Here is a 71,578-nt window from a genome sequence, read left to right as displayed (position 1 = left end):
CATATCTCTTTAATTACATAATTGAAAGCATTAAATTTATTTAGCAGTTATTATTTGGCAACAAAGCCACCGTTGGAACTGCCGCCTATTAGCAAGTAGAAGAGTTACCACGCTAAATTTTATAGCTGGAAGCCGGCTAAGGAGACCCTGCTTCCATTTCGGGTTGCCAATTTCCAGCATTTAAGTAGCAGTCTGTAGCGGATACGCTATATTGTCTGTGATTGTTCTATGTAATCTTATGATTGTGATGGTTATAGATGTTTCATGATAATAATTCTTTGTATGTTTAGCTTCCATTGCTTTATGCTCATATATTTTTCTAAGGTAAAATTGTTATAATTATTCTTAAAGATTGCTCATTATTTATTTCATGTTAAAATATNAACTATAGCTGGATTGCCTACCGTATGGGACTCCAGTATCTTTCGGCTCTGCCGGCTAACTAACCCCAAACCTCTTCAGTTTTACTTGGAAGTGTGTATGACTAATATGAGGTAACAGATGAGATTTAGTGACACTTAATGTGAATGTAATGAGACAGGTCTTATTTATCATTAGCAAAGGTTCTTAATTTCTGCCTTTGGTTGGTGGTTGTTTTGTATTTGGGTAGTAAGAGCAACGATCGTGGGTTTCTCTGCCATGCTCTTTCCCCGCAGGAGCTCTAGGTGAGCCTGGCACCCTCATTCTATGTTTAATGGTTGTTAATGTTTTTGTTGTTCTTTATATTTGTCACATGTTTAATTTGAAGATTGTTGTATGTCAATAAAAGTTAGGTGTATTTACTCTGCTTTTGTTTTTATTTAATTAAGGTATTTTTGGAAATTCCATTGTAGGTCCTTTTCTCCTTCCTGGAAATTTGACAGGCGATTTGGATTTACTACAAAATGTCATCGACCCAGCTCTAACAAATATCATAGAGGACGACCCTGCTTACAATGAACACCAACTGATTTTCCAGCAAGACGGAGCTCCTCCACATTACTCGCTCAATATGCGCAATTACCTAAATGAGACGTTTCCAGGACGTTGGATAGGACGAAGAGGTGCAATTGAGTGGCCCCCTCGGTCACCCGACTTAAATCCTTTAGATTTCTTTCTCTGGGGGCACATTAAAAGCAAAGTTTACAGCACTCCACCTGATACCTTGGAAGATCTGCGAGGACGAATCATTAATGTATGTCGCGAAGTAACACCGCAAGTGCTCCAGAATGTTCGACAACGGTTTGAAGACAACCTGTATCATTGTATGCAAGTTGGCGGACAACATTTTCAGCATTTACTTGACTAATACTGTAAGTTTTGAAGTAAAATTAAATCGATTTTCGCATTTCTCGTCACAAATATTATTCGTATTTTTAAAGCTGCATATTTTCTAAAATAATAAATCGATTTCCAAAAAGTAAGAATCGATGTATAGACAATTAAAAGCCCTTTCTAATGACCCCCTACTTGACCCCCATTCCCATTTGAAAAAATTTAGGGGATGGCACCCCCACTTAGGGGGTTGAAGATTTTGAGCTTTTTGAACCAAAAGTTTTCCCCCTCAGAAACAAATTTGACCTGTTTTTGGATTTTGCCGAAAAGTTCTTTACTACCCTGTAATGTCTTGCGGTACGTTTTCGATGGGCTACCCTGTATACCTACATATACAGGCTGTTACAAATTCGCTTCTCACTACAGGGATCTCGGAAAGGGTAAGAGGTACGAAGTAGCTTAAATGGGGGCAAAGTTGCGTAATCAGGGGACCAACATTATGCCTCTAAAAATCAAGGCTAACATGATTAGTTTTCGAAATATTTGAAAAAAAAACGAAATTTTGAAAATCTGTTTTTGTTTCATGTCAGCCTTGTTTGAGGTGATATTGAAAAAAAAAAAACACTTTCTCATGGCCACTTTTTGCTCTCTATCGAATGGCATAATCAATTTTTATATGAAACGTTTCGTCTCTCCAGGACCATCATCAACTTCATTTTTTTAAATACGAGGGCAGTTTCATTGCCACCCAAATTTCTCCCTTCTTTAAGATCTTGGTGAAACCTTTCTCTCTGCTCAAACCCAATCAAATTTTTCACTTAGGTTTAAAACCAAAATATTTATATAAGTATCTTTCGTATGTTGGTTGATCTATTTCTATTAGAAAGTATTTAATAGACCTGATCACTTCAAACGGATTCAACGACTCCCAAAACGTATAGATATATAAGTTTACTTTGTTTTCAATTGATTCTCGACATTTGACCTTGAACTGACCTCAACCCAGATTTGATTGAGTCAAACGGACAACAGATTCGGATTAGGCGACTCCAAAAACGTGTAGATACGTAGGTTTAGTTTGTTGACAATTGATTTTCTACATTTGACCTTGTACTGACCTTAAACCAGAGCTAATCGCGTCAAACGGACACCGGATTCGGATTCGGCGACCCCAACAACGATACATAGGTTGAAAAATAGATACATAGGTTTAGGTTGTTGACAATTGATTTTCTACATTTGACCTTGAAGTGACCTTCAACCAGAACTAATCGTGTCAAACGGACACTGGATTCGGATTCAGCGACCTCATGGTCTTGTCTTTCGGACCTGCTACTTTTTTTTTGTGGGGCTTTGCTATTTTTTGCACAAATTTGACTACCGCAATAATAAGAAATTATTTTTTACAGGGCATTTTTTCGGCGAAAAAACGTAAACTGTTTATACCCAAACCATAGTTTTTTAATATCACAGTTAATATTTATGTGAAATAAAACGGGTCAGCAAAGTATAAAATATGCCATTTCCGTTACACGTCGACTGGCGAAAAAAACGTAATTAGTAATTTAAGGGCTGCAACACCGTAATGAAGGACATTTTTCATGGTTTCTGTCCACCAACTAAGATAACGTACGAAATATTAATCATCCTCCGTTCTACATTTTTAATTACCCACGCGCTCTCCCCGAGGAGTCCGTCAAAAAAGCGGCCCTTGTCACCCAGCATTTTATTTAATTTCATAATAAAAATGCAAATTATTTACTTTAATGCCGAATTAGCATTTTACCACCTAATAAGCATAATATCATCAGCTGGATCGTCCGGAGGCGTAAATAATCATAAATCAAGCGCGTAATACGATGGGCTAATAAATTATGTACGCCCCTAATCGGTGGTTTGGTTACACTATTTGTTTTTGTAATATATTCTTAATTACGCTTGTGGCGGCTCTGGTGTAGGACACATGCCCCCCGAAATCGTAAAAGCGGTTCGTTGGTATGCGCGTCGGTAAAAAAACGTTTAAAATTAAGTGGCAATTTGGATGATTACCGTTTCTTAAGTATTAATTGAAATGTAGAAGTTAAAGTATATCGGACTGGGATCTCTGAAGTAGAAAGTTTTTTTAATGTTCCGTATTTTATGTCCGCGCAGACTGGTCCACTTCTATTGCAATCCAGAATATCTCAGAAAAATTTAATGTATGTACTATTTTTTACAGGATATAGTGGAGTCAAGATAGCTTAAAATTACGCATTATTTCGAAATAATTATGGGAAGCATGGATTTTCCTAAAACCCTTTGAAATTACTAGGAGATAAGTATTAGAAAAAAATTATAAACTTTGTACGCTAATTGTTTTTTAATTGTTTAAAAAATTATAAAGTTTTTTAGGAACATTTAAAATAATTCAATGAATTTTAAATCGAATTCTTTCAAATTGACAATATAGGGGTTTTCGATGTCGCTGAACGAGAATATGAAGTCGGAAAATGAAAATTCAAAATGGCTGATCCAATATGGGCGACTATTTTAAACAATTTATTTAACAATTATCGAGTTTAAATCAAACTCGCTTATATTTGTAATATAGGGGGTTTTGAGTTCGCTAAAGAAGAATATAATGTCGGAAAATGAAAATTCAAAATGGCTGATCCAATATGGCCGACTATTTTAAACAATTTATTTAACAATTAACGGTTTTAAATCAAACTCGCTTATATTTGTAATAATTTATTACAAAATAATTAATTTTTAAATCACATCGAGTTCTTGCTCTTCCTTAAAAATAACTGGGCAATTAAGGCTTTAAGCCAATAAAATTGAAAAATAACACTTTGATTTTAAATACAAAATTACAAAATCAAAATCAACGTCCACTATTATTTATTTATACATTGATTATTTTAAAAATGGATCAATATTCATATATAAATATTAAACCCATACATTTACAGGTTTAGCATAAAAGAAAACGAATATAAGTACCTTAAATGCAAACTGAACATGATTTGTAATATTAAGTAATAATATTATATTAAAGAAGTAGAAGTGTACTAGAGTATAACCTCAAAATGGACGAAATATGTGAATAATACATTTTTTAACATACTGATAACTGCAGATTACTCGAAAACATAAAAATCATATTCTTATACCATTTATAATTATTATTTAACGAAAAACGCTTTTAAAATAAATAAAACTGTAAGTAACAAAAAAATATTTGGTGTGGTCACTGCTTAGCTTCGTCACCCAAACTCATATCTGTGTCTACATCAATAAGAGAACTTATATTCTCAATTTCAGAAACAGATTACACGTTTTAAAAATGAATATTAAATCAATTAATCAAAAAACGTAATTTTTTTGTTATAACAATTTTCCACTTATTACTATAAATAAAAAAATATTTTTCGCTGGATTTACTTCTTTTAAGGTCTTAACTTAATTCTTTGATGGTTTATTAAACAAAAAAAATTGTTTGTACATTATTAAACTTTATTTCTGTTCTGTTTTTTCAGCTATTATTTCAATTTTTTAAGAAAAACAAAATGCACCATCTTAAAGTAGAGATTTTAAGCTTCAAAAAGTGCCCTCATAAAGTTTCAATATCACGTTTACAATTATAGTTTTTGATCTATAAATTATGGCCTAAAAAGTAAAATTTGTGATTTTTTAAAATTATTGAATATGTTGGGTTCAATATTTTTCAAATTAAATTTTTAAGATTTTTTCTATATCGCTCACTGTTTGAACCGTCATTTGAAGAGTAATCTGTGAAAGTTACAGATATTTATTTTAAAAATTAAAAGAATGACAGCTATTTTATTATTATTGTACAAAATTATAGAATGACGTAACTTTGTATACGTACTATATATATTTTTTTTTTCTTAAGTTTAAAGACATAAAATTTTGATAGCCGGATGACTCTTCTTTCATTTAAATTTTTTTGAGGTCGATTTGATCAATTAGTTTGAAACTTATAACAAATTTAGTGTAGCGCGCTTGGAGCCGCGCGCTCTTCGAGAGCTAAACTTGGGAGCCGCCCGTCTCATTTTTCGTACGTTAGAAAAAACATTCTACAGCCTTCAATTCGCATTTTAGAAAAAAACTTTATTAACATTTTTTATGTAAAATTTCCTGTTCTTTCGAATGGCGCAGATAATTTTTTTTTTAAATTAAATTTTTTATATATTTTGCAAAAACTGTAATTTTGGAACTAATTCGTTAAATAAATAATTTAGCGTACACTCTACAGTTGGTAACTTTTTATATGTTGTTTCTGGCCACTTTACAAAGTGAAAAATAAAAAGTTCTCTCTTCCAGTAATTTTCGCGAAGTCAAAATCTATCTTGACTCCACTAATAAGGGGAAACCGAAAAGCGAAACCTAAATAAAGCAAATAAAAAAGAAATTTACCTTAAATGTAAAGATATAAGTACTGCAGGATAAACTAGCAATCAAAATATAAAAATGTATAAGAACAGACGTACAAATCAACAACAAACAAATATAAAATTGATAAAGTAAATAACATACACAAGATTTGGATAGTACTCGCTAAACAAACATGTTTTTCTAAAATTGTCATACAATGTTGACGTTTCAATTCTGTTACGAGTTTTCGAAAAAACTCTTTAGTCATCTGTAACAAAAAAAACTGTTTTTCTAGGACAGAAAGTCAGGATCACAGGGGTTGTTGTTTGGGGTAGCCGTTGATTGGACTGCAAGAATAAAAATTGTTTCACATTCAGAAATCAGTTATATCTCCCTAACCCTTTGGGGGTGGATTTTTGAGGGGAAGGAGGGGTTATAGGACTTCGTGCTCATTGAAACTTTTGATCTACATATTGAGAACTATCAACCTGCAATATTTCAAGAAAACTAGCCGAAATCCATTTTCCATAAGAAAAGTGCGGGGTCCGGGTCCTTTCATCAACATCCATCACTTTTTGCAACAATAATGTGCAATTTTGGAAAACTGATTCTTCAGCGTTCGGCCTTTACTATTGTAGGTAATTTAATTACCTACAGCACAAAATAACTAATTTTCCGATAAGTCGCCTTAATGTTGATGGGCAGTAAAAAAAGCACAGTGGTTGACTTAACAATTTATATCAATTAATCTATAAATTAAAGCAAAAATACGAGAACTACTAACAAAATATATGTTTATTTTAAAAAATACGCCTTTATTATATATTATTTTTTCTCAAAACGATACATATATCTATTATTTTCTTTAGTGCATGTATGTAGTTTTGTTAATTTCTATATTTATTTCACAGTATAAAAACTGAAATAATAGACATTTTTAAATATCAATCTTACAATACTAGTAGTGGTAGTAGTAGATTTTACCGCTAAGTGATAACGTTCTAAAATGTCGGTTGAAAGTTTACATTTTCATGTAACAGACAATTTTTGGTGTTATATGTTGTAAAAGCCATAAGAGTATTCCGGCGCAAACCATATCAATTTCATGGTTATGATCTTACCAATATTTTATGAGAAGTAGACAATGTGTAAAGCAGTGACAATATTGAGGTCACGCTTGTTTTTTATTAAGAGACTGAAAACTAACAGTTAATTTGCAAATAGAAACATTGGAGAAGTCGTATGTTGTTCTTTGGTACCTAGTACCTATTAATATTTTCAAAGTAGTCCGTTCTGCTGATGTTTGGATCGAAACGTAAATAACCCTTTTTGTAGAGGTGCACCGTCTTGTTGGAAAATAATATGGCCATACTCATTATCTGTTAATTCTTGCAAATACTCTTGTAACTGATTTCTCAAAAAATTGTTTTACCATTCACCAGTTAAAGAACCATTGCACAATTTTTTTTCTGTAGTTGATCATTTGTTTTTTTTATAATTTATTGTTCGTTAGTTAGTATGTGGTGTGAATAAAGTCATTATAACAATATTCTAAAAGAATATTTCGTCTGGGTGTGATTTTAATTACAAAAATTACTCAAAATTTCGCCACGCTATCTATACAGAAACTAACAGTTTTAACTACAATTGAAGCTATTCGAGGGACCTAACAACCCCTATTTGCGGGACTAAAATAAATTTCTTCATTTCGGAGATATTGGCACCGGGAGTGTTAAATGGCACGCACTGCAAAAAATGTAAACCTTGAAAAACGTAAAATTACGGCACGAATCATTGGCAATTCTGCTTATATAAATTTACAAAAAAGTTGTAAATTCACATCGTAATTTTAAATAGATCCATACATATATTACTGTGTGATTTTACATATATAATGTTACAATTTTAATAAGTACTAATTTAATTTTACCTTGTAAAATTGTAATTTTACATTGTAAAATATGTTATCATGTAAAATTGTAATTCTACAACTTAAAATTGTAATTCTACAACTTAAAATTGTAATTTTAATATGTAAAATTTTTGTTTTACACACTATTTTTACAATGGTGTTGTAAAACTATTTTGTGTTTTTTAGGTTCACACAGTAAAATTGTATTATTTAGGCCCGGTACTTTGAGTCTCGGTTAAAGCTAGTTTAACTCATCAGACTGATTAGACTACATATTCTGATTTATTTTATAAATCACAGTCTAATCGCTTAATTAGTTAATCAAGCCTTAACCTAGACTCGAAGTACCGGGTCTTAGAGATATTTGAAAGAAAGAAGTGAGAAGAAGAAGAGAGGAAATGCAGTGTATTTTCACTAAATAATGCATATGGTGTAAGTTGAAAATTTTACGTAGAGATAATTTAGAATAATGTAACGTTTAAGTTTCATACTACAAAATTATAATACATACCTTTTTTTTTACTTTTTCGTAATGGTGTCAAACTAACTTAAATCAATTCCCATCAATGTAATTTTGTGCAGAAACACTCAAAAGTGAGCTGTGCGCTGGCTAGACTTTTGTTATTAATTAACAGTTAATAAGTTTTAATACACACATTTCACATAAAATGTCACTAACAGCAATGCTATTGTACATAAATATTAAATAATAATGTACTTATTGTTAACTTCAGATTTAAACTTCGTTAACAGGTATAAATTTATTAAATTCCAGTTGGATATGCTATTTAACTCCGTAGCGCTGGATTTAAGTAAAGTAAAGTAAAGTTTAAGTAAAGTAGTTCTGAAAGTTTTTGTTAAAATAATGTTTAATGTGGACAACTTTGACTATCTGTTATCCGAAATTAAATTTAATCAAAAAGCAAAAAATATAATGTTATGTAACCTCCAAGTCAGCCGCGCTAGCCCAAACATATTAGAATTGGACCCCTTAAAAAAGTTATTAAGTTATTTTAAATATTAAGAATAAGAATATCATTAAGAATGGGCAATCTCTAAACAGGAGTTACTACACACCAAAATGTGTTCTGATTTACTGAAGTAACAGAGAGTAATACCCTGTACAGATAGCGGCAAATTCAGCATCAAATTCGTAATTCTCGTACCAAAAAACATAAAATCACCAATTTTCGAGTTGATTCTGCTGAAAATTTCAAAATTATTGAGAAATTTGAAATTAAAATTCCAACTTTGTTGTTGATCCAGTTTAGAGATTGCCCATTCTCAATGAATGACCCTGTATATGATTATCAAATCAATGGTTAAGAATTCTTAATATTGTTAAATTTTAACTAGCCACTTTTTGGTACACATTATCGAGTCAATAAAATCGTTAATTGTTAACAATTAAGACATTGCCTTTTTAATTAAGAGTTGCCTACAGTAATCCATATCTTTTCGAGGAAAAGAACTTTTTTTGTATAAAATAAACACGAATAAAACATAGTTTCATAACTCCTAGTCTAAACTACAAAATAAACTATTTATTTTATTGTACAGGTATTACACTATAATCCTACAGTTATGTACTAATGTTTAAGAGTAAAATTTGTAATTAGGAAAGTTATTTAACAATTTCATTATATCAGGCATGTGTATTTGCGTAGATTATTGTTATTTTAGATAGCTTCTGATTCCATCCTTGTCTGTGGAATTATTTCTTTACCATATCCAGCATCCAGCTTATTATAAAAGAACTATTTCATACTATATAAATTGATTAGAATTAGCTTAATACCCTTAGAATGAAGAAAAAAACTAATAATGAAATAGATGTGAGTAAAATATTGTGGAAGTAATTCAATGCTGGTCGAGACAGAGTGGTTATTTCTCATCATTTTATTAATATTTATACCTAATAATAATGTTATGACAAAGTGAACTACTTCCACACATATTTATTGAAATTATAAATTGGTTTAAATAACTTACCTTTAACTTTTTTAAGAAAGATCATTAATTATAAGTATAACGCACAATATACGCACAACTCACTACTACAACTACACAGCGTGGTCTGTCTGACCAATTGCATCATTGCTAGTCTAGACGCGCTGTTGTTTCTATATTAAATCTGTAAATATACTTACCCTTTAATATAAAATCACATAACCAAATGAAATATACATTTTTTATTGTAAAATTTTTTAACTGTGGTGTAAATTTACCGAAATTGAGATTATAAAGTAAAAACACATAACTTTCTTAGTAAAATATAAATATTTTTATTATTACGAAGAATATTTAATTTTACTTTACTTATTATGTAATACTGTAGTGTAAATTCACAAATGTATTGGATTTTTACCCCAATTTTTAAGAGTGCACCCTATATATACTTTATAGGGTGACTAAAAATGGATAACCGAATTATAGCTTGGGGCCTTACAATGAAACAGACTGTATTTTAATATTCTGAAAATAACGCGGAAAATTTCAAGACACCCCCCTGCAGCGGTAAATTGTTACAGTAGTTCCGATAACAGAACTTTATTGGCTTGTTGCTTTCTTCGAATTCTGTCTCGACAAATATTATACGGACTGTACCTACTATTGGATATAGCGTTCTACCTCGACCAAACGCCGAACTATGATAAAATTATCAGTTCGACGCTGGTCCGTGTCCGCACGCCGCACACGGTGTTAATTGGCCATGTTCGCGACGCGGAAAGAAGAGAGCGAACGATGGTGGGAGCGGGTCCGGAGTGGGCCGAAGGGTGCCCGGATCAAAGTACACGGTTGCTACGTGACCATTGATTGATGTGATTTTAACACACTCATTAGTTCGGCAGCTCGTAGCCGGTGGCTACGGCGTGAGTGACGTGGACATCCGAATGGCGTTGGAAGGCCTGCTTGTCGGCGTAGAGAATGCGTTGTGTTCATGTTGCGTCCAACGCCGATCGTATGCATCGTGTTTGGCATCACGACGGTGCTTCAGGTTGGAGAGATTATCCTTCGCAACCTACGGCAATAGTGAAGGGTTTAGTATTGCGTTGAAGTAAATTCGGAAATTGTAGAGAGTTTCAAGCACTTACTGCAAGGGTAAAATAATGCAGCGGAATCAAAGAAGCAGCCTTGTAGTTTTAGGGAGAAGCATTTTTTTTGTAGAAAAGAGAATGGTATCTCAAGAAAGGGCCTAGCCGACCTTGTATTTTATTGTTCTTCATCTAAAATCTCTTAATTTCTTAATACCTAACAATAAATGCAAAACGATAAGGTTTACTCGTAAACGTAATAAAATTTTATTCAATTATGAAATCGATTCGCATACGTTGGCTCGCTGTGATGAAACTAGGGACCTGGGAGTCCACTTTGACTCAGAATTAAGCTTTACGTCCCACATAGAGCATACCGTATCTGCTTCTACGAAAGCACTTGGATTTATAATTAGGCAAGGTCGAGATTTCCATGATATTAAGGTTCTAAAAACCTTGTTTTTTTGCTTATGTGAGATCCAAGCTTGAATATTGCTCGCTCGTTTGGAGCCCTTTTTATGATAATCATGTTAGATCGATCGAGACATAAAAGAGAAAATTCCTAAAATATCTTGTATATCGCATTGACGGTATACAGGGTGTTAAAAAAAGAGTGTAAAATATTTCAGGAGGTAATAGTATGAACCAAAATAAGCAGAAAAGTCTTAATAAATCTAGAGGGTTCAGATCAGGCGATCTTGGAGGCCATAAAACAGGTCCGGCCCTTCCTACCCATCTATATGGAAAAGTTTGGTGTAAATGCTCTCTAACGGCCATGGAAAAATGAGCTGGAGGATCATCATGCTGGAACCACATTTGTTGCCTCTGATTTAAAGGAATGCCTTCCAAAAACTCATACAGTGTGTTCTGCAGAAAGTTGAGGTAAGCAGCGAATGTTAATCGGTCTGGTAAAACAACAGGACCTAGAAACCTGTCACCTACAATACCCATCCAAATATTTAATGAAAAACGTGCCTGATGTCCAGATTCTATTAGAGCATGAGGATTTTCGTCGGCCCAAATATGCGTATTGTGAAAATTAAACACTCCATTTCTTGTGAACCCGGCCTCATCAGTAAAAAGAATGTTTGCAAGAAAACGAGGGTCTTCAGCATCATGAGGTAGAAACCAGCGGCAAAAAACCAAACGTGCTTGATGATCATTTATTGGATTTAAGGCCTGTACTCGTTGCACATGGTATGGATAAAGCAGTTGCTCGTGAAGGATTCTCCAAACAAGAGGACCACTAATTCCTACCTCGGCTGATATTCTCCGCACACTCGTACCTGGATTCTGCTGTACCAGTGCTAGAATTTCTTCTTCTGCTCTAGGAGTGGATACCGACCTTGGTCTTCCGGATAAATGGCACTGTTTGCTCAAGGAGCCGGTATCACGCAATCTTTGGTGAATTCTTCCAAACATGCGTTGTGAACGAATCTGCCGATTTGGATAAGCGTCAACATAAAGACGTCGCGTTTCGGTGGCGTTTCCATTAGCACGACCATACATGAAATGCATGTCTGTTAATTCTGCGTTAGAGTAACCTGCCATAGCGAAAGAAAACTTGTGCACTGAGAACAACTGTCAAATACGTACTGCTTATTTCACTAAACATCAACCAACTATTATAAGAAAATACACAACGTTTTTGCAAAATAAAAAAGGTGCTAAAAAACATAAAACATTTCATATCTCCGCAACCGTTACTTTGCGGACCCATGTTTATGAGACTCTTATTTTGGTTCATACTATTACCTCCTTAAATATTTTACACTCTTCGTTTAACACCCTGTATATCCGGAGCGTGGTTATGACCGAAACATATTACCACCGCCTAAATAGGGTGTGATATTAACCGGTTCGGTCTTAATTCGTTAGACTTTAGGAGACGCTACTATTCACTTAAATTCTTGCATTCTCTTTTACGTAATGGCGTCGACTGTCCAGAAATTCTTAGCCAACTTTATTTTCTAGTTCCTATAGCGAGATCTAATATTTTATTGAAGTCACCACTTTTATTGACGTCAGGATTTTTTATAATCATAATTCTATTTGTAATAGGTGTGACATTTTCAACTGTTCTCTTTCTGAGCTTTTTCTTGCAACTAAGAACAGGTTTATTTAATTGTTGTTATATCTAATGGTAGCTATTAGAATATTTACATGAATTAGTTTTTGTTTTTTTTGTATTTTTAGAGTAATGCTGTGTTCCAGATGCACTCATCAGTTTTATTTTATTATGTATTGTTTTTTTTCTTTCTTCAATTATTACCTACCATTATTAAAACATTTTGACACTTAATTTCAGATTTCTATCCCCGGTAATTAGGGAATAATGGGGGTTGCAACCCTTAAAGTCAAAATTAATTTAATTTTTTTCAAGACTACTGGATATATTTTACTTTTATTCATTTATTAGTTAGCTATTATATACAGGGTAGGAAAGTACCGATGGTCTATCTGAAGTTACGTGAGAGCGATAAAGTAAGCCATAGAAATCCATGCGATAGAGAAGGATGGCTATAATGAAGGTTTCTCTTTGCCACCGCCCGTTTCGCCCTTCCACAAATAAGATCCACTTCTTATTTGTGGAAGGGCGAAGTGGGCGTTGACTATTAGACGCCTTCATTATAGCCATCCTTGTAGCGTCGAATTGGTAGAACATAGTTAAAAAAATAAAATCCATAGGCAAAAAAGTGTAATTTGACAGAAACAATCATACAAAGCATAGCTATAACTACAAAATATAAGAAGTATTTATAATCGGAGCTTAATCACCATCACTATTTTCTTCAATATTTGTACTTACACAAGTTTCATCAAATATGGAGGTCAATATCGTTGGTTTTAAGATTGCTCCCCAAGATGCTCGGGCGTCTCCCCCTTCGCACGATCCTCAATGGACGCTTGTGTTAGATAATGTCGATGCTGATGCTCTTCCTTGATTAATGACGTGATATCTTGGACTTGGGATAAAGCCTGGGTGGTATGTTGTACATGAGCAATGGGAGCATTGAGCTCAGCCTAATTTTTTCATGAGAAATTTAACTTTGAATTTAAACAATTTGTACGATTCATTGCTATTTTTTGTTCAATGAACAATAAATGAATGTAACATTTGTATATAATACAAATGGTTGAAATAATTTGAAGTGTAAAGGCACTGGTTATTGAACTGCATGGTCCCTGGGCTGATGTTCGAACGCACACTACGTAGGCTTCCCAGGGAGTCCTGTATTATGTTCCGCGTTATAGAATCGGAGAAATGGTATTTTGAAATAATGTCCCTCTAAAAATTGTAGGCTGCTTTAAAGGTTATGGTGTTGAGACTTACTTTGATTAATAGTGACCCTAAGGCCGGTTTGTAGGTTGAGTTTCGAATATTTCGGACTTTAAAATTCGAAAGAGAGGTGAAGATTTCTGCGACTTCTAGCAAATAGCGGAAAATCCTCAAAACATGCGTAAAAATTTGGTGCGGCCAGCATCGCCTGATACAGCTGGTAGCTTTTAGCGGCATTTGTGGCTTCGTGGGAGAAATTATTTTTAAAACTTTGGTGAAAATGTGTTTTCTCCTTCTGCGCCTTCAGAGCTGCGTAGTAGGTCGTTAGCTGCTATTTGACTATCTTTCCAAAGTTTTGGCGGTAACTGCGTCTTGCACGGAACTTTTTGAAGGATTATCGAGTTCTTTTCGAAATATGGATGAATTAACTATTGGATGTATCGGACCGGGATTTTAGAGACAATTAAAGAAAAGTTGAACTATCATTTTCAAAAAGTTTTACATTGATAGTTCATGTAACAGACGCGGTAAAAGTTAATGTTAAGTAGTTAATTTGGGGACAAAAAGGCGTAGGTCTTTAAATTACCATAAAAATAAGCTATACTTAATACAAAAGGAGCGAATTCCCGAGCGGCTTTTTCTTGATTCTGGGGCGATTTATTTATGATATCTACGATATCAACTTCTAAAATTAACGTTTAGTAATAATTAAACAATTAGTTGCAAATAACGCTTTTGGTAATAATAACGCGCAATTTTCGAGTTCGACCTTTAATTTACAGTTAATAGATTGGTGAAATATGAATTTAGGTACCTTAATTGTAGGTAATTTAATTGTCTACAACATAAAATAACAAATTTTCCGATAGGTCGTCTAGATACTGTTCCATGGACAGTAAAAAAAAAGTGAAAGACAAGTAGATAATTTTGCCGCTTATTTGCAGTTTTCCAAATTAATGTCACTTCTTTCGAATTAGTTTTGTGATATTTTTAGTTTTTGGGGTTTATGACTTAATTCGACTAGACAAATAACGATAACGTGTTTCACAATAACAAAGATATTGTAATCATTATTGCTCATTTTATTTTATTTCTTTGTAGCTACTCTGATCCGCATGTGTTTAGTCAATTGTGCCAGATCTAATGACAACATTCAATTATTTCATTCTAAATTTAATGCGAATTTAATCATGAAAAACTGAAGTGGGGGAATGAAGTTCTGGCAACGAAAAACTTTCGGTAGTTATTTTTACCCATTTATTTACTTTAACAACGATTTTTTTTACTACACAATTATACACATATAACTAATAATTTTTGGCATGGTGGGTAACTGTAGTAGCCACTTACAAATATAAATATTTACATATAACTACAGAAAATAAATAATATAAATACAAGGATTATTTACAGAGAGAATTAATACTCTATGTTTGCACATATGTAGATTGAAGAAAAAGTCAAATAATCTTAATATCTCAGTATAATATAGCACGATATGTTACAATTTTTTTACAGTTTCACTCTCCCTGTTCAAATTTTGCAATAATAATAAAATTGATACCAAGACAAAGAAGAACAAGAAGAAGAAACGTACCTTGAGAAAGGAAATAAAGTTCAAATTTCCCAAATTAAAAATAATAATAATTTGCTTTATCTTAATTTATTATAATTGATAAAAGGTGCTAAAAACCTTTGAAAAACTTTGGTAGTATAAATGTTCTAGGTCTGATGTGATAGTATCAAATTTCAGTCAAATTTTTTAGGTCAAAATAATTTTATGACGGCATTAAAATGTAGGTACTTTCACATAGTTAAATTATTTTGATTAAACTGATTTCGTCAAATTTATTAAAATAATAAATGAAACTTATTCTAAAAATGGCACCAAAAGATATCCGGTTATTCTTTCAAATATTTTATTTTCTACTAACCTTTTTTTGATCGGAAAACAGGAAACTATTACTAAAAAGTATTTGGCTAGCTTAACGGTTACATAGAAGTTGATACTCTGACATGGGCCATATAAAAAATTATACAATGTATTTCAGAAAGGTTTGTACCAGCTACGTATCCGTATAGAAAAGTCAACGCCCACTGAGATATCTATTTGTACATATCGCTACTTTTAACATCTCTCTAAAATCTGCTCCGAATTTTGAATAAAATAGGAAAACCTTTGAAATACCAGCTCAACATCTACTCTTATTACATATTTTACCATAGGCGTATCCATAAAAAATGTTAATATGGTCGGAACCCAGATCCCTCCAAAAAAATAACACCTTGTCTGTCATGTTATTACATTTCGATGGAATACATTACATTGGCATAATAAAAGAAGTACGACAAGTAAGTTTCTAGCTACAACTGTTTTAAAACATATTGTTCCACGATGACGGGCTATATCTCAGCAGGCGTTGATTTTTGTACGCATATATACGAGTTATTGGGATCTCACAAAGTCCGCAGCGTTTTTGGTTCCCATAACAAGAGTGCCTTGGAAATCAATTATTAGACATAAGTTGTCTTAATGTCATACTATTTAGTCATAGTAGTCTCTGAACTTTTTGCAGAAAAAAACGGAGTATCAAGCAAAAAAATGGGTACTTCCAACACTAAAACCATTTGTGTCGTTTACGGAGACAACGCCAATGGAGAAAGAGGTCCATTTTAACGGTTTTTCAAGTCCAAGAAGATCATCTGACTGATGATCGTTTGGTTGCTTTAATTCATGATGCACTTCAATCAACTTGGGAATTGGTCAGTATGATGAACTGTGTCAACCATAGTACGACATTCGCATTACATGGATAAAGTAAAAAAAAATAGTGTTTGGGTTAACGGGTTAACATTTGCACCTCTATTTTCTGGCTCATCATTGAAAAATTCATCAACAGCATCGACCGCTTTTGTACCACATTATTATTGATGACGAAAAATTGTGCTTTTATGCCTACATCAAGAACAAAAAGAAAGGTTTAGCTCTAACAGAAGCTACGATAAGCTGTGTTGTGCTTCTGGTGGACGAAAGAAGCATCGTCTACTATGAATTGCTTCCGAGGAAGGTAACCATTTCTGCTGCGGTTTATTACCAACAATTCCGTTGACTTTAGGTGGAAATTCAAGAAAATGGATCAATAATACATTACCGAGTTATTTTACAATATGATAACGCTCTCTTTCAAACTGCTAACATCACAAAAGCTGCTACTATGCAGGACGAAAGGAGGTTATTCCACATTTGCTCTACTCTGATGATCTTGTTCAATCAGATGTTATCTCTGTCAACCTACTGCAATGATGAAGTTGGAAACCAATCGTAAATAGTCCTTGATTAGTTCATGTATTTTGTTTATATCTGGGTGCTATATTTTCATGAAAACCAAAAGTATGATAGAAAATAGAAGGTAGAACAATGTCCGGAAACAGGGAGCAGCAATCCGACAAGGAGAATTGAAAAATAATATACTTAGACAAAGATCAGGATGTATAAATCCCTGTATGTCCAATTGTTAGATATGCCAGTAAAATATGGGCCCCAAACAAAGTGGAACATATGAGATTGGAGGCATAGGATAGAAAAATCATTGGAGAAAAGAGAACAGAAGAATGGGTTAGAAGAACAAATAAAGATGTGAGTATGAATATACAATGCCATAATCGAAAATGCGAAATATGTTAATAACAATAACAACAATTGGTGGCAAGAAAAGAAAGGAAGACACCTTAGGGAGGAAAAGAGAGGTCCAAAAGATTTACATCTGAAAGTTACCAAACGCAAGGAGAAATCGAGATATGTAGATACACAGTTAACCAAGCCATGGATGTATATATTATTTGAATTCACTAAAAAAAAACGCTACGCATCAGCCTAATACAACAACCTTTCTGGTACACTGTACAAACTGCTACCTTTTATCAGATTTTCTTACCGTTGCCGCTGCGGATTACTATTTGACTTTTACTTTACGTTATAAAAAATATCCTGAAGGACATTCATTCAGTTGTTTTTGCACGAGAACCCATCCTGAAGGCTGCCCCCCGTTCATACCAACCCCGACATTGGCGGTCTACTGACGGGACTCGAGGGCAAACTATGAACCGCCGCCGCCACGGCCGCTTGGTGGTGATAGTACAGGGAACTCGGATACCCTGTGGACGTCACCACGGAGCTGTTACCCGCACTTCCGGCTTCTCTGCTGCCGTCTAGAGGATGATGGAGTCCTAGCGGGTGGTTTTGTTCGAAGGGGTGGCGTATAGAGGAGTTGGCTGATTCGTGGTACAAGATCGGCACCCTGACCAACCTCTGGGCGGCGTGAGCCATATTCGCAGCTTCCAGTTCGGCGGCCAGTTGCCTTTTCCATTTGTTCCTCCTGTTCTGGAACCATATTTTCACTTGGGTTTCCGTTAGGTGAAGACTAGCCGCCAATCCCGCTCTTTCCGAAGAGGATAGGTACCTCTTCATGTCGAAGGTTGATTCCAACTGGAACACTTGCGATCTGGAGAAGACGGTCCTCGTTTTCTTTTTCCTCTTGTTAGACAAGGAGTTGCCGGGGCTCATGCTGGAGCTCTGGACTTTCTTATCTTTGTCGTTGTCGTAGTCGCTCTCTTCGTCGTCGACTTCCTCGTCGATTACCATGTTGTCGGACTCCCTGAAGGGGCTTTTGGAACGCATGTTCAGGTAGTTCTGGTCTAGGAAAGCGGGATGGGATGAAGGTAACGTGTTGGGCTGGTGTGGGCTACACGTGGGCGATCTCTGGTGGTCCGACGGGGACGACGGTCTGGAGGATCGACTTTCCGTGTTGTTGGTGGTTTGGTTGTCGCGGGGGGACGTAGGCGGACTTTGGTCGTCGTTCGTCGAGCCACCTGAAAACAAAATCACAATTGTAGTCGAAGCTAAGTACTGGTATTCGATAATATAGTGCCTTCATAAAAGCCCCACGTGACCAGATTTGTTTTGGCGCTCAGTAAATTTGATTTTTTCATTGGTTGGAAATTACTAAGAAAAAATTACCAACTTAAGACCCCAGATGAAGTGTCAATCCAGAGGGGTTCGTAGTTTTTTGTGTTATGTTTGTACAATTTGGCAGAGTTTACCAGTGTTTTTGTGCTTTTCTACAAATTAATCATTATCTGTTGAGTTGAAAAAAAAAATTGTTCTTTTCAGAAGTCCAAAAATTCGACGTTTTTTCCATAAGTTAAATGAATATTTTAAGGATTTTTTACTTTGTTATTTTTTGTAGATTTGTGTAAAAATGCCGTTTACATCGGAACAAGACGCATTTACTTTGATGGCACATTTTCGTAGTGGTACACGGAACGCAGATCAAGGGGGAAGGAACAAGATAAAAGAGAGAATGAAGGAAATATAAATTGTAGTTACAAAATGATTTAAGTTTTTGTAGAAATACTTTCAATAAAATCTTTTTAATACAAGAAAAGCTTATTAAAAAAATTATAAATAACTAAGAAATATATACATTTCTTAAATCTATGGGTAAACCTACAAAATTAAAAACGTTTTGCCTCCCCTACAAAATACATATGTCTTTCTTAAGTAGAGGTAAAAAATCCAGGGGCGTATTTTTGTGTCAAAAATTAAAAAAAAGTTAATTTTTAATTTATAAACCTCTTGAGATAATTTAACCAAATTTGGTATACACAGTATTGGCAGTAGGTATGAAGTAAAAAATTACCAGCTTTATAAACCTACCAGTGGTAGGAGGTGTGGGTATCACCGATCATTATTTGCCAAAAATATAATTGGGGGAGCTGCAAAAAATAATAATAATAATTTTCCTTTCCTCTCCTTTCCATTTAAAGAATTAATTTTTATTTAATTTAATTTTTTATTATTTTTTTATTAAAATTAAAATTTTTTTTGTTTAAATTACTATGAAATTGACCAAAGTGGGATTAATTCAAGAGCGATTTTCTCAGAAACCGTTAAAGATAACTATTTGAAACAACAGTACCTTTTTAACGTAAAACAGTTCGGGAAAACGGAATTTGCTGTCTAATTTGTTAAAAAGTCAAAGATGAAAAAGTTACACACGCAAAGTACCAAAGCCCTCCCCCCGTACCCACCCCAATGGACCTTGTGGAAATAAATGGATTAGTCCATCAAATTGCTCATCAAAATTTAGCTGTGTATACCAAATTTCATTCATTTATCACAACGCGATTGACAGATATTGCAAAAAAATGATTTCCATTCCTCCCTCTTCAATGGGTCCCTGTGCCCTTAGGAAGCATTTCCGGACCCATGTTCATATGAACTTTTTTACTTAGTTTTGATCATAGAATCGGCCTGTTCAGGGTTGGCAGCTAATTATGAGACACCCTGTATAGCAGTTTCAAAAAGAACGATAATAGGCCCAATTTTTTTTCCGAGAAGTAATAAATGGAGAACGATATTTTACAACAAACCCTGGAATTAAGACATGACGATGAACTAACTGCAGCATGGGTATTTTTAACAAGATATACACACATATTGCAGCAGAAACTATCTTCAGGAATTTTATGGTGATAGATAGATTACTAGGGGTTTGTGGCTCGCTCGAAGCTCTCACACTTTTAGATTTTTATCTGTTCGGCCATATCAAAAGTATAATATAATATACTTATAATTTATATTTAAATATTGAAAAAAAAAAAAATAAAACAAACCTTTTGTATTTTATTAACATTATTTTCATTACCTTTGAATGAAAGTGGATTATAAAAGAGCCCACAGTTTTTAAAGAATAACCTTCAACCAAAACATATTTTTCAATGTAGAATGGGATAAAAAGCCCAAATATCTTTGGGGTATGGTTATTTTGTAAGTAAAAATGTAGAGAATGATTTTTTTCTATTGTAAAAGGTACATATTTTGTAGATTACAATTCATAGTTTGTAAGGAATTGTAAAATGACTTCACTGGACTCATTTTCTGCCTTTAGGGAATTTTGTGTTAATCATTGACTCCGTTGTTGCCTAAGAGTCGGGGTCACGTGGGGCTTGGGCATTTATGAAGACGCTGTACAATGTCAGTAGGCACTATCATATCTGTACACGTGATAAAGAATGACTATAAAAAAGTATAGCGAGCAACTAGTGCAGAAACATTAACTTTTTACACGTTTGAGTTGCAATTTTTTCAAAGTTGTGAGAAACTAGCACCCAATATACTGGTTCCTACCATTTCCGTGACACCCCGCTAATGGGCGATAAATGTCGAGTTTCGGTTGGAAAAAATATCGATCATTACAGGCAGATGGCAAGTTGAAATCCACAGGGAGCAACGCCCACTTCATTTTATTCAAATAAACCGTTTCCACTGAAAACTAAATATGCATGTAATTCCGAAAAGCGAGATAAGTGCTGCGGACTAATTAAGAAAATGGACAAAACGTTTAGGCGAGTGGGCCGCACTGAACTGAATTTTAATAAAAGAGTAATTTATACATTCGCCACCCCACAAGTACCGTTAATTCCGCCGAAGATATCATCTAGTGGGACATTCACGACTAATGGGGTCATTTGTAACCATTTAAAGCTGGCACGTGTATGCCCCACATGCGAATCCGTTCCGAGCGGATAATACATGTTTTGCGAGCGCGGGACGTGGCGGCGGTGGCTCGCTTTTCAGGAATGGAGGTGTTATTAATGAATTTGTTCTCATTAGAATGCGGTGAATATGCATGAAGAAGCGTTCCAAAAAATTACGTTGCAGTATACGGAATTATCTTGTGCGATAAGTTGAGAAGATGACAGTTTTGCAAACATATGGGCACATGGTGTACAGGGTGTCTAAAACTCGATACTGTGAGGATACAAAAAATTTAAATAAAATTTGGGACACGTGGCGTTAAATGGGATGAGGTATGTATTATTTTTGGGATTCGACAGAAACGACTAATGACGTCATCAATTATATTTTTTCCAGAAACATACCAAACCAAATTTTTTTCCTGTTACAAAGCTCTCTTTTTTCTAATAATTTTTTTTATTAGAGAAATTTTTCTGTATTACTTCCCATTTAAAAGTTATAAGCAATATCAGCCTAAAGAGTCTCCAAAGAAATACCACCTAAAAACCATATTAGCGGTGGAAGGATCAAGTAGTCGTTGAAAAATATAATTGAATGTTCGTTGTTTAAAGTGCATAAATGTCACAAAATACTTAGGCTTTTTTTCGCGAGTGAAGTCGTATGTTGTAGTATGTGTAGTATGAGTGAATATTACGTTTTTGCGAGAATAGTCAGTCATTTAAACTACTATGTGACGTCACAAGTTTAGATCAAATGACTGAACTCTTCACCCTTCAGCTGAATATTCTGTTGGTATATTCAACTAGTATTGTCAGCCGGTAACTTAACCTTTTTCTTTTTGACATTTTGTTTGAATGAGGATAAAAATCGTTCAGCAAAATGATGGATTCTGATACGGCTGTGGAAGTGGTCAGTTTAAATTTAAACTTTAGAGGCACAGATGTTTTAGTAAACNCTAGAAATTTAAATATTTGGTAAATTACCTTATATGATGGATTTCATTATTCACTGGTGATTAAATTGAGGTAAGCTTTCGGTTTAAATTTATAATCACACACGAGCTTGTGACTTTACCAGTTGCAAAATTAAAGAGGGCTTCGAATCGCTCTGACGTGGATTTTATTAAATTAAATCTCATAGAAACCCAACCGTTATGATTGGTCGTTCAAATAAAATAATTTTCGGCCTGGGCAACTGCTTTTTTATCACCACTGAACAGGTTCTATTAACCTTAACCTAGGTCCAAAGTACATATAATTCAGTCTACTTAATCGAGTTCTTTGCTCGAGATATGACAGAAACAAATAAATAACCTTCAATATTTGACATCAAACAAATGTGCATCAGATTCGTTTACAATTAAATCATAATAAAAAGAAATAATACATTAAAAGGTAGTACAGTTAAATTATATGCAACCAAAGATATTAGTATGATTCAAACAGATTTACATTTCGTTTAATAAAGTGCCTGTAGGTTCATAAACAGGTACCTAGTAGCAAACATTTATAGAATATAGTTCATTGAATCAGTGTTCTTTAACTAGTTGTAGAGTGTAACAAAGATTTTCATGATGTATCAACAATACAACAGTATACAGGCGGAAACAAACTAACTACGTTTAAAAACAAAGTTGAATTTTATATCAAGATCTCAAGAAGCTGTTAATTGTTGTACATGAGCAGTGTTGGTGACATTCACGCTGTATAAATAGTGAATGTTACACGTTATAGTAGTATAGTAGTAGTAGAGTTGATTGATTTTAACGCTGCATCGCCGTCGTCCTCGTTGTCATCGTCGTTCTTGTCATCGTCCTTGTCGTCGTCCTCCACGTCATTGTTCTCGTCGTCATCATCCTCTTCATCATCCTCCTCGTCATTCCGTCATCCTCGTCGTCGTTATTGTTATTAATGTTATTAAAAAAGTTATTGTCTTGATAATATTTGATATCTTCCTCAACTATTGCACATTCAACTTTTCGATAATAAATATCGCATGCTCCGTAATGCGTCTAATTTTCTTTTTGTAAGTTAAACAGCAATGTAACCACATCTGAAGAAACAGATACAAATTGAACGACTTTGATTCTACAAGAAAGTAACGTATCACTTGCCCAACTGCCCATCCATTTTCCGTCCTATCGCAAGGGAACGCCGACATCCCAGACAATACCGCATAAATCATTTTAGAGGCCGAGTCCGCGGCTGCAGATTAGAAACTATTAGTTTCAGTTCCTGGCGAGCTTAAGAGATAGCCGACGATTTTCGAACCGAACCGGCTGCGACCTCGCAACGGCCGGCTATTTGTCAAATTATGCAGCTGGATGTCCGGATTATGCCGGGGGTCTCCACTTCGGCTAAGATTTACATTCTGTGTACTTAGGACGTCTTGTAAATGGCACTGGCTGTTAGCATCGAGATGCAGGAAGACGTTGACTTCGCCGAAACGGCCGCCGTGCTCTCTGGTGATCGATTCGCTTTAAAACAGAACAAACCTGCTGAAGACCTCAATTTACAGGCTGTTACAAATTCGCTTCTCACTACATGGAACTCGGAAACGGTACGAAGTAGCTTAAATGGGGGCAAAGTTGCGTAATCAGGGGACCAACACTATGCCTCTAAAAAAATCAAGGCTAACATGATTAGTTATTGTTTAATTTCAGCCTTATTTGAGGTGATATTGAGAAAAGAAGAACATAATTTTAGTTTTACCAGAAGTATATAAATAGGATGGTTTGAAGAAAAGTACTCGAGTAATGAAGGAGGGTGTACAAGGGGCCTAATAAGGCCTAAGTGCTGCGGTGGAAAAAACAATTCCACCACCCTCCGACGTACATACATACATACATTTCAAGGATTATTTAAATGATACATTCCCAGGTGGATAGAATGAAATAGTTTTATGGCCTTTGCGATTCCCTGACTTAAATCCCTGAGATTTTTATCTATGAAAATATGAACATGGTCTAAAACTCAGATATCATGTCATCCAGAGCCAAAATATACAGGGTGTTCCTAAATAAGTGTCGCAACGGAAAACTGTAAATTCCTCTTGAAAAAAGAAACATTTTTTTCCTCTTCCACTTTTCTCTCCGAGCTTTCGTTTTCGAGATACACGATGTCAAAACTTAATTTTTTTTTTAGTTTTTCGCCAATATCTTAGGAATCGTTTGAACTACAGGACTGAGCTTTTGTACACACATTACCACTATTAATAGCTACTTTTTCGCACCCTTCTCGAATTCATTGGACGTGCCAGTGGTGGAGATTTTAAGGTATCGTAAGGGTTTTCCCCCCCTAAATTTTACGCCACTGGAAAAATTGACTTTTGACAGCAAATTCTAAAGCGCCAATGAATTTTACACAATAAGAGTTCAATAACTAAACTTAACGGCAAACGCTTTCAGTATACATACATATTAAAATATATTCTCTATACAGGGTAGGAAAGTACCGATGGTCTATCTGAAGTTTCTTCTTTAGAATCCTTTTTGTTTTTAAGGAAAGTCAATACAGCGTCGCTGACTCTTGTTTTAAATCGTTCCTCGGGTATTTTTTTTCAAGAGTTCGTACGAGTTCAATGGAAATATTCCTGTTGTATGAAAACCATTTTGTTCTATTCTTCTTAAAGTTTGGATTGATTTTATTCATTAATTTTATTAACAACTGAAGAAATATGCTTTTTTTCTACACAATTTATATTAGGTTGTCTTGTTTTGACATTGGTTAAAATAGACTGCCAAAGGCTAACATCGAGAGCTGAGTTGAATTATGTGGTAAAGGGACAAACCTAATGTTTAATAGTTGACATACTTGCAATATTGGTATGTTTATGTACGACGACAGATTGTCACCGATTAAAACTTTAGGTTCTGTATCTCTCTTAGCCCAAGGAATTACAACTTTTTTAAACCAATACTGGAAGGCCACAGAATCGAACCATCCCAATTTTGTTCTGTTAAAATGTAGGAGGACCTGTCCCCATCTGTCATAAAGCCTTCTGCTTTATACACCGTATACAAAGGTAAATAATCTCCAGTCCCAATCCCTGCAAACAGATGGAAATGATAGGAATTGCGCTTTTAGTGGAATTCATACATTTTTCGGGATATTTTGTCTAAGAAGACATTTTTGAGTCACTAATGATACTTTTAGGCGCTCGAAGTAGGCCTCCATTTGTTCTTTAGTATTTTCTACACGGCTACGCTTTAAATTTTGACTGTATTTTTGTTAATAAGTGTTTGTATCTGTTTACCAAATTTTGAGGAATGAAATTTTGAAACGACAACAATTTTTATGGATATGAACGATTATTTATATTTGTCGATCTATAAATACGTTAGCTTTCTCATTCATGTTCCAACATGAGGGTTCACGACGATTTGCGTCTTAACTGCCATCGACGGAGGTCAGCGGTTACCTAGCAATCTTGTAATACGAGTTTCCAGCCTACGCAGATAGTTTTAGGCAAACTTCCTAAAGTAAATCACCAAGCCGAACTTGGCAACCGACAATACGTTGTTAGATTATCAAAATGATGTCAAAATATTGTCGAAAAAACACTAAAAAATATTTAACAGTGCGAAAGTCGTGAGTTTTGCTAATTTGAACATCAACCAATTTTTCAAAGAGCATACTAGTAGCAGTAGCAGCAGTAGTAGTAGTAAAAACTCCAATATATTGATTTTTGATTCTAAATTGTGAAGGCTCACTTTTATATTTAAATGGAATGATATTGGAAGCACAGGTGACTTCGCAAATGAGTATCAAACAATAAAATTTTGGAAAACTGTTCCTAAAATTGGGTTTAAAAGATATGCAGCGCAAAGTTGCTGAATTCTTGACAAATACTCATTGTTAAACTGAAGCAGTGAGCTGTCAATAGTTTTATTTGAGACGGTGAGGAACCTCTGTAACATTAAAGAGATCTGTCTACAACAACAACCTTTTCTAATAACCCTCAAAAATTGTTTGGAACACCTCGTAATATTTTCCAAGAGCTCACTTTATTCGTATACCGCTATGTATACGACAAAGTAATTAAAACCATCGGTAATTAATTGTTTTATCGACGTTTTTACGGTTTTTACTGGAATATCCTGCCTCTCTGAAACTATTCGTGATATATCAGCCCCATAAACAATTAACTAATGATGTAGCTGACGAGCGGCGAAAACAATAGCTGATAAATAAATGACAAACGACAGTTTTAAATAATTAGCGATTGTGATAACGCTATTCGTTACTATGCAGAAATATTATATTAGAGTTTATTACATTTCATTGCCTTGTTACTCGGAAACTAGACTGCGTAGGACGTATGTCCTCTACAACTTTTTTTTAGAAATCACTGAGGAACCACTACCTTTATTTTAAGAACATTAAGAGCCACCTTGTATATATACAGGCTGTTACAAATTCGGTTCCCACTACAGGGGTGTCAGAGACGGTAAGGGATACGAAGTAGCTTAAATTGAGGCAAAGTTGCGTAATCAGGAGACCAACATTATGCCTCTAAAAAATTCAGGGTTACCTTGTTTGTTTTTGGAATTTTTTGAAAAAAAAAACGAAATTTTGGAAATCCCGTTTTGTTTCATTTCAGCCTTGTTTGAGGTGATATTGAAAAAAGAAGAACACTCTCTCATGGCCATTTTTTGCCCTATATCGAATGGCATAATTAATTTTTATATGTAACGTTTCGTCTCTCCAGGACCATCATCAACTTAATTTCTTTTAAATACGACCCTGGTAATTTTATTGCATTTTTCCAAGCCTTCATGACTCCCAATACAAAAATTCATCTTCAGTGTATTCGTTTCACTAATATACTACTTGGGAAATCTCTTAAAATGCGTAACCGAAGAGGATAGGTAAAATAACTTAATTATTACCGGCGTAGATTAATCTGTTCGCCGCCACCTAAGTTAAAAAGGGGGCCCCAAAAAGGCTTCCGTATTAAGCGAAATTGATTTCGAAGTAGCAGTCGTTCCCGCTGACGTAGCAGCGCGTCCCAATAATCTCAAGTGGCAAGTCCGTGACAGATTTAGCAGTATATTCGAGGGTATTTAAACAGCACGAAATGGTTTCGGAAGCCTTACGGTAAGTTTGAGTTCTAATCGACGTAAGCCGTAGAAATGCTGCTCGAACACCGTCGACATCTAAGTATGAGGAATGGAAAATCGCCCCAACAATAAAAATATGCCGTTGGTAATCGCCTTTTCGAGGGCTTAGAGTTGATTACGCAATTCTGTTTGTTCGAGAAACCTTCCACTAACAGTTGCAATTTGATGCACTTGCAATATTAGAGAGTTTGTATCTTTAAAAGTTATTTACTTTTATAATTTAGTAATGGTTCATGTTATGCGTTACAAATTTGGTATCTACGGTCAGAGGTGTGTATGGTCACAGAAAAGATACTGAATAATTGTTTAAAGAGTATCCACGATTACTTGAATTCTGAACACAATATTAAAAAAGTTTTGAAATAATGAGGTCATTCAGTAAATTTTTAAAAACGTTCTTATCTTGTATTCACAAAGTATTGCTCATGATTAGGCGATCTTGAAAATTTTAACTCAATCCGTTGAGCGGTTTTCAAGCTATATGATTTTTAAAATGCGAATATTTGTCTCAGCCGTGGCAATGCAATGACGTCACCGCATGGGACGGTCAGCCGGCTTGGCGCTACTTCCAGAGTTTTTGCATCTACAAAATGTTTTAGCGTTTGTGCATATTAAATTTAGAAAATGGAAGCAAATTTTGTAAATTTGATTCTTCTAATTTGCCATTTGCTTTAATGGTTATGGATTTTTTTAATAGAAACCACGACTTTATCAGTGCTGAGTTGAGAGGAGTGAAAATGCAAAGGTTCCGTTTCAATAACGTGTAAAACTTCTTTAAATTACGTTTTTAGCGAAAGATTTGATGTTTTTGTACAATAAGAATAGTAAATAAGAATAAGGATTTCAGGTCTAATTTAATTGGACTAAACCGTTTCTGTCACAGGTTTCAAAGATTTGCCTAATCAAAATACAAAATTCTTATTACCATTTTTATTCACATGGAAACTACATAAGATCTACCTTATATCTTATAGATATAGTATCTAATAATATAATATTTATTATGCATTTTTACGAGTATTTATTAAATACTTAGTACCTATAGGTATTTGTATAACATTCACAAAAAGAATCAACAATGGAAAATACAAGTGTATAGTGTTTCTAGAGGATACAAACGTATTTATTANAGTAATAAACTATAAAATATATTAAAAAAAAACAAATCAAAGTAGAGACTAATAGACTATTGTTTTTAGATCTGTACGACAGAATTACGGGGACATTATTATTTTCTTATGCATGTTTACACTAGTTCTCTCACACTAGGGAACAATACAATATTTGTGATTTTTATCTGTTCTGTGTCTTCCATATTGCTAACAAAATTCGGTATCTTAACGTACTCAATCGAAATTTAACAGGCAACTAAAACCCGACTACCCGACTGACTAACAACACACGTAAGCATGCGGCATTGGTGTCCCATGCGGTGATGTCACACCCACCGATTGACTTGTAGGCGATATAAAATTCTAATTTTTTTGCAGAGAACCTTAAAATTGCAATATCTTTCCGTTAAGCAAATAAAAAAAATACTCAATGAGCCCATTACATTACATATACGAAAACAATATTGAACTCTTCGGGGGTTAAAGACAAAATGAAACTGTTGTTGAATCTTACTGAAATAAAAAATGTAAATAAATTATTTGCAATGAATATACTCTTTAATCCTCATCGTTTTCTAAAAAAAAAGTTTTCTTCGATTACTATTTAGTTTTTTCCTATATAGGTTGCAAAATTATTCTTTATTTCCATTCACAAAACAATAGGAAAAAAATTATTTTTTTAGAAACTTCATTTTGCTTAAAATGATCTGTATACTCTATTGAAGCAATGCTAATTAAAATGGAAATTATCTTACAGGTTTTAATTTTTTAAGTTAGAACTTCACCTTTCTCCTTTTAACTATTTTTTTTTTGTTTTTCAGTTATTGTTATAATAATCAAATATTACCTACCAATTTCGAAATATTGTCGCACAAAAGAGTTTTTATCGTGTTGTAAAAGTTGTATAAAGTATATTAGTTTTTCAAAGTAAAGTAAAATATCTTCCGAAAACATGAAAATTAATGTAATAAATTCTTGTGTCAGTCAGGGTTATTTTTTATGAAAATAATTTTGCCTAACCAAAAATCTTACACTGAAAATAACAGTACAAATTACAAAATACACATTGTTGACGTTTCGAAAATTAATTTTTTGTTATCAAAACCTGTAAAGACACTTTGTTTTAAAAGTAGCTCTAAGAGTTTACACTTTATTTGCCTATTTCTATAGCTAGAGAGATCATATGATGTTTATTCTCTTATTAGTTACTTCTCTTACTACTTGCGTAAACTTGGACAAAAATTTGGAGGCACAAATGACTTCTGTTGTTTTTTTAAATACCGTCAAAGATTTTCTTATATGTATGTAATACCTTTTTTCGTATCTTGCGAAATAAGGTATGTTTACTCTTACGCAAAATAACATTTTGGTGTTTCTGACCCACCCTGTAAAGGTAAAATTGAGGTTCGTCATGGTGATTCGTATTTTCTAAACAAGCAAAAACTTTTATCAAGAATGCCTTTTTCATTCACATTTTGGTCATATTGACAAAGCTTTTTCAAATTTTATAGTGTTCTTTTGTCTTTTTATGACAGCGATTAATTATAAATAATCTTTTACAATTACTTTACAACAAATAATAATAATAGTAACACTAAAGAAGTGGCACAGTAATGCTCATGCAAAAAAGAACTTAAAAAATCTGAAAACTTCGGTGTTTAAATTAAAGTAAATGTATATAAAAAATCCATTAATTTAACAATTTTACAGAAAATATTATTTTATGTGGGAATTCCCTACATTTTAATATTTTTTAAATGAATATGAAAATAGTAAACACTTCTTACTAAAGTGTCACTACTTTAGATTCGAAGAATTTCATTGTTCACAGTAGTACAGGTAAGAGTAAAAGTAAAATGTTCATAGATATCTCTGGAACAATGCCAAAAGGCTTATTAGTAACGAGCGTTCAAATAAAAACGTAGTCAAGTTGGTTCTGAAAATTTGGACGTAGGGCGTAGCATATAGCAAATGAACTTAAACGTCATCTGTCAAAGCGCTATATCGCCGCTATCAATTTGAATATTTTCGTTTTAAAAAGCGTTTAAAATGGTGTTTTCTCAAGAACAAAAAGTGTTTATCATAGAGTCCTACTTTAGAAATATTCTATTGAGGAATGTTTCATAGAATTTCAAAATCAATTTCCCGGCGTTGTTGAGTACAAAATTTTTCAAAGCGTAGTTCAGCGTTGTGTTAATGTTTTTCATGAAACGGGCAGTGTAACAAGAAAAGAAGGAAGCGGCCGACCTAAAAAGCGGACTGAAGAATTAAAAGAAAATGTCCAACAAATAATGGAAAATGCGCCAAGAACTTCTGTACGTGTTTTATCACAAATGGTGGGAGTATCAGTCGGTACCTGCCACACAGTGTTAAAAAAAGATTTGCGTTTGTTCTCCTATCGTTTAACTTGTCAGCAAGAACTTCATGAAGTTGATTTTCCGCGACAGGCTGTATTTTGTGAATGGTTTTTAAACAACTACGGTGAACTTCATAATATCACCTTTTTTTCTGATGAAGCCTGGTTTCATTTAAGTGGTTACGTAAACTCACAGAATATGAGAATGTGGTATTCTGAAAAACCAGATAACTTTTTTGTCGAGGGCCCTCTACACGCTCAAAAAATTGGAGTTTGGTGTGCTCTCAATCGAAGGAGGATTTATGGACCTATTTTTTTTAATGGTACTCTTACTGCGCAAAGGTATAGAGAAGAAATTATCGCTCCTTTTGTTAACCAGCTGGAAGAAAACGAAATTACAAACTTTTACTTTCAACAAGATGGCGCAAGGGCACATACGGCAGGCGAGACGATGAATATGTTGAGGGAAGTTTTCCAAAATCGACTAATAAGTCTCAATGCTGAACATGAATTTCCACCGAGGTCATGTGATATTACGCCGTGTGATTTCTTTTTGTGGCCTTATCTTAAAAACACTATTTTTGAACTGCCTATTCCTGATTTAAACCATCTGCAGGCTCGACTTATAGACAAGATTCGTGAAATTAACAATACCCCGAGCATCTTAGAAAATGTCTTTAATTCTTTGAGGAACAGGTGTGAAAAGTGCTTGGAACAAGGAGGAGGACGCTTTCAGCAGCTGCTTTCATTTATTGTTATAACAAGGAGGCAGCTCCTTTAATTGTTTGTTATTGTTATCACGATTATTCTTTAAAATAAAGTTATATAGTCATTAACGTTATTGAAACTGACAGCTGCTATACAGCTTGTTGAGAAATGAGGTTAAGTTGGTCGCTATAAGCTACTCCCTACGCCCAATGTGTCAGAGCCAACTTCGACCACGTTTTTATTTGAACGCTCGTTATTTAAATATTTATTATGCATTCACATTTGACAATATATTATAATTATATTTACATTTCTGTTATTCAAATAAATGTTTTACGTTATACATTCAAATGTGTCTTATTTTTTAATGGTTTGGAGCTTACCTTTTGGGCTAGGCTTATCCTGAGGAATTTGTGAGGGTATTCTGCCCCAGTACCACGGCAATGTTCTGGGGTCAGTCGGTGTGCCGCACAGCGCTGCATATCTGCTACTTGCCGCCGCTAGAGCGCCAAAATGTGACATAAGGCCTAGCCTGTAACAAAAAACACCAATAAGAGATTTACTACACTATTTGCTGCGTGAAATTTTGGGTTATGGACATCTATTGTATCCACGTTAAATATAAATGAAAAATATTAAATTAGAATTCGGTATAATAAAATTGTATAATGAAGAACTGTGGTTGCTGCTAAAAAATGTAATTTGCAAAGTTTTTTGTGATTTTTTGGTTTTGACTACTTTAGAGTTTTCATCAAATAGTCCTGCTTATTAAATACACATTGTTAAAATGGTCTAACTCTTTTCTGATCACAACAACTTTCCATTAAATTTTTTTTTGGCATTAACTGATTGTCATTGAGAAAAAGGAGAAGCTTTGACCTTTGATATTATTTTACGTTTGGATGTTGATAATGGATTAGACTTTAAATCTATTTTTTGGAGTTATGAATCCAGCGACCAAAATTTTATATCCTTCTTAAAGACAGTCACCTTTACAAGCAAATATTTATTGGACCAACATTTCCTGGATACTCAAATTTAATAGAATCTGTAGCAATTGATTACAGGCACATATTATTTGGATATGACGTTTTAGACACGAATTGACTAATTTGACTAAAATGAATTTACACTTTTTGAATTAAAATTGACCAATTATTGACGCTTTCTGAAATATGGGACATGTCTAATTTTAAATTCAAATTAAGGCTTCTGTAAAAAAATAATTAATATGAAAAAGAATGGACCCTTTTTAAAATACGTCTAGGGAAAATTTGTATTTTCCAGATATGAAATATTATTTTCTTACGTCAAAATCTATTTATTGATTTGGAACTGATTCTTTAGATTTTAGACCAGTGGTTTCCAACCTTTTTTTTAATGAGTATGTCTGTAACAAGTAATGGGAAGCTGTGATTGATGTATGTACCTTTGTAGTTTATCCCGTGGTAAAAATTTGAAAATCTCATCTGGGTACCTCAACCTATGTAAAATTTAAGATCTCAATTGATGCCTTTCATTATTTTAAAGAAATCTTCACGATTTCATTGAAACTGGAAAAATAACTCTTCTTTGGTAGACTTTAAAAAAATTTATTGCGCTGATAGTTGACATCCTTTGATGTTATTATGTGAAGATATTATTTGTGGCACGGTTTTCATTTTTTTTTCTTTATTTAGGAAATATGGAGTTGGATGCGATTTTTTGTTTCGGCAAGCTTAATTTACCACTGTAGATTATGTACTTAACATATTAGTTTCCACAGTCATAAAAATGGGGGGAAGATACAGGCTGGTTAATTGTATAATTTTTACGTCAATTCACGTTTTTCGCTTTTTTCCGTCATTTCCATAAGAAAACATTAGAGTACTTTTTTTCGTCTTGAAAAGACCTACAAAACTAGCCCTCGAGCGTCAAAAAATATTGATGAGATCAAAAGTTATAAACAGAAGAAGTTTATTTATGACTTTTGAATGAAACATTTATAAACTGCGTTATTATTACCAGAACGTTTTGGCATCGCATCCTCTCATTCCTTATCACTGTCTAATAACTCACACGAAATCTGGAATCGGTAAGTTGAATAGTTTAAAAGTTATGGCCTTATAAACAAATTAACTAATTTCATAATAATACATTGAAATGTATCATTTTTTTAAAACAAGTTTGCTATCTAGAAAGATTTTTATTTTTTAGCCGTAGTTGCAAAATGAAATATACGACGCACGCGCGTGGTATAGTTATATATTATTACATATTCGGAAAGGTTATGAAAAGAGCTTTAAGTTAAAAAAAAATTGTCAAGATTCGTTGAAAAACAACGGAGTTACAGACTGTCAAATATATTATTTTCAAGCGAATTTCGCTTTTTTAACGGCAAGACTATGAATATTATCGTCATTTTCTTCGGACTCGCTGTCGTTCGCTTCCCCCACCCTTCCGCCGCGTCACGGCTCGCCGAAAATCAAGCGACACACTGACTTTTGACAATGTTTTTATGCACTTAACATACTTCCACAAATAAAATATTTTTATCTGGGAAAGTACTCGGGTCGCCGGTTATGACAGTATTTTTTTTTGCCGCTACCAACCTAATTTGTTTAACAATAGGCCGTCAACTTTGACAGTCTGTAACTTCGTTGTTTTTCAACGAATCTTGACGATTTTTTTTTAACTTAAAGCTTTTTTCATAAACTTTCCGAATATGTAATAATATATAACTATATAACACGCGTGCGTCGTATATTTCATTTTGTAGCTAAGGCTAAAAAATAAAAAAAAATTCTAGGTTGTAAATTTGAAATTTAAAAAAAAAATACAGATTTCAATGTATTATTATGAAATCTACAATGAAAAAAATCAGGGCATTGTGGAAGATGCTCGGGATCGTCCAGACTAATAATTAGTTACTTTTTTTATAAGGCCATAACTTGTAAACTATTCAACTTACCAATTCCAGATTTCGTGTGAGTTATTAGACAGTGATAAGGAATGAGAGGATGCGATGCCAAAACATTCTGGTAATAACTACGCAGTTTATAAATGTTTAATTCAAAAGTCATAAATAAACTTCTTCTGTTTATAACTTTTGATCTAATAAATATTTTTTGACGCTTGAAGGCTAGTTTTGTAGGTTTTTTGAAGACGAAAAAAAGTACTTTACTATTTTCTCGTGGAAATGAACGGAAAAAAGTTATAAGCGAAAAATGTGAATTGACGTAAACATTATACAATTAACCAGCCTGTAAACAATCTTCCCCCCCATTTTTATGACTGTGGAAACTAATATGTTATTGTACATAATATTTAGCATCTATAGTGCTAAATTCAGCTTCAGCAGTCGCGAAATGGTAATTTCCCAGCTCTTTTCCCTGGCCCATAAACTGGAATGATGAAAAAGACTATTATTCCAAAAAGGTTTCTTTTCATATAGCTGTTAATTTAATTGAAAAAATTGCTTCAGTAATAATGACTACTTATTCGCACTTAACACATAAGTAGTAATATTTTACATAAATTTTTTCAGAATTTCTCAACACCAAATGACTATTGACAATGGCATACCAGGTTCTGATCGATCTGATCTAATAAATAATAACTATTAAGACAATTCACATTTTTTATGTATTTCTGTTAATTATATTTTGTACTGAAAAACATAAACAATAAACAGATCTAATTATCAAGGTATTATACGTTGCTTATTATTAGATCCGCTTGCGGCGGAAGGCAAAAAAGGAACTGTAAGTAGCTCTCCTGAAATCTCCGCAGATATTTTTTAAGAGCCAGCGCTCTTATCTCTCTCTCTAACGCTGTTTGCTGATCATGTAGCAATATCGGGCACTTAAACGGGGCTGACTAAGCTTCTTAGGGAATATTGCGGAAGTCTGAAGTTTTCTTCCGCTCAAGGAGTTCTCTTTTGAGGAGGAACACTTAACTCGATGCAAATTTAATGGCAGATAGACTTAGTTCGCAGATTGCCACGGGGGACCCGACCATTGGCGCACCACCTTCCCGATTTTTCCACGCGACTCGGGCACCGGTTTAATGCTTCAAGTACAGTGGCGGCTTGTGGCAATGTATTTATATTGGACCGGTAGACCATCGAGCGTCGGTATAAAAATTGGTCGAGCTGGTTAAATGTAAATATTATGTGTATCTATTTATAACAATTCCGATTTGTCACAGTTTTTTTTCTGCCTCATCATTATTTATTTAATAAATATCAAATTATAATTCATTAACATTACCCTGTACGTCAATGTTAACAGTATGCCTAGGATATAAATTCAACATGTCCTTTTGATACAGATCTTGAGAGTCCTTTGTTGCTTTCATCACACCAACCATTTTCTTAGGCGTGAAAGAATTAATGTGTGAATTATTAAATAAATTTATGTTTCTTATCGAATGAGTTCATTCATGGCAACAATTTTTTTTTAAATTATTTTGGTCCTGCAGTCCCTGATGTGTCGCCACTGTTCAAGTGGAGGAGAAACTTCGGGTGGGAGTTGGCAAAGTTGAGCTCAAACCGTACTCCAGTCAATTTTAATTATCCCCCTAAATTATTCAAAATTAAAACCCTAATTAAACATAAGTAGGCGCTTGCTCTCTATATAAACGATATAACTTTTGATAAAAGTTGTTAATGTTTAATTTATGTTAATGTAGGGATAATTTCGGCAGTTTTTAGCTTAAATTTCTTGGTTTAATTAACAGTTTCGTGGGAGCCATTTTGGCACACCGAAAGTTTCATTTTAATACTCAGGTTTCCAGTGGTGGCTCGTGACTTTGTGAATAGGTGGGGCCCGTGGTTTTTTTACTTGGTGAGCGAGGAAGAAGATTTTTAGTTGCATTACAATATTATAGAAAAACAGATGTTCAGGAGCAGGATATTCATTCTTCATTCAGATTTTATAAAAAATGATACGCAACTATTTGGATATTTTATTAACCCGCTCTCAAATAATAAATAGGAATAAATTTCCACGTAATGTTTTATTATGAAGATGAAGATCTTGTAGGGCTATTGGCAAAGGCCAATAGCCCTACTATAACCTTAAATTAAAAAATTGTATTATTTATAATAATATCGGAACTTTAAAAATTGTTTTTATAATAAAATGCATTAACGGAAAAAAAACAAAGTGATATATTTACCTAATAATCAACAAAGTGGTCCCTACTTGGTTTATGAATATTATAAATATGAAAAAATATAAAAACACATTTTCATAAGGTATCCAGCCAACTTATCTGTTTACATATAAAACAACGCCCCCAGCTTTTCATTTGTCTCCACTTCTAACAAAATATTTATAAAAACATAGTCAATGTAAAAAACAGACGAATAAACCTGTATTATAAAAATAAAACAGGTTTATTCGTCCGTTTTTTAAATTTGCAAATTTACTTATGACTTTATAAAATTGTGGATTGGCACTTTGCAATAGTTCTTTTTCTATCGTTATCACTGGTAAGTTGTTTAATCGCTCTTTTGTCATCGTATTTCTAAGTCTTAATGCGCTTAAGACACAAAAAGTTTCTTTCTACCGAGACACTTGTTGCAGGAATTGTTAACACTGGGCAAAACAATTTGTATGTTTCTGAAAATACCATCTTAAATTCCTTGTATAATATTTCTATCGTTTTTTGAACTTCTAAATTCCGAAATTGTTCGTCTCTGTAAAAAATATTAAGTTCGTTTTTCAACCTATCTATTTCAAAAACGTTTGGATGCATTTGAAATAAACATTCAAACGATTTTTCGGGAAATTTGATTGTATATTCGGGAAATTTTGAGAAATCTATTAAAGCAAAAAAATTTAAATCATGTAAATTCCCAAAACGAGTAGGTACTTAATTAAGGGGAAATATATTTCGAAAATATTTCTAATTTGTCCCAAATTTTGCCCCGTTTACTTGGTCCAGTACTATTTTTCGCATAATTAAAAATATTTTTAAATTTTTCTTCGTTTCTTAATTAAGAAATTCTTTGACTAGTGATTTAGTGATTTTAATCTGTTTAGAACAGTAGTTTACGTCATTACGTCTTGAAAAAGGTGTTAAATTTTATTGTTAAGGTACCATTTATTTTTCTGACAGTCTAAAAATGTTATAATTTTGTGTAGTGGGAGAAAAACTAATTTTTCGTATCTCCTTTATATTTAGTAAGTATTTACTTTGTTTTCTTTTCTTTCAGCAACATCAATTATTGCAACTGATATTTGCTTACCTATATGCAAACTTTTAGTTTTTTTATATCATTGTTTTTTTCTTATATATTACTATTATTGACGTACTTTTTTATCATGTTGGGCAAATAAATAAATTAATATGTATTATTAAAAAAGACACAGAAGCAATTAACTTAATACAAAATACAATTTAATTGAACTATCAAAAAATGTTGCCAGCACCGTTGAAGTGGTTAAATAAATTGAATAAAATATAACCAAACGTGTACAAATTCATATAATAATTCTGAAAACCAAATATTGCAGCGTTTTCACAATATAATTTTTCGCTAAATGAAGGCAATTTGTTTGGAATAAATAAAACATTTATTTTTTAAATATTTTATAATTCACATTTCAGCGAGGTTTGTGCACCGACCCTTTGAAATGAAATTTAAATATTTCGCAACGCTAAAAACAGTATCGTTTTGTAATTACAATTATTATAATAAAATAAATATATTATACACGTATTTTATTTCATCAGTTCCAACAGCGCTTTTATGTGGCCAATAAAACGCGGCGAATAATAATTTATTACAATTATTTTCCGTTGCAATATATTTAAAATAAAAACAAACGCGAACAATAGTCCTCCTTTTATTACTAATTTATATTTTATTAACCCGCTCTGTGTAATGCGAATTATTTTTAAATTACATGGGTACACTAAACAGAAGCTATAAAGTGGGTAAAACATTAAACAAACACGTTTTGTTAACGGAAAAATCGATAAGTTCAGCCGGCAAGCGCGGAAAGCCAATCAACTGATTTAATTTTCATTAATTTTATTAAAATATGTACAGATATTTCAAAATACATATGACAACACAACATTTTGTAATCGTTACAGATTTCCTCTATATCCTTTTATGAAAACGAATAAAATGATCATAACAACACTGTGTCCAACTATGGAATTGAAAAGAAAGAAAACCATTTCTTCTCATTTTACAAAAAGTCATTATCAAAAAATTTGGTTAAAAAAGGTTGTTCTGAATTAAAATATACAGGGTATGGCGTGTATAATTTATAAAAATTAAACTACAGCTTCCTAACGACATTTGTAATAGAAAAGTCTTATACGAAAAGTTCTATTTTCGCGTTTTTTTTTTCGTAAATTAAAGTTCAATTATGGATCAAAATATTTTCTCTGGAACGGTCCTGTCCGTGTGCTGTACGACGAGTTACGTGCTGTAGACCAACCGCGTAAACAAATCGGCAAACAAATGAAAGATAGAAAGATGCTTCTCAATTTTTGGGGAATTTTTTAATGCAAAAGTACAAACTAAGAAAAATACATATTAAAAAAAAACTGATATTTTCTTATTATAATAATAATTAATAGTAATTACTATCTTAAATGCATTCTTGGTACTGCAAGAGTTCGCAAACAAAACCACATCCGTAAGCATCTGTAGTTGCCAACTGCATGCACTAAACAAACTCCATTAAAATATGGAACAAAATGATATAAAATTTACCATTTCTAGAGAAAATGTTGAAATTGGTCCCCATTAGCGCAGATACAGGCATGGCACCGACGCACCCAATTTTGGCGGATTTTCTTAGGTATTCCTAATGTGTTCAAGTATATGGTTTCGCAATTCTTCCACCGTAGCAATTGGAGTATTGTAAACCAATGACTTCAAGTGACTCCAAAGATAAAAGTGCATTGGAGTTAGATCTGGTGACCGAAGTGGCCACGGCACAGGACCAAAACGTCCAATCCATCGCTGAGGAATAATTTCATTCAAAAGTGTCGTTACTTCTCGAGTACTGTGTGGAGGAGCCCCATCTTGAAGATAAAACATGCGTGCCCGAACTTGTAATGCCATATTGTCCAATATTTCAGGCAACCGGTTCTCTAAAAAGTTAGCATATGTTGCTCCTTCAAAGAAATATGGACCCACAAGTACTTCGCCTATTATGCCAGCCCAAACATTTACCGAGAACCGATGTTGAAAATTAGTTTCCCTAATCGCGTGAGGATTTTCATCGGCCCATATGTGCATATTATAGAAATTCACTTCATCACGCGTAAATGTCACCTCATGTGTTACATAAACGTAAGCAGGAATGTCTACTTGATTAGCACATTGCCGTAAAAACTATCTGCGAAAACGCATTCGTTGATCACAATCCGGGGGTAAAATCTGTTGAACTGATTGCAGATGATAGGGGTGCAACAGCTGGCGCCTTAAGATGTGATGTACGGTATGTGATGAGGTTCTTACTTGCTGTGCGAGTCATCGAGTACTAATTGTGGGGTCTTCGTCAAGATTTTCCAACACTGCATCTTCAACATTAAAGTTCACTTGCTGACCACGCCCTTCTCCTCGAGGAATAACATTTCCCGTATCTCGCATCCGCTGAATTGTATTTGCACATGGGGTGGGCATCGTTCTTGGTACAACCTAGTCGCCGCGAGCGCATTTTCTCTGGCTGCACCATACACTAACACCATTTCGACACCTTCGGAAATAGTAAATGTATTGTTTTCTCGGTTCGTTGTAAAAGCAGTTTGTGCACAAACTAAAAAATTAAGCAAAGTAAGAAATAAGACTCTCGTTTTTAATGCAATCGGCACGCTATTGTTATATTTTACTTCTTTTTAAAAATTACACTGTCACTCTTGTGGAATTACAAAAATAAAAATTTTTGTCTGGAATCTTTAAGTTTTTAACACTGACGGGTCGATGGACGATGCTTAATATTTAATAATTAAGTGAATAATGGATTCAATGCAAATACAAAATCAGTTGGCTTCTCAAATATTTTGACAATGTAACCCAACCTTTTAATATTACTAGTATTAGATTATATCGACTTAAATTATAAGGTTGTATCTCGGGTCGCATAAAAACATTTCCAAAGTTTTTAATAAATAACACAGGGTCGGCCTTGATTTTCGTTGAATAAATGAAGTTTAATTAAAAAAAAAACGCGAAGATAAAACTTTTTCATATAAGACTTTTCTATTACAAATATTATCAGGAAGCTGTAGTTTAATTTTTATAGATTATACATGCCACACTCTGTATATTCTCGTGTTCCAAAGGATCCAGGAGGGTCCTTATGGAAATTGGCTTTCGCTTAAATTCGTTGGAACTTTTGGGAAAATATAGGTTTCAGCGGGTAAAACAAAAGTCATGGGCACAAAGTTCAAAAGTCCATAGGTTTCAAGATATTTCCGTGAAGTCCAGGAAAATAAGAAAAACATGAGCGAACTTTTTCACTTACTTTTTATAGTAAGTGTAGGTTTTGAGGTTAGAAAACATGTGTCAAACATATGTTTTCTGTGAAATTCTAATTCCTAATATTATGAAGTTGAAAGTTTAAATTTGTTGACAATAGGAAAGGAATTTTCCGAACTCGCAAAGGTATAATAAAGAAAATTATATCAATAGGTATATATTTTTTTATTTATTTATAAATGAAAACCAACTTTTTTATTTATTATTTTTAACAATTTTTTATGGACTTCCATATCTAGGTTTCTTATATAAAACTGCTTCACCGATCGATCTGTACTTTTTAAAGTAAAATTTTCGTAGAAGCAATTTTGTAGAAAATTTAATTTTGAACAACTTTTATTTGACACTTTTTCCGAAAAAATTAATCTTCATTGACATATTGACAGTTTTTGGTCAAAAACGCGAAAAATCATATACAAATTAGGCGTTAGGTTAGAGGTATTACAAATTAGTACAAAGTAGTTAACCATATATTCTTTGGAGTAAAATAATGAGATTTTTCTTATGCCACTTTTCATTTCGGAGCCCCATTTTCAAAATACAGGGTGTTAAAATTAAAATTTAAAAAATGATTGTAGGGATATTTATTTGAAATTTAGCACACAATTTGATATTAAGTCGGCAAAGATTTTGTGTAACTTTGGTTTAAAATATCGATGCGCGAACGGTGGGGCGGGGGGTTGCAATACACATGAACCCCCTATTTTCTTTTGAGTGCGCCTATGCTTTCCGAATATTTTTTTTTAGATAAAGCAGCGTTTTATTCTATTTTTTTCACTCTTGTAAGATTTTGATTTGGGGCCTTGCTTACGGGATATTGTAACTTTTTTGGATAGGCGACATAAATTTAGTCGACGTTAAACTTTAAATTGTACTAAAGTTAAAAATACATTTTCAATACGATTTATTGGTAATATCTGACCTAACTTGTACTTAATCGTATTTTTTATACAAATCAATGCTACAATCGTGTACATTTTTAATATTTTTTCGTGCAAAATTATACATTTTTTGCTTACCTTTAACTTTTATCCCCGTTTATATGATGAGTAATATTCTATAAGCAAGGGAGTATGGTGCATCTTTAGCATCGAGATATATAGGTACTACAAGGTGAGTAAATAGGACATTTTAGAAAAAAGAACCACAAAAATTTGTTTTGTCAGAACCAATCTATTTTATTCAAAATAGTCTCCTTTGGACTCAATATAGCGATTTGCACGATCTGCTATATATGTATATGCACGCATGTCGAATGAGCGTTTTCTACGTCTTCTACGTCTACAAAACGCTTTCTGATAATTTTTTAGTTCATCTGGAGGTCTTTCCAAATAACTTCCAAAGTATAGACTTGTATATACTTATCGTTAAAAGAATGAGACATCAGGTAAGCACAAGAGGATAATCTGACGTTGGAAAGGATAAGTAAACTGCAGGTATTTTATAATCGCCTCATGCGTCTTCTTCCAGGGGTTTTAGAGACCTTAATGTTCAATTTTCTGTAAAATTTCCCCACTGTTTACATGAGACTCTTATTTGTGGTATTAATATTTAACGTAATATAATGCAGATTCTTATCGTATGGACGTAAAAATAAATATGCAAAACGATGAGCGCTAATTTACATACAAACATTTTATACTATTACATTTTTGATTTAAAAGTATTTGCGATACGATTGAAGGTTTCTTTTTTTATTTAATTGTTTATGAATTATTTAATGAATTTAGTCGTTTTCATATTAAAAGTTTTGGGAAAGAAAACTAGAAAAGGTTTTATATGTAGCGAACAATTTATCTCTTTTCGTAACGTAGGATACTTCTAATTAAGCAAAACTAAGTTTATAAAATTAAATCAATTGACTGGCCCTTTTGACGCAAGGTAATATTTATTTATATTTTCTTTTCAATGCGACAGAAATACACAATCAAATAAAAAATGTACGAAGGAAATGCCATGCATAAATAAAAAACTACACGCGGTATCTAACATCTTATTGTTACGTTACAGTTTTGCAAAACTATGTTTGCATTTTTTTAAATGTAAAATCAGTCATCATTTCAAAACTTTTATTTATCCGTCTGCTTGATCTCAGGATTTATTTATCGCTTATTGTCACTGTATAATATTTCTTTTATTTTTTATTTTTGATTTCAAAACGGAGTAGATTATTTCTCCAGGAGTGCTACAAGGTTCTGTACTGGGTCCACAATTTTATCGTCAATATCACGTATACCATAAATTCTATTCAAAGGTAGTTCTTCTAAATCACACTGAAATAGGTCAATATTAATGCTTTGTAAATTTTTGTAAGTAAAATTTTAGAAAAGTTAAACAATTCACAGTATATGATTAGGAATATTAACATCTTTAACACCTTAATCTGCAATATTATCAGAATTATAAAATAACAAATCTATAAAAGAATGTGTTGTTTCTCATACTCGAGTGGGTTCAGTAATAATTTGTTGCAAATTGAATGTTACGTTGATTAAATCACTTGTGTTGCGGGAATCAAGCTACATAATTAAGAGACCAATTAAAAGGGCTTTTAAATCGCATTTTTGGTCAACTTGCCGGAATTTTTGATACAAGATAGTTTGAGGTTTATAATAACAATAAGTGACAGTAATTTCTCCCGGTTAGGGGTGAAAAAAGGTAAATAACGGTTTTTTTCAAGTCTCAAAAGGGTTAAGAGCTAGAAAAAAGTTTCTTATAAAAGTTGTAGAGCATAAAATTCTACATAAAAATGGACCAAGCCTATGCGGACCCATGTTCATATGAACTTTTTGTCTTAAAATTAGTTTAAAGTTGGTACAAGTACTTAATAAACACCCTGTATTTCTACCCCCTTGTGTGTCCTCGTCTGTCTTTTCTTACAAGATTGTACTAATACTTCAAATTTATCAAAACTCATCTGTCAGTCTAATTAAAACTTGTTTCAGTTTACTGAGATGATCAAACCCCCAGTTTTCTAATAACAGTTGGGATTTTTTATAGCACCACAACTACTTCAATTATATCTTGTAGTTTCTTCAGCAACTTTCCCGATATCTAGAACATAACAAGAATATACCTTATACTTAAAAGCGGCTATCCCACAAATTTTCCGCTATAGCAATTTTGTCTAACTTCGCTAATGCGCTAATTTTCAGTATTGTTAAGGGTTATATTTCGCCGAACCAACATCTGCAGGTACTGTACTGTATCAAATCTAGCTCAATTTACTGGGTATACAGCATATCATATGGACAACAAAAAACGAGTTATGTGGTGTAGATATGGTACAGATTTCTCGAAGATCTCCAACATTAATTACGGCATATTTTTTAATAAGTTTACTTTATTTGTGTTAAGCGATAATCTGATTCTTGTCGTTCAATAATATCGTTCTCAACAAGAATTATATGGTTTATACAAAGAATTTAAATCTAATATTTTATAGCAGCATCTGGAGTACCCCAATGATCAAATTTAGAGCCACTTGCTTTTGTTTTATTTATTAATGATTTATCTCACAATCAGTCTCTAAAATCTAATCATATATTAGTCCAGGGAACAAAGAGGAAAATAGGGTAAAACCTCTGAATACTTTCGGATAGATCCGATTTTTATGAAAATTTGGAATTAAGCTTATTTCACCCTGTAAATCATAACTTAATATATAAAATAAATATTGTTTTATATTGTGCGTTATAATTTAAGATATTTTTATAAAGTTTCAACCCTTAAAAACCACCCTTAATGATAAAAATATAAAATTAATAGTTTCTTTAATAGCGCATATATTATAGATAGGAATCTTTTCAATAGTTTATGGTGTTATAAATAATTTATTACTATATTTAAATCCTTAAAACACTACCCTAATAACAAAATATAAAAAAAAATGTTTTAACAGTTTGAAATGATTTGATAGTACAAACAGGGTAAATTAAATTATTTTACCTATTTATATTTATAGAGTTTATAATGTATTGCATTGTTTTTTTAACCCTTAAAAACTACCCCCAATGACAAAATATAGTAATCCAATAAACAATGCAAAATATTTTTTTTGTATTGTTCTTTCTCGCCATTTACTTTATTTTATGCAATATTCAAAATAATTATTTCTCCATATTTTTTTCATGCAAAAAGTCCTATACTATAATTGCTCTAAAGTTGTGGCTAACTCAAATATTGATATGCTCCGAAAATTGAAGCGGTAAGGTACCGTTCGTTGTTTTTTTAACGATAACTTCCTTAATTTTAAAGTTATTAAGACGATCCAAAAAAGATTTTAAGGAAAATTTCGACAGCTAAAGGTAGATACTGTAAAATTGAATATTTTTTAAAACGTTATTTTTGGGATTTTTGAAGCTAAAGGGTTTAAAAAACATGACCTTCGTCCCCAACTGCAAACTTCTAGCAGCGATATCTCTGTTAATTTTTATCCTACACAAATAGAAAAAAAATATTCTGTGAAAAAAAAATTTAAACTTTTGTACTCTTGAATATTTTTCGTATATTTTTTATTTTTAAAGTTATTTTCAAAAGTATGTTATTTTTTTTGAAATATTTTTTTTTAAATCAAGACGTAATATTTTCAATAATATGCATTCTAAACGGCTTAAACTTGTATAATATATTGTTAGGGCATAAAAAATGTAAATTGTAGAAGGATTACCTTTAATTTTAAATCTCGTGAAAAATTCATCAGTTTTTATAGATTTTTTTTCCGAAAAAGCGAATTAACAATTTATTTTGATAATAACTATTAATTTTTATGCTAATGACTTAGAGGCAAGATTTTTTAAAGTACTTTAAAAAGTGCTCTGTGCATTTTTCTTGAAAAATAGATTTTTTTTTAGTTATTTTACGTTAAATGCTTCCAATTTAGTTTCTGGCGGACATGAAATTATCTTCAACCAGCCGTATCTCAGCACCTATTGCACCTCGATAAATAAAAAAACAATCAATCCTTTTCTTTTTCTATAAGCTTCATTTTCTTTGTTAGGTATTTTTTTATAGAATGTTTATTTTCCGAGTTATTCGACAAAAACTACTGAAAAACGTCTTTTTTTAATAAAAATGTAGTTTCAATCATCAATAACTCAAAAAATATTGAATTATCGAATAATGTATACTTTTTGCTTAAAATTGATTGCTTTATCGATTCCTGAGGTTATTTTCAATATTTAATTTTCCACCCCCTGGGCAAAAGCGCTCATCGGCACTATATAAATTTTGTTTCTTGAGCTATTTTCTACTTACAGTCCAAGTTTTACGTCAATGGGTTCTATCTGAAAGAATTAGGAAGGGAAACCCTTGGTTCCTTGGACTATACTTTTTACTGGCGACTTAAAGCAATTTTTGAACTTATCTAATTTGGAAAGTTGTTTAATACTACACGAGCTAGTAGATCATGTAAATAGATGGTGTGAGTATAATAAATTACCTATTAATATAGATAAGTGTAAGGTCAGTTCATTTACTTCCAAAAAGGAAGCGCTAATATTTAATCACACGCTTGAAAATGCGTTACTGGTAGGTTGTGATAATGTTAAGCATCTAGGTGTGATCTATTGCAATAGACTGTCCTTCACAGATCATGTCAATGAAATTATAAATACGGCCAATAGAGCTTCGAGTTCTATAGTCAGAAACGTTACTGCAACGCAATGTCTGTTTTACTCACCAGTTTGTTCTAAATCAGAAAACTTTAATCTTGTAAGGTCCTTTACTACCAGACGCAAACTAAACAAAATTGAAAGAATTCAACGTCGTTTTCTTAAAATTTTAAGTTTCCGAATCGAGATGGTTATTAGCCAAACAAGTAATAGGGAGCATAGGCTGCATTAGATCGATTTAAAAGGCAGTCTTTGCAGATTAGAAGAATACTTAATAGGTTGCCTTCTATATCTACAATTATATCTTGAACGGTTACCCTTTTTTGTCCTTTAATTGGAACACTTGGCCTTTTGGGCAATAAATGCACTCCGATTATTATTAAAATGGGTTTTTTTGGCGAACATTTAGATGTCGCTAAAACATTCGAAGATAAATAAAAGTACAAATCTTTTTTAAGCTTTACATCGGTGTGCTGTTTGGGCCAAAGGCGAACCCCTTAAGAGAAGAAAAAATGCCAATTACCTTGACAACACGGCACTGTCGGAACCAGCCGCCAACCCCGTCTCCAAGATGCTCTGCCCGTTTTGCACCCCCTGCAGGAACCCATTCTTCTTCACCGTCGGCTCCGTCCTGGACAGGATGCTGGAGATGGAGAAATTGGTGGAACCGCTGGAGGTCTTCTGCGTGGCCGTCGCCTTCGCGTCCTTCTCCCCGCGCTCATCCTCCTCACTAGTCTTGATCACCGGGAAGCACGTAGTGACGCCCGAGCTGTGGCTGATAAGTCTGTAGCTGTCCGGTTCCGGAGAGTTATTCCTGCTGGTGGACTCCGGACTGGACACCACGTTCACCTCGACGTCCCTCACGGGAGAACTCATGGTGTTCGCGCTAAACCGCGTTAAACCATATACGCGCGCTCACAATCACTGCACTTCAGACACCGGCAATATAAAACGTCTACCAAGAGGGCAGGTCTGTGACGAAGCGCCCGTTGTAAGTGTTCGCAACGAGCCGGCAGGACAGGGAGGACGGCGGAATAGAGGACACTCCCTGTTCGGGTAGAAACACCCCTAACTTTACCTGATTCCGGTTCTTTCCGTCGGACGCGGGCCCCGCTCGTAGCGCCCTCTCTGTCGCTCTCTTAACGGTTTTAAAGTCAGGAGCCTGTTAGGGATACTTTTCACGTGTCGCAATGTGTACGAGGGCCTCGCTCTCCCTCTCGCGGGGGGTGCTCTGTCGGCGGGCGTCCCCCCCCTCCCCGAATTATTGTTTCTTAGTAGTTGATTCCGACACAGAGAAATGCTTCTCGGGAGTGAATGTTCAGATAAGCTTACATGTTAACAAATAATTCAGCTAATCCTGTTTGAGGAAGGCGTGTTTGCGCCGGGTAATTTGTCTCTCGTAAGTTAATGGATCTATCGGTTTTTTATGGGAGGAATATGTAGCTTTTAATTGACGGCGAACGCTACGGTTTAATATAGACCTTATATTGTGTATACCTGTGTATACTGAGTGGAAAGTTTAACAGGAATAAATTATGCAACTTAATAAATAAAGGTTTGTCGCACAACTCCTGAAACATGTAAATTTTTATTTTTAATGGGGTATACAGGGTGTCCGGTAAGTACCTCCTAATCTCTCGGGAGTGTATAGGGGAGGTCAAAATAAAACTAGTCCTTCCTATAATTTTTTTTCCTAATGTGCCCCCTAACGGAGTTATGGGGGGTCAAAGGGGTACCTAGAAATTAACGTTTAGGGTTATAACTTTGAAACCACCCTGTATATTTTAATAAAATTTTCGTACGTTGTATTACACATGGAGCTCTACGATTTGATGCTAAAATCAACTTTTTGCTATTATCAGGTGTCCAGAAACGGACTGGCCCTATCACAATTTTTCTCAAAATTTTGACAGAAGTAATTTTATCAAACTGAAAATATTATTATTAGATACTCTGAAGGTTTTTCTTTAAAAATGGTACTCTTTATTTATTTCGAAAAAATGAACGGTTTGCGAGATAAATCGGTTTTGAAAAAAATTGGTAACAAATACAACAACAATTAAAATTTATTTTTTTTACATATTATTTCATGCATTTAATTTCTTTAACTTTATCAAGTCCAGAAATCTTTGAACGGGTTGGCTATACTTTATGAGCAAGTAGTGACCAATTAAAAATAACATTTGAAAAATAACTTACTTACAAGACATGCAACAAAGAACATTCAACAATGAACAAAGGTACCTAAATGTTACTTCGGTAGATGTTCAAAATGAGCACCCCGTACTTCAATGCACTTTCTAATCCTACGAATGTTTTCCCGGTGCACTTGAAATAATATTCCGTGATTATTGCGGAGATGGTCACAGTTCTGTGTTAGCCTCAGCAGAAGTTCCTCTCTACTATTTACGGGTGTTGAATAAACGTTATTTTTTAAATGACCCCACAGAAAAAAGTCTAATGGGTTTAGGTCGGGCGACCTAGGTGGCCATAATACAGGTCCGCCTCGACCTATCCATCGATCACCAAAAACATTCGTCAGATGTTGACGTACTAAACGATCAAAGTGGGGTGGTGCACCGTCATGCATGTACCACATTTCAGTTCTTATTTGAAGGGGCACTTCTTCTAACAAAATATTTAGATTTTCCTCTAAAAATTGCAAATAAAGAGCACCATTAAGTCTTTGCTCCAGAATAAATGGACCAATCAAATGATTCCCGATAATGCCAGCCCACACATTCACCATAAACCTTTGTTGGTAGCGAGTTTGAACTAAAGCGTGAGGGTTTTCTTCATCCCAGACATGTAGATTATGCGAATTAATTATGCCGTCTCTTGTAAAACCTGCTTCATCGGTGAACAAAATAGATGTACCAAAATTATGATTCCGAATATGATGCTGTAAAAACCAATTGGCGTATTGAAGTCTTTTTGGATAATCATCTGGAGACATAGCATGTACTTTTTGGATGTGGTACGGGTAAAGCAATTGTTCTTTCAGAGTTTCATGTACAGCCCATTTTGTAACATTGTTTTGCGCCGCAAGCTTCCTTATGCTATTTGAAGGATTATTAGCAACGTCTTCCAATATTTGTTCCTCTACATGAGGGTCTCGTACTCTCCTCGGGGCTCCTGCTCCACCACGGCGTGGCAAAAAGCTTCCTAAATAAAGGATTCGGAAGAAATTAGTTTCACTAACGTTTTTCACTATTTTTTTTTACCTGTTTCTCTTAAACTACGATCAACTCTTTCAAAAGTTTTTGGACTCGGCAAATGTCGACCCGGAAACCTTTCCTCATAAAGTCTTCTTGCCTCCACGGAGTTGCATAATGCTTCCCCATAAATTAGGTGCATATCAGCATATTCTGCACAGGAATATTCTTCCATTTTTAAATGTTATTTCTAACGGCTTAAAACGAATACCACAATAAAATTGAATTTTTATTCTGTCACGCGCCTTTGACAAGTACTTTAAAATCAACAGGGTCTAACAACGAAAACAATAGAAAAGAACTCCATGGAGACAAGAGCAATAATAATTTGTAGATGTATTTTGGTCATAGATGTTGATTTTACAAGAAACGGCATTATTCATTCCCTTAATTCACCACCAGTAAATGTTTATGGTGAATCTGTAGGCTGGCACTAGCGGGAATGATTTTATTGTAAAAAAATAAATTTTAATTGTTGTTGTATTTGTTACCAATTTTTTTCAAAACCGATTTATCTCGCAAACCGTTCATTTTTTCGAAATAAATAAAGAGTACCATTTTTAAAGAAAAACCTTCAGAGTATCTAATAATAATATTTTCAGTTTGATAAAATTACTTCTGTCAAAATTTTGAGAAAAATTGTGATAGGGCCAGTCCGTTTCTGGACACCTGATAATAGCAAAAAGTTGATTTTAGCATCAAATCGTAGAGCTCCATGTGTAATACAACGTACGAAAATTTTATTAAAATATACAGGGTGGTTTCAAAGTTATAACCCTAAACGTTAATTTCTAGGTACCCCTTTGACCCCCCATAACTCCGTTAGGGGGCACATTAGGAAAAAAATTATATGAAGGACTAGTTTTATTTTGACCTCCCCTATACACTCCCGAGAGATTAGGAGGTACTTACCGGACACCCTGTATTACAAAGAGACTTGTTTATTTTTTAAATTGTGTGGGGGGTTGCAGCAGCCCACAACTTTTTTTTAAATGGAAGGGTAGATTGATCAATTCTTTATTTTAGAGCTTTTTCAATTGCAAATACAATTACGTATTTCTTTGATACTTTTTATAAACAATGTGTTGGAAAAACATAAAATAAGGAAATGTTTACTGAAACTTCTTTAATGTATAGGTACATTTTTTTCTTACTTGATAAGCCACAATAACAATTCCATATTTTATCACTTGCTCAATAGATTTTTGGCCAATTTTAGCTGAATGTGATTGATTTGTTAGTAGATACCTATTTGCATTTCAACGTGTAAATTAAAAACCAAAAATAAGAAAATGCCTATTTAACCGAGACGCATCTTATCGGAATTGTAATGATGATCGGATATGGGGACAAAAGCGGAACATAGGTTGAAGTCCCTTGTTTACTTGCTGCAGTTCATCCAGAAATGCCTCCAATTAACCGAAGTACGATTAGCAAAATCGAATCTCGATATCGAAGAAGAAACCTGGTTGAACATGTTGGAAGATGAAGAAAATCCTGTTACTTCAGCTAGGAAAATTGCTCGCGTTCAAGGTGTCAGTCACACAAGCGTTTTAAGCATTCTGAAAGAAGCCATAAGTCATCACTTCTATTGATGGTGGTCAAATTACTTTGGAATGGGTGCTGTTTTCTGATGAATCTACGTTTATATTACCTGAGCACGTCAATCGGCACAACTGCGGTTATTGGGCTGACGAAAATCCCCACTGAATTCGTGAATGCTATACTCAAATGCCTCAAAAATCAAACGTCTGGGCTGGAATTACACTGAAAGAAATGCATTTTATTCTTTATTAGAATTCTATATACCATTATAAGACCATTGTATACTATATGTGACAGTTAAAGAGGTGAATATTGGATATAAAACGCGTATTGCTAGCACAGTTGTATAATGACTATAAACCTTACTCTTTATTAAATTATTGTATAACTAGTATACAACGTTTTTTATAGCCTTTACGAAATAATAGCAATAACTGTAAATGTGTATATTATCGTTATTAGAACATCTAGTACTGGTTATAAGTTTTATAATAATAAATGTATTAAACTGTTGCATAATCTGTATGAGTTAAAAACATATGTCATTAAGTTTTCAGAAATTTTATTGGATAACTGTAATTACAAGCTAAGGTTCTAATGCAAACATACATAAAACATACTTTTAAGCATTAAAAATGATGACAAATCGCACCCAAAACTGTCCAGTTTATTTTCTTAGCAACGATGCACCCGTATTTTCTTGTATTACATGAGAATTTGCACTATAACTCTTCCACCTTAAGAATGAAGCATCCCCAGAAAGGTTGAGCTCCTTTCCATATAATTTTATTTCCTCTGGTTGATTGACTTTATACCCATGCTCTTCTTTGTCACCGTTAACCTTCTGTTCCTCCATCTTATGTAAAACTTAACATCAGCGATTTCTAATAGGACCTACAAAATAATAATTTTTAAGATTTAGACAAGATTTACATTTGAAAAAACAAAACAATTACAAGCCATAAAACAGTTAGATACTTACATAATAATTTTCCATTTCACACAACGCGATATGATCATGTATCCCACAAAACATGTGCATATACTGTCCATTTTCATCAAACTAGACGTGTGTAAGTCGATGCACAGCGGACTGTCGGAAATTTTACGATTGTTGTATTTTCTCTTCTTGAGTAAAGATAATAAAGACGTTGTGGTTTTGGGTGTTTATTTTGACAATTATTGAACATCTATGGACAATAAAAGTGGACTGTATAAGATAGTTGAGTACCGTTCTGCTTCATGCATATCATGCAACTGAAATCTTAGAAGGGATGAGCTCGTGCGGCGAACCCTAAATCAGCGGCTGGAATAGCCAGGTTTCTTATTGAGTCGGCGCACTTCGCTCTCGGGTCTGACATGATTATTATTACAAGACTATGAATATAACTTAACAACGATCATAACCGATTATGCACCGAGAGGTGACGATCACTTAACCATTATAAGATGCGTTTTACACGTTAAAAACGGAAACATATTCAGTATAAGAACGAATAATTCTGTTAATACAATTGTTATATACAAATTCGGATACTGGTCTTTATACAACAAATCTTCCCTACTATGCAACTGGAATATAAAGTATATAACACCTAATAATGTATAAGTAATTCATTATAACCTTTACTTCATAGATGCATAAGGTGTATTAAGCACCTTCCAGTTAAACTGGTTGAATAATGAGTATGGAGATGATTGCTTTGTTTTAATAAAAGTTGTATATTGGTTATAAAAGTTTTAATATGCGCTATACACATTATTCTAGATAAACAGTTTAATAATCCCATTTCTTTCAGTGTATTAGGGATCGGATAGTAGGTCCTGTATTTTTCAATGAAAATGTAACCGAACAAGCATACCTAACTATCCTCCAAGATGAACTGGTTCCTGCTTTAGTGGTTTTATTCCCCAATAATTTGTATCCCCATTTATTTGACCAACGGATATAGTTTCAATAAGACGGGAAACAACCACATTTTGCTCAAAATATACGGACCTAAACGAAATGTTTCCGAATTGGTGATTTGGAAGAAGGAGCCCAATTGAGTGGCCAGGAAGTGTTACAAAATGTTCAGAATGCTTTTTATTGCCTTGAAAATTTTTTGCATTAAAGTAGTTGCAGTAAACATTTCATTATTTTATTTTTTCCGACACATTGCTTATAAAAAGTTACAAAAAAATACGTATTTGTAATTGCAATTGAAAAAACTTTAAAATAGAAAATTAATCAACCTGCCCTTCCATTAAATAAAAAAGTTGCTGAACCCCCTCCCCCCATAATTAAAAAAATAAACAAATCTCATTGTAATAAGCCCCATTAAAATAAAAATTGACTTATATCAGGAATTTTGCGACAAACCTTCATTTATAAAGTTACAGAATTTGTTCCAATTATACTTTTCAATCTGTATAAGGGCAGTTTTAACAATGTTGTGCCGAGAATCTGACAATATTTTTGTGGGAAACAACTACTCTGCGGACTACAGCCACGTTCAGCATTGAATTACACCTGCAATATTTAGTAAACAGTTAATATTATTCGTTAGCATATGTGTCGTATTTGTCGTTGTGGTTTGCGTACGTAACAAACAATCGACTATTTTTATTCTACAAGAAAGGAAAGTATACCAAGCAAATTGTTGGAATAAATTCCTGAAATTGCCAGGTTCTAAAACCCACACACGGTACTGTTTTAGATAGACGTTAGCAACGCTATTATGATAAGCGTCATGGTGGATGGTAGTCGTTTATTATAGCAGAGGGATATATAGTCGATTCGGTAAAAAACAAGAATAGCGAAGAAAATCAGTGAGGTTAAAAAAACGATTCAAATTGATGAATCAGCGACAGCGAATCTGTACCATATATGTAGAAAATTACAATAGAAAATGTTACTGACTCGACTATAATAATTCAGTTAATAGATGTGTAGATATAAACATATGTTTTAAGATTTTATCTTTTTATATTTCCATCTTGCTAATGCGAGATGAAAAGTTCACGAACCTGTGTAGAAATATTATAGAATTGCAAAGTGCATAAAATTGACGGATCCCTGAACTTATACCGGACACGCATTCCGAAGGAGTTCTGCCACTATTCTGACAAACCAAGTAATAGATATTTTAGGCCTTAAAAGGCACGGTGGGTGGCGTTCGTCCTCTGTAGCTGAGGGATATATCGAAGACTCTGTGGAAAATAAAAATCAATTTTCAAACAAGATTTTACATGGAAATTTTCGAGGAATTTCTACGGCGACAAAAAGTGATATTGCAGCCCAGAGTGATATTACAAAATGTGCAGCAACTATAGCATCTTCAGTAGAGAACGTTGTGTTAAACCCGAATTCTATTGCACCAATAAAAATCTTAATAATTGTTCAAATTGTAATTTTAATTTTGTCTTTAATAAAAATAGATTTTTTAAATTCTACGTTTATTACTTAGATTAGTTACCGACTCCTGATCAGTAAGTAATCACTAACCGATCGTTAATTTATAAACGTCCGTTACAAATATCTCAACAAAAGTGTCAAATTAACTGAGCGTTCAAAGAATATTTTACTACAAACTTTCACTTCACAATTTAGGTTTATCATTAGCCACATCAATTATTCATTATGCATTTAAAAAAATGGAATTAACGCAATTTTCAACAGAAATTCTAGCAATTTCTCCTCGTTGTAGACGACATATATCAGTAGCGATAACGGAATTGTTTGAAATTACATCCTTAGGACAAAATTCCATTTCAATAGTAATTTTATTTGGAACTGATTCTTTGCAAAATTTTGCGTCCGTCCAGCCACCATACCTGTTCAACTTTAAAACAGCAGGCAAGGTTGCATATGACCATTCAAAATTATGACACTTAAACCCAAGCATCTAGCAAATTTGCTTGATGTTTTCCCAAAGGTATCTTAATAGATACCTTATCAGCTGAATAGAGTGGTGTTTTTAATTTTCATCCATATTTTCCAAGTCCCTCGTTTGGCCGTTCATAATGAAAGTTCGACTTTTGATTTCTTGGCATGGTGTCTACAAAAATTGACCACTTTTTACGGGAATTTGCTAGATTGAAGATAAAACATTACACATATCTAAAAAAAGGTCTCTCTATTGTACTCACGCGGTTTTTAAAAACACTTGCTCCCGTTCATGTCTTTAACCAAGCCAATTGTGCAAGAAAGGAATTTTTGCATTTGTATCTTAAATAAATATTAAAAATTGTTATTGTGACGATTTGATATAAGATTATGTGCGATATTTCCAATATTAGGTGTATTAAAAAAATCGAATATCGATTTTTTTTAACGAATAAATCAATTAGTGAAGCTTATCTAATAAAGTTAATATACAGGGTGGGCCACCAGTCGCTAGGAACCAAACGGCAAATGTTACAGAAACCTGTTTAGATGGGTATGTGTAGGTTGATTATGACTACATTTTAAAAATATTTTGAAATATACAGGGTGTCCCATTTAAAATAACCAAGTTATTGCTGTTTAAAGTTGAGAGAAGTATTCGGCAGTTTTTTGGACACCCTGTATAATACTAAATGACGACAAATATCGCAATTTATAACTTTAAGGATCTACAATAGACCCTACATAGCTGCTTCCTTAAAATTATTTTTTTATTGCTAAAATTAAATTTCTACGCTATGCCTGCATTTTCACTAAAATTGAAATATCTCACAAACTGTAAGTCCTAGGTATACAGAACCTTTAATACTGTTCACCTATTTTTTTATGGTGCAAAAATGCAGTAAAATACAGGGTGTTCCATTTAAAAATACATAACTTTGATATGGTACGCTTTTCCTGGACACCCTGTATATTTCAAAATATGTTTAAAATGTAGCCGTAATCAACCTACACATACCCACCTATACAGGTTTCTGTAACATTTGCCGTTTGGTCACGAGCGACCGAGGCGTTACTGGTGGCCAACCCTGTATAGGGTGTCCTTGAGAAAAATAGGAACATTTCTTTGCCTGTATATTGCAAGTTGTATTTTTTTACAAGGCTTGGAGTATGGACATAAAATATAATATTTTATCTATAACTTGCAAAAGGAAATATCAGGTTCGGATCACAAAAAAATATATCAGTTGTTATTCTTATTCCAAATTTAAGTCGCTGAGTGTCCTACTTTGTATTTCCTCATACTTTCATTTACTTTAATTTTAAGTATTGTATATTGATACTGCTTCAGCTCTATTTACATTTGAAATAAGTATGACCAACATTTTTCGTAAATAATAGTTTTGGAAATCTTAACATCTCCCTCAATTTTTAATTATGTAGGTACTATTTATATTTGAAAAATGAATGTATGTGCATTTTCGTGAAATCACCGAATTTCAATATTTTCTTAAATAATAGCATGCCGCTGAAAATCTTATTGCATTTTCGAATAGAAAATATAGAGACAGAAATAGACTGTAAAATATGTTTTTTATTATCGTGTAGCTGTTTAAATAAATCAAATTACTTTCATTTCCTTGAAAGAAACTATTATTATCCATTAAATTATACTGTTTTCCCCAAGTTAATCATCTATTTCTCTCTGAATGAATTTGATATTCTAGAAATAAAGTAAAAGCGACTGGAATTAATTTTTGTAGAATTTGTATCAAGGAAAAAATAATACATTGAAATCATTAACATGTGTTTGGATATATTTGTATTAAAATGCTATAATTTTGAATTAAACAATTTTCTTCCCTCAAGATTTGTTTAATTAAGTGAAAAATTGTTTAATGATGTCTAGATTATAATAAGCTTTTGTACACGCAGGTAAATAATTTACGGACACAGTTTATCATAATTTTGATCTTAAGGTGGCCATATTCCCGGCCGAGAAATAGTGAAATTTCTGGCGTTTTTAGGTACTGAAATCTTTAAAAGTAAAACGTGTAGAACAAAAGTAAGCACAAAAATGAAATTCTTGACGTTTTGTTTATTCATTGTTACCATTTAAATTTACTCAAATAAAATAATAACTAAAAAAAAAGCGTTTGTAAAACATGCGTTTGCTGTTATTCTAACCCCACATTTTAAGAATTATTTTCACGTACTTATAAATAAAAGTAAACAATTTTATATGTAGGACTAAGCAAGTAAATGTTATAAGAATATTTATATGTGGAATTATATATAAAAAAGTTAGTATTTTCGTAGATTTCAGTACCTAAAACCTTGATGGTTTGATCGTTTTTTGCACCTGTTTATTCGTTTTACTGCGGCGTCTTTGAAAATACCCAGATGGCATGACATAACATTCCTATTATTTGATAAGCTTTAGATTATTCAGTTATTAAATGTTTGAAATTATTTGTCTTTGCGGAAAACACTATTTAAAGAATATGGGGCCCTTAATAAAATATTTTTCAGGCAAATCACACTAATAAAACTTTTAATTTTATTGCAATTTCTAAAGTAAATTAATGTCTTTGTAATAAAAATGAATTTATTATTACAGATTGTGCTAGGAATTTTTCATAATCCACAATCAAGGAAAAGTTATTTTTGTAAATGTTATAATTTATCATCAAAATTTAATTAATACGCACAAATAATATGAATTTTACCTAAAAAAGAATTTAAATATAGGTAGGTACAGAAAATATTTTTGGGTTATTTTGAAAAATATTTTTTTTCTAATTAAAGCTCTTGGAAAGATTGGTGTGCTAAGGAACTTAGTAAGTATTCGAGATTTGCGGAAGTAAATACAACGACTGACTGGGGAATATACAATTTAAAAAATATTTTTTTTTTCATTTTTTTTATTTTTTAGATATTTAATATTTTTTGAGGGACAAAATTAATTTTTCCGAAAAAAAAACATTTTAAATTAAAAAACTGAACAAAAAAATGCATCACAATGAAAGAAATATCCTTAGTCTATCCATTATTTGTAAAGTTATCTCACATTAAGGGAAAATCTGTAAATTCGAATTTTTTTCTTTTTTTTGAGTCGATTTTCTTCCATGGACTTTTTTTTTATCAAAAAACGATAAGAACATCTTATAGAGGAAATGTTGATGTTTTCAAAACCTTACTTAGATTTTCTGTAGGATCATTAAATAAGAAATTAATTATTGTCAAAGCCAAAAGGGTCACTTTTGCTTTGAACGACGATAACTCAACGGCAAATCATCTAACCTGTATTGGAAATCCAATAAGGGCCGGACTTGTGGTAGGGCGCCCTTAAAATTTCACAAAATTTCTTACCCTCACTTGTGTAACACCCTGTACATAAAATTGCATATTTAAGCAGTCGTCGTAGACTGAAGCTTTAAGGATAGGGGTTTGGCTTGAATTTTAAAACAGCCCCCCCCCCATATTATGGGACATGACAAGTAGGAGGTATAATATTCTTATTTTATTTAAGTAATCTAGCGGCGAATTAGTGGAAGTTGTAAATGATTGAGTGGATACAAATTCGAGAGAGGTTGAAAACATCTGGATATGCTTCCCCCTCGTTTGATTTTCCGCCGTTCGGCCCCCACTCCCGGCCGCCAGCCAATGGGGCCGGCGGCACGCTACCCCTTCCGAATCGAATTGCCGCCCTCCAATCACATCTGAGGTTTTCAAGTCAATATTTGGTACTTTATGAGCGCCGCATTTGTCGTCTTTGTGAAGTGAAATGATCAGTATAGTAGAGCGATAAATGGCTATAGCTTCATTGTGTTCCAGATTTTGTTAACATGCCACCGCTGTGGCGCTCCTTCTCTCTCCGTCGCGTTTCACCTGACGTTCAGAGCCTCGTCGTCGTCGCCGTCGTTGTGCCCTTTGTTTTTCTTCTATTGATCGCCTTTTGTGTTCTCGGCTTATTTGTTGCAATGTGCCGGCCTTCCGTCTTCCCTTCCAGAGAATCGTAACCTCGAGGCTTATCAATATCATAACCGAGAGAAAATTAACTAAATATGAACGAAACTTGGAGAAAAATGATAGAAAAGTAATAAAAAAGCTTGAAAACTTGAAGTTTCTAGTTTTCGGATCCGAAAGTTAAAATTTTTATCGTTGACCACATTTGACAAATCATAAGATATCCAGCGGAATTTTTTTTTTAATTTTTGCTTCTCTTTCAAAACGTAAACGACCCTCAAAAATTTTTTGGCAGTCTCACCTGTCAATTCTTTTAATTTCATTCATCCTCTTTAATTTTAGCTGTTGTACGATGATTTGTCGCTAAGTTATAGACGTTCAAAGCAAAAATTACCTTTTTGGTTCTGATAATTAATTATTCGGGAAGTGATGGTCGTACAGAAAATCTGCGCAAGGTTTTGAAAACTTTAAAGTATCCTCAAATAAGACGTTCTTATTTTTCTATGCAAGAACCTTAATTCAAAAAATTAATTTTTGTCTTTATTTTCGATACTTGTATAACAAATTTTAAAATGATCAGCCCTGATATTTTTTTGATTAGTAAATCACTGCAAAATTAAAAGTGATTGGCATCGAATTTGAGACATAAACATAAATTTTAAATTTGGAAACAAAAATTTATTCTCAATTCTCAATTTTGCGCTGTAACCAATATTTAAGGTCCTACGCTTCCGGTAAAGACGCGAGCGTAGGACCTTGCGGGAGTTGGTTTCAAAGGAATTGTTTTTGCTCAATATCTCGCCCATTTTCAACTTTACAACAAAAATGGTAAGGACTTAAGTTGTTGGAAATGCGATTTCCTACAACTTCTTTTATTACAAATTTTATCGTGCGATCGATATTTTTCAAGTTAAGGGGGAAAATAGTGACAAAGTATAATTATTGAATTATCTCGTTTGTTATTGACTATACGACATAAATGTACATAAACAAAGTTGGAAAGAATTATATTTTCTACAATTTTGATCTCTTTGATCTTTTCGCTACTACCAACATTTAAGGTCCTACGCTTGTGGAGACGTCAGGCCTATGGAATGTTGATCCCTTGAGTTTAGTTAGGCTTGCCATAGGCGTAGGACCTTCAATTTTGGTAGTAGCGAAAAAATCAAAGAGAATATATAATTTTTTCCAACTTTGTTTATGTATATTTATGTCGTAAAGTCAATAACAAACGAGATAATTCGATAATTATACTTTGCCACTATTTTCCCCATTAACTTTAAAAATATCGATCGCATGATAAAATTTGTAACAAAAGAAGTTGTAGAAAATCGCATTTGCAATAACTTAAGTTCTTACCATTTTTGTTGTAAAGTTGAAAATGGCTGAGATATTGAGCAAAAACAATTCCTTTGAAACCAACTCCTGCGCTCGCGCCTTTACCGCAAGCGTAGGACCTTAAATATTGGTAGTAGCGAAAAAATCAAAGTGATCAAAATTGTAGAAAATATAATTCTTTCCAACTTTGTTTATGTACATTTATGTCGTATAGTCAATAACAAACGAGATAATTCAATAATTATACTTTGTCACTATTTTCCCCCTTAACTTGAAAAATATCGATCGTACGATAAAATTTGTAATAAAAGTAGTTGTAGGAAATCGCATTTGCAACAACTTCCTTACCATTTTTGTTGTAAAGTGGAAAATGGCCGAGATATTGAGCAAAAACGATTTTTCCTTAAATTCAAGATAGCGGCTGACGCAGGGGTGGAATTCAGTCGCGATTCTGAATTTACACTACTATTGACCCCCCTCCCCCTAAAGGTTAGAACAATAAAATTGAGGTCCCTAATTTTTTCAATCCAAACGAGAAAGTTCAATTAATTTTTCTTCGTGTTGGTGGCTTAAGTATAATCAATGTGTGCGCTGAATTCCACGCAAGACATTCCGATTAGTCTTTCCCAAATCCGTAGTTTTTAAGAAATAAATAACTGAAGAACATTATTTGACTTTATTTAAAAGGATTTTTAGAAACATGTATACGTTTATTTGAATTAGCTAAAAATACGAAATATGTAAAATATGTATTTTTAAATGAAATTTATTTATTCCCTTTTCGTGGGTTGGTTGCGTATGTAAATTACTGGCGAAATTGAAAATTATAATGGCAATACAATAAAGGAATTTTTCAAAATGACTTTAAAAATATTGTGTTTTAGGAATATCTATCTAATTTGATCAACCCCAATTCAGCAGAATTGAATGTTATTAATTACTTCTCAAAATTTATTTTTCCTCGGAGAGAAAGAATCGATTAAATGTACCATTTTCACTGTACATACCATGTATACTAAAAATATCACAGAAAAGAGAAACGCATTTTAAAGTAGGCATTCTGTAGAACGAAAGTTTCAAAGGAAAGCATTAGAATAATCTCATATGTTACACAATACTAATGGAGGATTAAGAATGGTTGCTTACACAGGGTACTTATGTGTCCAAAAGGTGTAAATGCCGACACTGAAGTGTTCGGTTCTTATGGAACTACCTCTTAATCGCATAATCTGCTTTCTTGGTTGTCCTACAAACGCCAAAATATTCACTTCCCTAATCCCAAGAAATAATTGTTAATATGTTTTAAGCAGGCACAATATTAGAAAAAAAATTCGTTTGCTGAAGAGCTGTTGTTTCGTACATATTCATAAAATTCATTGGTTTAGTTTATCCATCATTTGATATAATCTTTCGACATATCTAACATTTCGGTATTTCGAGGTTATATCTTTTTTATTCAGTTTATATACAGGATATCCCAAAAAAGTCCATTCCGCATTATGGGATCAAAATAAGATAATTTTGAAAGACCTATATACAAAAATGCTTCATTTATAAGACAAATTGTTTAAAGAACAACAGTTTACGCCGTTTTACAGCGATCAGAACTTTCCACAGCAGCTCTAAATTGTAAACAACGGCTAAATCCCCATAAACCGAGCTCAGATAAGAGGTCGGTCGGCCGGCGTTGTTGCTGAAAGGGAGTTTGGAAACGGCAGCGACGACGAAGGTAAACCTGCTCCGTGGTCAGCGCGATACTTGCTCGGTTACTGTTTAATGCTGACCTGCAGCAATTGGGTTCAATCAGTGGTAATTGATTAAGACCACGAGCAAAGCTGCAAACTACCCATTTCATCGATTACCCGCCCACCACTTGTGCTAAATAGTCCGCTCCGGGTTCTCTATAAAGTGTCCGCCGGAAAATCCCTCACTATGTGCCTCAACCTGGAAAACTTGCTTTGAGTCTGACTGAAGTAAGTAATTAGAACGCGTCGTAGTTGGATTGATTTTATTATTTCAAGTCAAATCAAATCAATATTTATTCATCCAATTGATCATACAATGATATAGAATATGTCAACAAATTTTACAGACAAGCTATACACTAAAAAAAAGATATGTACAAAACAACACACTAAAATTCCAAATACTCCCTAACCGAATAGAAGATGTTGTCTAAAAGAAAATTCCTTAGGGCATACATATATCTACTAAAACTTGTTAGTGATTTTATACTAGTTTCTAATTTATTATAAAGAACAGCACCAATACAATATGGATCAGCTCTATACAATTCCAAACGATGGGCATCATATTGCAAATCAAGACCGTATCGCGTAAAACAGGTGTGATCGGCAATTTGGTACCTAAAACTTGAAATATTTTTTTTTACAAAACACAGTAATTCCAGAATATAAATATACAAGACAATGTTAAAAAACGTTTTTCCCTAAATATTTGTTTACAAGATTCACGATAGTTAAGATGATACATTGAACGGATAGCCCCTTTTTTGTAGTATAAATATACGGTTCACAGAAGTATTATCACCTGCCCAAAAAATTTCTCCAAACCTAAGCTGAAACTCAAATTTTGAAAAATAAAAATTTTTGACTACATTTGAATTCCATATTTTAGACAATCGATTTATAGCAAAGCAGCAAGTGACGCACTTCTTACTAAGTTCATTTATGTGCACTTTCCAATTTAATGAAAAGTCTAAGTTAATACCTAAAAGCTTAAAGTTTGATACGTGCTGANTATATATATATATACAAAAGTATTATCACCTGCCCAAAAAATTACTCCATACCTAAACCGAGACTCAAATTTTGAAAAATATAAAGTTTTCACTACATTTATTTAACATATTTTGGACAATCGATTTATAATAAAGCATCAAGTGGCGCACTTCTTCGTAAGTTCATTTACGTGCACTTTCCAATTTAATGAAAAGTCTATGTCAATACCCAACAGTTTCAAATTTGATACATGCTGAATTGATGTTTTATCTAATTTTATAGGAGGGACTACATGTATAGTTGGCTGGAGTAGTATAAAACTGCATACAATAAGTTTTTTCACAATTTAAGACTAACTTAGAATCTGTAAAATACTGATACAAATACAAAGTTTAAATTTCAACTCACTAGTTGCTTTTTCGACAGATTTATCAGTTGACGCAATTGTAATGTCGTCAGCAAAAGCGCAGAAATAAAAGTAGATATACAACTGTTCATATTATAAATATGTAACAAAAACAATAAGGGCCCAATAACGCTACCCTGGGGCACACCCATATCTACATTTAAGTCCGACGATCTTGTATCATAAAATCCAACAAACTGTTTTCTACTCGTCAGATAACATCTTAATAACTTGCTACATTGACACCCTTTTTAGTAGAATATCATGGTCCACGCAGTCAAAAGCCTTTGACAGATCCAAGAACACAGCTAACACACTATTTCCCCTATCCAAGTTACCATATATGTAATGCAAAAAGTAGTGCAGAGATGATTCACGTGGCGGAATTCTTTATGAAGTCATTGAAAATTGTATTTTATTTAAAAAAAGTAATACAGAGTAGTAGTTAATTCGTAAACATTTGTAAAGATAACGAACAAATTGTTGTTAGATTGGAGTATAACTTCATCGTCTTTAATTTACCAATTTCTCACGAGAATTATTCAATTCAACAAATCAATCAATTCTATCACAAATTAACTGAGTATCTCATTTTAGAAAAATAGAACAATCGATTTTTCTTATAGAACAACTCTAAAATACTCTAATTTTTGTAAAGACCGTAACTAAGATGTCAAATTTGACAAATTTGTCATTCCTTTTCGAACAAGTTCAAGTAATGCTTCAACACAAAATATCAAAGTTCCAAAGCCCTGTCAACAACTTCTCAGAATTGAGTCCTTCAAAAAATGTTTCAAATAAAAGTTATAGGATAGCAAGAGACCAATATACTGGTGACCTTATCTTTAACATTAACCTTAAGTGTCAATGTCAAACTAAGGTCAACCTGTAAGTGTTGAACGAAACGTCCTATTTTTATGTCAGCAGTTTGATAGAGCGGCAAATTTTACTTCAAAACTAATTTTTATGTGAATACCTAACTCGACAAGGTCGAATTGTGGGGGAAAATATTTCAAACAAAATTTGTAGTATTTAGGCCGGGTACTTTGAGTCTCGGTTAAAGCTTGATTAACTGATCATGCGATTAGACTGTACATATACTGATTTTATAAGGGACAGTCACAGTCTAATCGCCTGATTAGTTAATCAAGCCTTAACCGAGACTCAAAGTACCGGGCCTTTAGGATGTCAAATTAATTGACTTTTTTGTAATGTATTTTGTGATTTATTATATTCTTCTCTTTATGAACCTCGCTCCCGGATAAAAAAAAGAAAAATGTTATCGTTTGAAATTTTTTTATCCATATTCTGATTTCAGTTAATCGTTATTAATTTCGTTGGAGCATAAATATTCATAAATTCTCTCTAACGTATTCCCACAATTTTGTCACTAATTATTGAGAAATGTATACCTCTTCTGACTCATGATGTTTTTTTTCGACTTTCTGAATGAGACGTTTATAATGAGTTTGACTTTCAAATGTCCCGCAAGGACATACTGGAATTATCTCATTAAGTTGACCTTAGCTTGACCTTGCAGCCTTTGAAGATCAAATCAAAGGTCACTACCAAATTTGTCATTCAAGCTCCTGCAAATTTTGCCGGAAACATTTTTCTTCACAATTCGATCTTGTCATTATAAAGAAAGTGCGAGTGTTCCGGATAATATTTTTGAGTTGACCTTGGCTTAACTTTGAAATGTAAAGCCAAGGTCAACTGTTATCTGAAACTTTGATAGGGTTCAATCTGAAAAGTTAACGAAAGTTTGGGTCTTTTAGAACACTCTGTATATTAAATGTGCCAGTATTTTGTTGTAAAACCTTTTTTATTTAGTGTTCGTTTATACTCAGTATTGTCTTTTTCTCAGAACCATTTTTCGGTTTTAGTACCACACAGCAGCAGTAGGTATGAAGGATTTTTATATTCTATAACAATTTTTTTTTTTCGAAAACTCAACTTTTCAGTTGACAAAGTGAGTCTTTTTCGTCATCTAGCTGCAAAATAATTTTATGTTCTAGAACGTCCAAGTCTTTTTCGTTCTAGAACATAAAAGAAATGTCAAAATAATTTGTCACTTTTTCGAAACTCGATTTATGAATTAAACAGTGTACATTTTAAGTAACATAACATTTCAACTATTATGAACAGGACGATTACAATTTATTTTGCACTACATGTAAATTGAAAGTGCCGATATTGCAGAGTTAAATTTATGTCAGATCCAGTGCTGTCAGAACTTTCATTCTTTCAAGTATGTACAATTTTGCGTTCTAGATACAATAATGACTATTTTCGTGTCAGTTAAAGTGTCTTTTTTGAAACATAATTAAAATGTCAATTTATAATAGTTTTTACATTATTTTTAGTTAGTTCACAATTAAATAATAACGAAACAATGATAAAAAGTGAAATGGTTGTTTATCTTTCAAAAACCTTCTTTTACGAACTTCGGTATTTGTCTCGGGATGTAAAGATTAACGAACTTACGGTAATTTATTTACTTACTAGCATTTTGATTAATCTTATCATTAGACAGAGTTTTACCAGGGCTTTTTACAGATTCCTGTGATTTTTGAAAAATATAATGAATACACAACATAAATAAACTATCCGCAAAAATAGGATGACCTGGCAGGGTTCTCCTCGGCTTTTTCTCATCTCGCCCGACCCGAAGTGCTGACTAGGGTCCTCCGAGGTGTACTTAAGGCTCCATCGTCCACACAAAAGGTGACAATGGAAGTGTTTTGCTAACTAACGATCTCTTATGCACGCCTGGCTTGTTAACAAGCCACCATTGTGTCAAACGGATTAAGGCGATTTAGGAGAAGTGCAGCCGAGGTCGAGACCGACAACTTCTGTGTCGGCATTTGCACTCACCGACGCCCTGCGAGCACCTTTTTGTGTCGCAGTTGGGCAATGTGCGATTAGGCATTGTGCGGTAATTCAATGGGACTTGTATTTGGGTATTTAGGCGCACCGATTCCAAGGAAAGATACCAAATCTGCTGTTGCTGTGATCGTGAAGGAAAAAGCGTTAATGCTTCGTTGTGGTAATATGATAATAACAAATTTGCCTTTTAATAATATACAGAGTGTAAAAATAGTGTGAAACAGGTTAAAAGCAAAACGTACTCCAAATAAAGAATAAAAAATGTGGTTAAAAATATTACATTGTCATAAATAGAAAAATAATTAAGTTTTAAATTAAATTTTACTTTAAATTGTAGTTAAAATATACTTTAAAATTTCACTGTTTTCTATAGGGTGTCTGCTAATTCATGATACTTACATAAGAAAACCACAGATTTCTCATATTGAAATATTAGGATTTAATCAAACTATCCTTTTTTAAAATAATCAAGATACAGCGTGTCAAACTTTTGTTTCTTTATTTATTGGATATTTTGCCACCTGTAAAAAAATTTAAAAAATTATTGAAATAAACCATTTCGCCAAAAGGATCAGTTTAGGACTATTTTAATGAAAATAGCTTCGCCTAACCAAAAATCTCACACTGAAAAAAAGCAGAGAAATAAAGAATACACATCAGTATGTTCACAGAAAAGGTGATAAATATAGGAAAACATTTTTTATTTTTCGTTCTGTTGAGAAAAGTTACTTTTTGCTGGTTCTTAAAGTAAGGTTGGGATAGAAACATTTAACATTTCTTGTACTCGGTGTTCAAAAAATTGAATAAACTTCAAATGGTATAAGAATGAAATGCACTTATTTGTGTAGATATGAAAATAAGTTACTAGGAAAAGTTATTCAAAAGTAAAAGACAGTCTCTAATACCAATTTTCGAACAAATTGGTCTACTTTTATTTATTTGTAATCTTTAAATTTATTTATTTAGAAAATACGATTATTTTTTGATATCAATTCAATTTTGGCAAAAAAAAATTTCCGTCCTCTTTTCTACAATTTAGGTACATAGAATATTTTAAATGTCGAGGCAATTTTTTTTTTGTTTAATTAGAAAACTTTTGAAAAATTTTATTTTTTTCAAATTTTTGAATTTCTTTTTTCGATATTTGATGAGTATTTAACGCGAAATTTTGAGAAAAATAACGCAAAAAATACAAACATTTTACTTTTCGCAATATTTGCAAAGTAGTCGGTGATTTTCCAAGACAGCAGAAAAAGTTTTTTTTTGTACTTTTTCAAATCAATGTTGAGTATAAAAAAAAATGTTTTTCTCTAACATACCAAAACATCATTGAAGGGGATTGTTTCAGGTTTCTAAAACCCATCTTCCATTCGCTCAATGAGAAATAATCGTATAGAAAATAAAAAAAATCAAATTGTAGCTGATGAATCAGGCTAAATGACCCTGGTATTGATTAAGCCAGAAATGAAATGAATTTCATTTCTACGTATTAATTTTTCTCTTAAGTGGTGAGGATGAATTACGGTTAATGAGAACACTAAATTTAAGTAAAAAAGTGTTGTTGATATTTAACCAGTCTAATTGCTTAATTTTTTCAGAAATTCTATTGTATTTTCTCAATCGAAACACAAATCTGCAGCAACTGTTCTGAATTCTTTGAATGTGACATTGAGTGATTTTGTCAAGACATGGGTAATATACAATATTACAATAATTTAAAATCGATAACCAATGATTCTACTAATTTTTTTCTGAATTTAAAATTTATTATATTTATATTATTATAACGAAGCCTTAATTACTCAAATACACAGATGTACTTGAAATTTATATAGCGTATCACCAGTGCGTCATATTTTTTTGAATTTTTTTTTGAATCTAGATTTTGAGATATTGTTGTTGAAAGTTGTTCATTTTAACATAGGTTTATATGGCGAAGATGGACGGTGCGGCTCTTTTTTTGCCCATAACTGAGAAAAAAATGTAGAAATTGTGAAACAAAACTTTTCCATAGATAGTACACAGTATTATCTTATTTTTGATGTAAAACTAATGTAAGTTTTGAACATAGTACAGCTGTATTAATTAGAAACAGAAACCAATAATTGCATTTCTGTCTGACTTGAGGATTAATGTGGCAACGTCGCAATCAGCTGACAGCAAGGAGGGAATACATTTGAAAGACTTGATAAAAACGAAATTGATTTCAAACATATACATTTTTCCTAAATCCCATGTACATTGTTATCAACAATAAATTATCCACAACAGATGATTTTTTGTAATGTTTTTAAAAAACTAGATTAATTAAAAAAGACTAGGAAGCTGTGATATATTTATTGGAATAAAAAATACAGTTGATAAATCCTTTTAATATATTTAATGGTTTATAAAAACATCGTAATCATTACCCAGCAATATTTAGGGTTACATAAAGTTTTCTTTACTTGATTAATATAATTAGTAATACTTGAGATAAAAGCATTTGTACGGAATAACAAAGGAACATAAATATTTCTCAGCAAACTTTATATCTAAAAAATTAGTTATAGTTGCAAAACTTTTGTAACATTACTAAAATAGAGATTAAAAACACGAACAGTGAGTAATAATGTAATTTCTATCACAGAACCTTCAAAATTGCATCCAACATTTTCTTTGACTTGGACGAGAGATGGGCGCGAGTGTCATTTCATTTCTTTAGAACTAAATTAACATAATTCTCGTTGTTTTACCAGTTCACATGATTTACGGATTTTAAATAAAGGATACAAATCTTCGCGAGGATAATACGATATATTTGCTATATATAATAATTATATTGTACATAGTTTACACACAATACATTTTTGAACGCGTACGCATCTTTACCCGAATTTGACGCGCAATATCTCCGATGTCCGAGGTCTGTAGGTTCGCAGTGTGTACAACTGCTAGTCAATTATTAGCGCTGTTGCCACATCTACATAGTCTTTATGCGTTCATTAAATATAATTTAAAACTAATTAAATATTATATTTTCATGTTGTTAATTAGTCAATATGTATGCTATGTGCATATGAGTAGATTTCTTTGCTATATAGATAATGTTTATCGCAAATAATTTCAATAGAATTTATTTTTTTCAAATTGGCAGCGGGCTTTAGTCCCATAAGAAAAGCATAGGACCCCCCCGCGCTCCTCACTTCCCTTAGACCACGATATACCTCCTTAAGGCAATATAGCATTTATTAACCAACACAGATACAATACATGTTTACGAAAACGAAGCTTGAAGTCAAGGAGTAGGCCACTTGAAGTCAAGGAGTAGACCAATTTTCATATTTTCTGGAAAAAAGCAAATGACACTACATTTATGATGATTAAGTTTCAGATTATTATTTTTCGGATACTAAAAGATGGATTTTCAGATTATTATTGGTCGAATACTGAAAGATGGATTTTAAGTCACAATTGATTTTGTCACTAGCTGTTTATTATATTTTTATGGGATTGGATATTCCTGTCACACTACAACTAAAAAGAAATAAACAAAAACAGATTTTTTTACGAAATCTTCGAACGAGAAAAATCTTCATATCAGAAACGAAGAATTTTTTGTAAATTTTCTGAGTACTCTCCGCTTTTTAACACCGCGCATAAAATCGCTGGTTCCATAATATACTCAAGACCGAAACAGAATAATTCCGGTGCTCTTAGAACTCCTACGAGCAGAACACTTGAGGAACAAGAGTGCCGAATCGAACCGTTTTACCTCTAAAGCGGCCCGCAATGTAAATCGCTGAAAATCAGCTCGGCTTATACGCCGCTTGCCACTCTTGCATTCGCGTTTGCACTTCAGAGGTGGGTACTTAACTCTAATACCTCTAATCTCCTCGGTATAAGCTCTTATAGCGCCTTAAGTGCCTTTCAATTATTACAAAGTGCGCGTAAATGGTCCTTACGGCGCGTTCACCTACGGAAGGGGCCCCGTCTGCTGTTTGTCAACATTTACAAGAGATTATCACCGAGGCTGAAACTTGGGCGCCTTAGAATGCGAACGTTAGAAGTTGATTGTCGACAGTTGAGACCGGGGGACAATGAGAACGTACAATACTAAGTAGTGCTTATTGTAAGCAAATAGTCCTCGAGCTGAGGATTCTTGGTTTATTGTTGTTATGTAATTAGCGGGAAGCTATAAGTATTCCTTTTCTGAGTCTCGAGGATGCTAATGTGAGGATGCAATAGGATACGGGATAATGAGCTGTTTTCTCATCGAATCTAATGTTTACAGTTTTTAGGGCAGAAAACAAGCATTATTTTTTCGCATCTTTATTTAACTTACTGTCCGTACGGTATTTGTTGAGGTAGAATTCCAAGAAGATCCCTGCCTCACCTTCCTGGAATTAACTGCATTGGACACCCGAGGTAGAAAGACATTGGCGGCGTGGCGTTCACCAGAGCAGCTTGCAGTGCATATTATGTTTTACAGTTACGGAGGCGTGTATCGTCCAGTGCATTTTCAGTTTCTTATTAAAACAAAACACTGGAGGTGAAAAATAAAAGAAAATAATTTAATTCCCGGTCGAAGAGTATTGTGTTTAATGTGAATAATTATTTTATCGACAATCACCTTATAATATGACTTTTATTCACACATATGAACCGTCTAAAGTGGTAGTTTATCCACTAGTGGAATAAAGTAACTTTACTTTCACTCAAATCTAGAAAAATAAATAAATAAATAAAAAACATTGCTATTTAGACGATATTTTTAATCATTTCTTTATTTATTGCAAGTATAACTAATTATGGAGGGAAAATT

The 71,578-nt window shown here is 33.1% G+C and overlaps 1 protein-coding gene across 1 annotated transcript; it reads right to left on the bottom strand.

Moving 5' to 3' along the window:
- Positions 1–17,909: 17,909 nt before the first annotated feature.
- Positions 17,910–47,679, bottom strand: LOC108911433 (homeobox protein Hmx). The gene is made up of 3 exons (XM_018716372.1): positions 47,327–47,679; positions 32,082–32,230; positions 17,910–18,730 (listed from the first exon to the last, which is right to left on the bottom strand). Exons 1-3 carry the CDS (start codon positions 47,677–47,679, stop codon positions 17,910–17,912), a joined length of 1,323 nt encoding a protein of 440 aa, XP_018571888.1.
- Positions 47,680–71,578: the final 23,899 nt, after the last annotated feature.

This window comes from Anoplophora glabripennis, unplaced genomic scaffold (genome assembly GCF_000390285.2).
Source record: "Anoplophora glabripennis isolate ALB-LARVAE unplaced genomic scaffold, Agla_2.0 scaffold713, whole genome shotgun sequence".
NCBI lineage: Eukaryota > Metazoa > Arthropoda > Insecta > Coleoptera > Cerambycidae > Anoplophora > Anoplophora glabripennis.
Note: the sequence above shows the minus strand (reverse complement) of the source record. Positions and strands in the feature narration are given on the sequence as shown.

Bases quoted from the DNA above. Each gene is read 5' to 3' on its own strand.
- LOC108911433 (XM_018716372.1), bottom strand. From the start codon at position 47,679: ATGAGTTCTCCCGTGAGGGACGTCGAGGTGAACGTGGTGTCCAGTCCG. The intron at 32,231-47,326 runs GTAATTGGCATT...TTTTTGTTACAG, and splicing joins GACAGTGCCGTGTTGTCAAG to GCTAGGCCTTATGTCACATT. The intron at 18,731-32,081 runs GTAAGCTCCAAA...TTTTGTTTTCAG, and splicing joins GGATAAGCCTAGCCCAAAAG to GTGGCTCGACGAACGACGAC.